This window comes from Mercenaria mercenaria, chromosome 6, assembly GCF_021730395.1.
Source record: "Mercenaria mercenaria strain notata chromosome 6, MADL_Memer_1, whole genome shotgun sequence".
NCBI lineage: Eukaryota > Metazoa > Mollusca > Bivalvia > Venerida > Veneridae > Mercenaria > Mercenaria mercenaria.
In genome coordinates, this window is record NC_069366.1 from 41685856 (window position 1) to 41757944 (window position 72089).

A 72089-nucleotide genomic window follows, 5' to 3' on the forward strand; every position below is an offset into this window, starting at 1 on the left:
AATTCGCGAAAATTTCAGTCTTAACTATACTGTATACTGATTAAGAACCCCTAAAAACAATCAGGCTACTAAATAAATAACAAGCAACTACTGCATGCATTTGCCGGACAAGCATGTAGACCATAAAAAGTCAGGGCTTGAGCATATGGCTGTAGTTAAATACATTTAGTATAAGATCTCAGGTCTCCCCCTCCCACACTCTCCCTCTGCTCGTTGCTTCGCGACTCACAAGTGCCCTTTCAACCAGTAGCACCCTGCCATTTTCAAATCCTGGCTGGAACATTGATGTGTACACTTATAAGTTGCTAGAAGATTATGCCAATGGGGATTTAGAAATATTAGGTACATCAGTTTCAGTTTCAAAACGTTTGCAGTTTTAGTTTTACTTTAATAAGTATTTTCCATTTATGGTCCATAATACTTATGATATAATATTAAATGGTAAATTCTATCTTTGCAGATTTTTCTGTTAATGGATATAAAATCTTGAAAATTTACTAACAGACTCAAACAAGCAAATTTCAATAAACCTTAGTTACAGATAGAATATATTGAATATACAAGAGCTTAGCTAATTCTTCTAATTGAAGGTTTTATTTGAAGTGGGGGTAAGAACAGGGAAAAATGTTTTTCTACCTTGTAAACTTATATTTTTGGAATAAAAAGGGTGTTATTTACATTGTTTCACTCAAATATATTGACTGAAGAGCAAAAAAAACATATAACAATACCATAATCTTAATGGACCACTAGGGGAACAATTTTTTCATAGAATTAGCAAAAAACGTGTAAAATCGAGGTCTACACGTACATTGCAAAAAATGTGATAAATTCTTTGTTTACCACTGGAATTTGTTTGGATTTGATTTTTTTTGTGTTTCTAAAAGACCCAGCTATAATCCTGTGGTATTTTCATATTGATATATTGTAATTTTGAAAATTTCATTCCTATACCTAGACACTTCCTTGTTTAAAACTTGAAAAAAGGATAATCTAAACACTACCGCCATGTGGCGTAATGGCCATTACCCCCATACCGTAAAACCGGGAACGTGCGTTTGTTGGTGGTTAATACCGGAAAACGGGATTATGTCGATATCGAGAATAAGTCATCTCAGTAAGCCGAATGAGTAAGCTACCAAATCGTTGTGCAAGTAACAAATTGGTTATTTGCGCAGGGCAATTTACCAAACAAGGACACTGAAAAGCAGAACTATATTACCACTTTCAAATCTAAAACCCCGTCTTTTGCTTCTTGGAGTAATGTAACAAACTTCGTTGTCAAAAGTCCCAAACTTTTTTCATGACGGTTCGTTGGTTGGTCTGTATCGATATTTACATGAAAACCCGACATCGTACATTAAGAAAATATCCGTTTTCTAGTACATATGAATGTTCCTTTTGAATCATGCAATCGTTGTACTCATATAATGTAATTCTTTTCCGTACTCATGAATTTAACTCTTTCGCCTCGCCGGCTAATTTCCTTAGTCGGCCATTATGACAACGGAATCATGGGAATATTGCGTCACGCGTGGTTTGCAACCGAAGTTGGCTATTATCACGGTCACATTTTTAAAGCATGCATAAATACAATTTATATTGCTAGCACAAATTACGAAGCACTGTTGATCATAACCGCGATTTTTCTTTTTTCCCGGTTTGACACATAAACACATCTATATATATTATATGAAATTGCTCCTGTACTTGCCCATATATACAGGTTATCTCTCGAATCTGGCCTAGTACCCAATGATTGGAAAAAAGCCACTGTAGCCCCCGTATATAAAAAATGTCTCAAGTCTAAACCTAGTAACTATCGCCCAATTTCCCTAACTTGCATTGCTTCTAAACTCCTTGAACACATTGTTGTTTCCAATCTTATGACCTATTTTGACAAGCATAAGCTACTTAGCCAGTTCCAGCACGGCTTTAGATCAGGTCACAGTTGTGAGACTCAGCTCATTAATTTCACTCAGGAACTTTACAATAACACTGAACAGGGTCAACAAACAGATGTTATTGTCATGGACTTCTCGAAGGCGTTTGACAAGGTTGATCACATAAGACTAATTTATAAACTACAAAGCCTTGGTGTCATCCCACAAATTACCAATTGGGTGAAATCTTTCCTGTCCAACCGATCCCAGAAAGTCGCTGTTGATGGTCATTTTTCCAGTGAACTTCCTGTACTGTCTGGAGTTCCCCAGGGGTCTGGTCTTGGACCGTGTCTCTTCCTGGTATATATCAATGACTTACCAGACTCGGTCAAATGTAACGCAAGAATGTTTGCAGATGACACCATAATATACCTTACCATCAACTCCATTTCAGATAGTGTATCTCTGCAACAAGACCTCATTAACTTAGAAACCTGGGAGAAGACATGGTCCATGGAGTTCAACCCGGACAAGTGTGAAGTCCTTAGAATCTTTAGAAAGAAAAATCCCGTGGTCTACAAACTTCACAACATAGAGTTAAAAACTTGTGAGACAGCTAAATACCTAGGCATAACCATTTCCAAAGATCTAAACTGGTCCAAACACATTGACAATATCACTTCCAAAACAACTTCCACTCTTCGCTTCATACAACGGAATGTGAAAACTGATAATAAAAGGGTCAAAATTGCTGCCTATAACACCTATGTCCGCCCTCAACTTGAGTACTGTTCAAGCGTCTAGCATCCTTGGCAAAAAAACCCTCACTAGCAAAGTCGAAAATGTCCAAAGGTCAGCTGCTAGGTACGTCATGTACGACTACAGTTACACCAGTAGTGTTACACAAATGCTGAAAACTTTAGAATGGAATACACTGCAATATAGAAGGTTACACAACTCATTAGTAATGTTTTATAAAATAAAGACCCAGACAGTTGCAGTCGACCAATCTCATCTTATTCCAACTAGAAACCTAAATTACTTAATCTGCATGTCTCACACTCAGTACTTTTCTAACTCCTACTTCCCAAGGACCATCCGTATCTGGAACTCCCTACCAACTTATGTTAAATCTAGCCCCAGTCTCAGTATCTTTAGAGAGAGGCTGGCGGTGGTCATTATGTAATTCTATTGCCTCTGCCCCATTTTAACTGTAGCATACTGTCTTTTTTAGCTTTTATTATTTTAACATTGTAACATATCATTTCTTTAACAACTGTTTCTCTGACAGCGCCGCCCAGTGATAGTCGGAAATCGACGGTTGGGTGAAAGATGTAGAAGTAGATAGTTGTCTTTTAGGTATCTGTATCTGTGGGTATACGACGCAGAACCACTTCTGGTATCAGGCGTCGGGAAAGCGACGGTAAATAAATTTACCTAATAGACATCTATAGAGATGTAGGGCCTATTTGAGGAATTGTCTCCGGGAGTGGTATTCAGTGTTTCTCAAATCTGTCATTTTAGCTCGACTATTCATAGAATAGTACTTTAATACTTAGAGCTAGTCCTACTGGACTCGCCCATACGTCGGCGTCCGCGTCCAGATTTGGTTAAGTTTTTGTAAGCTGACCAGTATACCTCAGTACTCACTAACTGGAATGGATTGAAACTTCACACACTTGTTCACTGTCATGATCTGAAATGTACAATGCAGGTCCCATAACTTTATTTTGCTTTTTTACAAAATTATGCCCCTTTTTCAACATAGAATTTTTTTGGTTTAGTTTTTGTATGTAAGCTGGTATCTCAGTACCCACTAATGGGAAAGAATTGAAACTTCACACACATGTTCACTATCATGATATGACATGCAGAGCAAAGGGTCAAGAACTCAACTTCGCATTTTACAAAATTATGCCCCTTTTTCAACTTAGGAGTTTTGGGTTGAATTCTTATATATGTAAGGTGGTAGCTCAGTACCCACTAATGGGAATGGATTGAAACTTCATACACTTGTCCACTGTCATGAGCTGATAAGCACTGTGCAGGTTCCATAACCCTATTTTGCATTTTTACTAAATTATGCCCCTTTTCGATTTTCGTATTCATTCAACTGACAAGGCTGTTCAATAGTCGAGCGTTGCTGTCCTCCGACAGCTCTTGTTTGACTAGTCTTTCAATGTTTGTACAATCCAAAATAATTCTCATTTGTTCGACTAGCTAGCATGATCCGAAGCCAACCCCAGTCAGTTGTATGCATTTTACCTCGATTTCTGAAAGAGTGGTATTTCATAATCAATTCAAGAATTTCACATTTTTGCACAAGATATATTTGTTTTTGTTGGATTTAACATCGCACCGACACAATTATAGGTCATATGGCGACTTTCCAGCTTTGATGGTGGGAGAAGACCCAAGGTGCCCATCCGTGCATTATTTCATCACGAGCGGGCACCTGGGTACGTAGAACCACCAACCTTCCGTAAGCCAGCTGGATGAAGAATTCAATGCCCCGAGTGAGGCTCGAACTCACATCGGTGAGGGGCAAGTGATTTGAAGTCAGAGACCTTAACCACTCGGCCGCTGATGCCCCAGCACAAAATGCTCCGTGTCTTCTGTTTCCTGGCTACATAGCTGACAGGTGCACTATGATCTTTTACTCATGAAACTTGGTTGTTACGGTGTCTCTGATCAAGCGCTAGGTCTGCTGTCTAATTATCTTAGTAATAGGAAGCAATGTGTAAAATTTGGTTCACATTTACCTACTTTCAAAGATAATTATAAAGGCGTTCCTCAAGCTTCTATTCTAGGTCCCGTACTTTTTAATGATTTTCATCAATGACATTTTTGATTTTGTACACAAGTGTGATTTGTATAATTATGCAGATGATAACATCCTTTCCTGCAGTGACACAAACATAGATAACATTGTTAATTCTTTGGAGTCAGATAGTCAATCTTTGATAAAATGGTTCTCAGATAACCATAGGAAAGCCAATCCAGACAAATTCCAGGCAACTCTGTGGTCAAATATACACTAAAAACTAGAAAAGATCCAGGAAAGAGCGCTACGTTTCATCTATGATGATTTAATGTTGAGCGAATAATTAGTGCATTAAACGTTGATGTGAATGCTGTGTCAGTAAGAAAGTCAGGAGACAAGAATGTGAGCGATGGTCAACCACGATCTCGGCCAAGACCTGCAATTGTTACCGTTGAAACGGTCCTACAGAAAATGCAATTGCTCAAGGTTAAACACGGTTTAAAAAACAAAGAACAATACAAACACATTTACATCGAGCCGGATAAAACTCGTCATGAACGGATAACGGAGGCCAATTACGTACAATCGTGAAGCAGTAAACAGGGCTCAAGGAGCGTGGCGGTTGCGCTATTAACAAACAATAGGTCAGGAGCCAGTCGCAGGGGATCACCACTATCTCAATAATAGTATAGCAAGCTATGAATTGAGAAATTCGGTGACTGACTGTCTTAATGTAGATATAGTGTTACTGTGTGAAATACATTAAAAAAAACGATGAAGAAATACATCAGCCTGGCTACAAATGGATAGGCCATAACAAACTTACATATTAGTATCAATCCAAATGCTGTATGAGGAAGTGGGACTGTTGGCTTCTTAATTAAATGAAGCTTACTGGAAAAATTTCAACTGGTCGATTACTGGAATAAATCATACAATGATATATTGTGGATCAACTAGTGGTCATGCGTGACAATGAATTGGGGCTTTATTTGTGCCCGTGTTAGTTTCCGCCATCTGGATCTAGCGGGGGGGGGGGGGGGGGGGGGGGGGGGGGGGGGGTAGTACACAACAGTGCTATGATAAACTCACAGCAGATATATATAATTATCAAGATGATATACCCCTCTTTGTAACTAGAGATGTAAATGGAAGAATTTGTATTGGCAGGATTTTAATGAACAAAAGACAGTATTCCTGAATAAGGGTAATTACGAATAAGTATAGAAATGATGTTTTTATTATGGAACAGACCGACAGGAAATGTGTGAAGAAGTCCAGAAAAAAACAAATCGATTTTGTCAGTTATGAGGAAGAACGATTGTTAGTATATATCAATGTGTCCACCCAGCAGTCTGCGCCTCGTTTTGGATAACAATGTGCAGATAACTCTGCATGTAACCATGGAATGGGAAAAGGATCTATTGACCATTTTTGGTCCCGGTAGAAGCACGAGTACCTTACGACGTTAAGAGAGTTCCACAAACGTTTGGGAGGCGAAGGCGATCCGATTCGAATTGGCGAATATATCACTAGTAACTGAACATTATCTCAATTATCACTTAATTCTAAACACAACTAGTCTCTCTTATCACCGAAATTTGAACATAGTCTCTATTATCATTGAAATCTGAACACAGCCTGTTCAATCAGCTCAAGCGGATAAAGTTTTGCTATAGGTCTGATAATGATGCCCTTTCTAGATTTGACTCGTGTTGCACGCACGCGTACGTTCGTCTGCTCCACATATTTCCTGTCCGTCTGTTCCATAATAAAAACATCATTTCTATACTTATTCGTAATTACCCTTATTCAGGAATACTGTCTTTTGTTCATTAAAATCCTGCCAATACAAATTTTTCCATTCACATCTCTAGTTACAAAGAGGGGTATATCATCTTGATAATTATATATATCTGCTGTGAGTTTATCATAGCACTGTTGTGTACTATTCCCCCCCCCCCCCCCCCCCCCCGCTAGATCCAGATGGCGGAAGATAACACGGGCACAAATAAAAGCCCAATTCATTGTCACGCATGACCACTAGTTGATCCACAATATATCATTGTATGATTTATCCAGTATCGACAGTTGAAATTTTTCCAGTAAGCTTCATTTAATTAAGAAGCCAACAGTCCCACTTCCTCATACAGCATTTGGATTGATACAAATATGTAAGTTTGTTATGGCCTATCCATTTGTAGCCAGGCTGATGTATTTCTTCATCGTTTTTTTAATGTATTTCACACAGTAACACTATATCTACATTAAGACAGTCAGTCACCGAATTTCTCAATTCATAGCTTGCTATACTATTATTGAGATACTGGTGATCCCCTGCGACTGGCTCCTGACCTATTGTTTGTTAATAGCGCAACCGCCACGCTCCTTGAGCCCTGTTTACTGCTTCACGATTGTACGTAATTGGCCTCCGTTATCCGTTCATGACGAGTTTTATCCGGCTCGATGTAAATGTGTTTGTATTGTTCTTTGTTTTTTAAACCGTGTTTAACCTTGAGCAATTGCATTTTCTGTAGGACCGTTTCAACGGTAACAATTGCAGGTCTTGGCCGAGATCGTGGTTGACCATCGCTCACATTCTTGTCTCCTGACTTTCTTACTGACACAGCATTCACATCAACGTTTAATGCACTAATTATTCGCTCAACATAGTTCTTCAAGTGTAGCACATTATCCCCTTCATCCTCTTCTAAAACATTCTTAAAGCACGCAGGTTATGTATATATAATATCAAATTCTGATTCTGGTTTAAATGATACCGGGCGGTCTTTCTCAAGCTTTTCATTTATAGTTTGAATTTGAGTCAAATTCTGACTCAGATTTGACACGGTCAAATTCTGAAGTCATATCAGATCTGAGCGGAGAAATTTTTCATTAAAGTATAATTTTATCCAAGTTTCAAATGCATCTAACCTGTCTGCCATAATAGTTCTTATCTCACGATTACTGGCCTCCATTTTCTGTAGAAACTTGTAAACGTCATTTATAGTTCGCTGTTCACAAGTTTCACTCGGACTTGCAGTGGACATTTTGTCCGCCATTGTTCTTTGTTGTTTATAAGGAGTACCTGGATCAAAGTCAGACAAAGTTTGCCGAGGTCTCCTCAGAGATTGTTTGATTTGATCGAACATAGATTGACCCGATCTTTAAGCGACTAACCAACACATCGTGGTGTCAGATTTTAAAAACTCAAACTTTTGCTATGTTCATCTATATGCATATTCGATATTCTTACAATGTATTTTTAATCAAATTCTGTTGAAAGTCGTTGATTTCTTAATAAATTTAAGATAAAAACATTTATCTACAATTTCTGATAAGGGTTACCCGGTTTATAAAAAAACGGAATTTCCGTCAGCAAACATCACGTGATTATCAATAGAGCGCACATGTATAGGTATCGCAGCACACTATTGTGACGTTTTGAAATCAAGGCCTTGAGACGTCTGGTGTGTGTGTTTGTTCAGGTTTAACGTCTTTTTTAACAATTTTTCATTCATATAAACGACGGCGTCTACTTGTAGCAGTGAGCACAATGCCCAACCTTATAGTGCTGCCTCACTGGAATATCACGCCGTAGACACGTGGCATGATACCCCACCCAGTCACATTATACTGACACCGGGCTGACCAGTCCTAGCACCATCCCCTTAATGCTGAGCGCCAAGCGAGGAAGCTGCTAGTATCATTGTTTACGTCTTTGGTATGACGCGGCCGGGGATCGAACACAGACCTCCCGCACTCGAAGAGGACGCTCTACCACTAGGCTACCGAGGCGGTTTTGAGACGTCTGGTGGTTGCGGGTTTTGATATATTTATTTTCTGTTGCCAATCTATAAATATACATGTATGAGAAACAAATACAAATGTGCCTCATGTATCTGACCTTGCATGTACTTATCTAAATTGCCAGCTGGAAATCAATGATGTAAGCATGGGCTGGAATACCTGTGAATGGATACAGGTTGAATAAGAACTGCTTGATCATTGATAATTCATCCGCATTGTTCATGGAACTATTTTGTGTAGCACATGAATATCTTTCGGATAAGATTTAGAATCATATAAAGATGCTATATAATTGTCAGGAAAACACTTTTAACTTTGGTAGCGGCGTAACCCACAACCAATAAAAACAAACAAATCAATAACATAAACTGAAGTCAGTACACTTAGAACGTTTACGACACAGTCAGTGATTTCTCGTTTGCCTAGAGCGGTTATGGTATTCGTATTATACTTTTTTTCGTCGTGAGTTCGATTCCTAGACCCGTTAATTTTTGTCTTTAATTGTTTTTTCACTACAATTCAATGAAGACAAAACGAGTTAGTAAATCTAGTTTTAACATGTTCACTAAAATTATATGTCACAACTGACACGTAATTATGTCTAAATACACTCCACCTTTAATATGATCTAATGCTGAAACTTTCTTGTGATATTTTTAAACCTGTACGTGTTAGTTTTATAAGTTTTATAACAGTCTTACGCTCCACTTTAATAAAAGCATTGCCCATCCATAATTTTAGGATTGATTGATTTATAGATACTACCAATTTTATACGAACAATAAATTAGAAACCAGAGAAAAATAAACTTACACAAAGTATGTAATGCAAACTGAAAAAAATGGGGTTCGAACTCCCGACGAAAAGGTATAATACAAATACCGTAACCGTTCGGCCAACATTGACTAAATCGTAAACTTAGTGTATTGACCTAATTTTATGATATTGAATTTTTTTTACTTCAAAACGCCATAATACTGTGCTCTACCTATAGGTCAGACATTGTTATTAAAAGCCGGTTTTGGATTGGTTGAAAAAAAAGTGTAGGGTAACCCGTAAAGATTCAATGAGACGCAAGCTGATTGGATAAAAATGTTATGTTTACAATCATAAAATTTCGTCAAAATTAAGCAATACAATGTTTTCTGTGAAATTTGGAATATTTTACTAGTGTCTGGTTGAATGCTTGACTTTTCAATTCTCTATTTAGAATAGTAGGTGTAAGTGGGCAGTTTGCCTCTAAATGCCATTCAAGAAAGTGGGTAGGTTTGTCTGAAGAAAAATTGTAAGAAAATGGATCGGATAAGCCTACATAAAATTGCTATTTTTATATGTCTGAAATGCTGTCTTACTGAAAGAATCACATTTTAATTGTCATTTCTCAATTTTGGGGCATGAGACAGGGTCATTTCTTATAATTGAAGTCTACAGAAAAAGTAATAGAAGTGTCTGACCTAAAGTTAGGTTTTGTGGTGTACTTTTAATAATAGAACGGTCCGTTATTTAGGTAGTGTTATTCGGTATGATAGCGGTTCTTACCTAAATAAGGCAAAGTAAGTCATACTGACATCCCTAACCGGTGGACGTGTATATAAATTGACTCACCAAACTACATGCGCACTTTTGGTTTGCTGCCCACGTGATGATAGCGTCTAAAAATACTGTCGCATCTCGTTCTATATTTATTAATGTTTACAAAATAAAGCGTTGGAACGGTTTATTAAAGTTCATAAGAAAACCGAATATATTCGAATATTCCCTTAATTCTAGAAACTATAAACTGGTCAATCATTATGTTTCTTGTAAATATATGAAACAGTGGCGGCATTTTGCCTTTCGGTGATAATTTATTTTAAAAATTACAATTCACAATGTGTGTGTTAGTCGCTTTAAAGGTGATTAGTTTCACTTCATTTTTAAGTTATATATTCCACCATTAAAGGTTTTAATCCATATTTTCAAAATTTTACCACCATTATCAGACTAATTTAACGCTATACATCCTATATTTTACTATATATTGTATATATTTAGTAACTCGTCATCCAGTATGACGTACTTCCTGTCTTCTACGCACTTGGCCCGCGTGACAGGTTATTGTGGAGTGACCCATGTCTCTGCTAAATTGCGAGGTTTAATTGTTTGTGGTTTCAACAGGCGGATTTTATTTTGCCGATTTACACTATGGAATGTGAAGGATTGAAAGGATTGCGTTCACAGTACTGGCTAATACAATGTTATTTTAATCCGTCGTATCAGTCTCATGTGGTGCATGTCAATCCGAACTCGTCAACTGATGGACTTTTGGATCATAAGAGGCTATTTACCACGTATTGAAGAAGGAGAAATAAGACAATAGCGTGCAGTCACCGTTTGGATTGAAACGATGTTTCATTTTTTCGGTCGTTTTATTCTCACGGGATGCATTGTAAATTACCCCACCCATAAGCAAATTAGGATATGGAAAATCCAGGAATGATAAAAATAGCTCGGATTGAAACCGGAAACTCATTGCAGACGATAAAAAATGAAGAAAAACAGAAAGAGAAGGAAATTTCAGCATGCAGGACTGTATTCTCCTGACAGGAATAATAGGCGATAAAAGTAAGACCCATACTAATTTAACCAACCACTAGTTGGCAAAGCATCGTTTTGCAAGTGGTACATGATTAAAAATTAATCCATTGTTAATAAAGTGAAGTGAAAGTCAAGTATTTCTTTATTGTCTGATAAGTAAAATAAAGAAAATAAGTTAACATATTAATTTCACTGACAGTAATTACATCTCATGGACAGCTTCCAGTCATTTTTGGCTCCACTATTCGGAGAATACGGGTGCTATTCTATTCGCGACTGCGTGAGCTTTCTTGGTTAAGAATTTTCGGCAACCTTTGTTTTTTCTTTGTTACTACTGCTGATATCTTACTGTAACTGCCATAAACATTGTCAGTCATACAAACAATGTGCAGGGGCTGGGCCCATTATACATAAGGTCAAGGTCACCAGGGTGTTATACTTATGTTATGTTAAAGGTTAAAGTTTTTCGGCAACATTTGTTTTTCTGTCATCTTTATTATTATTGTTTATACCTTACTGTAAGTTTACGTAAATTTGTCCAGCATACAAACAAAGTGTGCGCAGGGGCTGGGTCCATTACACCCAAGGTCAAGGTCACCAAGTTGTTACAAAAGAAATTATTTTCACGTTAAATTTTTTCGAAAGCCCCTTTTAGTAAATAGACAATTTTTGGTACTTTGAAAGACGATGATTTGAAATCAAAAAATTTTTTATAATCACCATCGCATTTTGGGGTTTTACACTCCCCACAATTTTATTGCATTTTGAAGAATTACCCCCTTTCTCAAAAAAGTTTGGTAATCTTCGCTTCTGGATAAAATTTTATATTATACAATATTTTTTTTTTTAATTGATAAGATTTAAAATTAAAAATGTTTTTTTCATCATAAAACCTTTTAAACAACAAGCATTGAACTAAAATACAATGTTTCCCAATTGACATTCTTTTCAATTTGACAGAATTTTAAAGTAATCTTCCCTGTCATACTGTAAAAATGTCAAAATCATAAGGCATGTCCTTAAAATAGAAAACGAAACTGAATAGTTTTTGCGGGGTTAAATAGATTGCAAATTACCCAGAGCACCGATAGCCAATTAGCCAGATTCGGCCAGATTTTCAGCCAGAGTAGCCAAGTTAAACCCCAAGTTGGGCCCAGAGTTCAGCCAGATGCCGAGCGGCAGAGTTCACCAAAAGGTAGCCAGAGTTACCCCAGAGTTTACCAGAGTACCAAGAAGAAAAAACTCGGGTTTACCTGGCTAGCCAGAGTACCCCAGAGTTACCCAAGAAGTCAAATGGGGTTTACTCTGGCTGGCCAGAGTCCCCAAGTTCAGCGAGTAGCCAGAATTTGTTCCCTGTCTGGGGGATGCCAATTCAGCAAGAAAAGCCAATTTTGTAGGTTTTAAAAAATGTTCGGGCATTTGGTCCCAAGTATCCGAATACCCAGTCACCTGGTTTTTATTTGCTTTTTAGTCGGCCCGGGTAGCCAAGTTTCTAGGATTAAAGAGCAGCAGAAAACCCGGGGTCACAAAATTTTTTTCCGTCTTAGCTGAATTGATTATGAAATTAAATTAATTTCTATCTAAATAGCATTTTTAAACGAATTTCAAGTTAATTTACTTTTTTTAAGGGGCTATTTAGAGTACCAAGTACTAGAACTCGGGTTAATTAAGTAGCCAAGACCAAAACCCCTTGTTACTCGGCGGGCCGATAGCCAAGTTCACCAGAGTAGCCAGATTTTCAGCCAAATTTACCATAGTAGGAAAGTTTCTGGGGTTTTTTAACAGTTCTGACTACTCTGGTCACCCCCGAGTCACCGGATTCCTTTTGCTCTTTTTACTTTGGCGGGCCCAAAAAACCCAAGTTTGTAAAATTTTAACATTTTTTTTGCAAATCGGGTCAGCCAAGTAGCCAGAGTCCCCGGCCCCATGTTCAAAAAATTTTTTTCATTTTCCCTGATTTGATTAAAAATTTTAATAATTACATCCATAAAAAAAAAACTTTGGGGGTTTTGGGCCCCCGCAGGATCCAGACCAGGCGCGCATACGTGCAGTTTTGTCAAGCTTCCATGTTTTCGCTTTTTAAGCGTATTGACTTGAGAAACTGTTACAAAAATATGGTCCGACGCACGGCGGGTCGGGATCCATTAGGTCTAAAAACCCACTATTTTGGGTTTCACATGGCCGACCATATGTCATTTCATCTAAAAAGCATGTTCAAACGAATTTTAATTAATAACTTCTTAAAGGGGCTTTTTAAGTAGCCAGATGCCGGGACTTGGAAAATTGGCTGGCCAGAGTTCAGCCGGGTTTTTAGCCGAGACCAGAGTTCAGCTGGGAAGCCATCCTGGTTACTTGGCTGGCCAAAATACCAAGTTCACCCAATAGCCAAAACCCGGTTGCCTGGCGGCCAGAGTAGCCGAGAAACCCAGAATGTCAATTTTTGGCTACTCTGGTTAGCAAACACCAAAATTTCCCAAAATGTCCATTGGTTCTAGCACCTGGGCTCCCCGAATAGCCAGAAAAAATACGAAATCCCTATTGCAAAATGACCCTTTTTTTTTTCCTAGGTTTGATTTTGAGTTTTTAAATATATCAATGATTCTAAAAGGACTTCAAAGAATTGTTTTTATTTTAACTGCAGCCCGAGAGCCAACGTTTGGGATTTTAATATGTTCTGCTATTGTCAGCCAAGTAGTCAATGACCATGTTTCATTTGGTCTGGCTACCTGGCTAGCCAGAACCCAAATTTTCGGAGGCCTTTGGTACAAGCTCCCCGCAAACAAAAATGCCAAAGAAAATACAGAAAAACCTTTTGCCAAGTACCCAATTTAATCAAACCGGGTTACTGTTGCGACCAGGACGTTGTTAATATTTTACTAGTCTGCTCTCGGCTGCCAGGAACCGGGAAAACTAAATGCGCACGGTTCGTTACCTGGGGGCCAGAAAACCCAGAAAAAATACAGACACACATTAAACTAGACCCATTTTTAAAATGTATGACCTTTTTTTAAAAATCATTTATACATATTAGGTTGCACTAACTGTTGTATATAATTATAATGAAAATAAAAAGTTAGCCGTTCGTTTTGTGTGTTGTATATGAAGGCTGAAATTCCAAAGATTAAAGGGGACGGGTCTATATATTTATGGGATATTTTGGTAGTTTGAAAGTCTTTAAAACCCCCTTGCAAAGTCTTTCAGGAAAATTTTAAAAAATTTTCTCATAAAATTGCAAGACAAGGTAAAGAATTTTTACTGTTCAAACCAATACCCCAGAGTGAAAATGATCTACATAATTTTTCAGAGCCAAAAGGGGAAAGAGCTGAAATATTGCATGTAAATTTAGAAAAATTTTATAATGGATTCTTTTCAAATTTGATTGAATCACCCCCCCCGGGGGCAATATAAGTCTTCTTGTGGATTTTTAAGTATATTTTAATCTTATACAATATAAGTTTAAAAATTTCCAAAAATCCCCAAATTTGATTTGAAAATTAAAAATTGTGAATTTTTACTATGACTGTCATATCCCACAAAGCCAGGTAAGCGATTCGGGACCACATTGTCCTGTAGTTTATACGATATCATAAACAATTTAGTGAATTCCTTTAAAAAAAACTTTGAGTGTAAAATAAAATATTTATTTAAGGGCTTCTTGTTTTGTATTTTTTTTAACTTCATTTTTTTTTCCTTGAATTTGTCCCAAAAAATTTAAACTTGAAAACAAACGAAATATAAAAAAATTTGGAGAAAAAAATTTTTTTTACGTTGACAAAACCCAAATTTCCTAAAAGCATATAAAGTTACGAAATTTTGACTTTAAACACATACCTTAAACGGCTAATAATGGTATTTCATCTAAACCCTTGGAAAAAGGTAGGTACCTGTGGCATGAAATAAAAAAAACCCCAAATGCCTTTAAAAAATTGATTTGGGGCCACCTTAGCCATCAGACAATCAAATTCCAGTTGTATTAACTCGGTACACTTGTTTATGTGTATGAAACTATCACGTTTGGGTTTAAACATTTATAGGACGCTAAAATGATAAATTTTTTTTGAAGCCCGTTGATAAAAACACTTTGATCATGAAACAAAAAAAAAAACCCTGGGGGTAAAAAAAGGGGTCTTTTCCCAACATGTTAAAGCCCTAAAACTCGGCTACTCTGGCAGAAGTCCTTTTTATGATCACTTGATACATAAACAAAAAAAAAACCAACCCGAGAGAACCCAAATATCAACAACCTCACCCCTTTTCCCCAATATAGTTCCTTTCCAAACACACTGTGGGGCTCCCCTATTACCTTAAACAAGAAACTTTTGACAATTTCCAATCGGGAAACAAACAGGTCCTCATTTTTTAAGGGTTTCTAGAAAACTTCGACAAGATTTTTAAAATCGTGAAACTTTGTTCGATAGAATCTCTCTACCCTGGTTTAAATTCCTTTTAGTAACCTTCTCAATCTGTGAAATTTAAAGGCTCACAAATTTACCATTCTTTCAGGGTTTCCCTAAGGGCATTTTGGGGTCCTGTCTCTTTCTTTATTTTATAAATGACCTTCCTGACCTGTTAAAGGCAGAATAGCTTTTTTTGCTGATGACACATCATTACCTCAAAAAGGGACTCGTTAATAGACTTTTACAAATTTCAAATGTTTTTGACAAAATTAAAATAAGGGAAGTAACGGTCTAGGAATTTTCAATCCTGAAAAATCGAAGTAATAAAAACTCAAAAAAAAAAAAAATATATATCATTTACCAATATATTTCTTTTCAAGACCTAAAAACACAGAAAACTTCATATCTTTTGTGAGTCTTAAATTTGAAAAAACTAGAAATTTTAAATCTTCAAAAACTAGTACACTCCAATTTATCAAAAATTGTACAATTTATAACAAAAATATTAAAGAAAAAGCCTAAAACAACGTTTGCCCAAAAATTTGAATACTGAACCCCAAATTTTTCATCCATTTTCAGAAAAAAAAATTAGTATAGAGATTTTTATATTTTTATTATTATTATTATTTCAATCCAAATTTGTTGGGGCCCATTTAATATAAAAATACGTTAAGGGCCTTAAAAATTAAACATGGACAATGGAATTTGGGAATCAAAAAACATGGCATTGCAAATTAAAACTGAAATGAATATTTATTAATGGTTATTTGTAAACATTAATCGGGTCATTTTTTCTTCTATGTTTAGTGTCTCCATTAAGTTTTAATATTGATGTTACCGCCTTGGGAGATAGCCAGAACATGTTAAAAAACCAATAAATCGGTTACTCTGGGTGAACCTGGTTACTAGGCACCAGAGTAAAAGACTTCTGGCTACCCGGGTGAACTCTGCCCACCTTTCCCGCCAGAGTTACCCAAATTCTGGCTTCTCTGGGTACATAAAAAGCCAAATGAAAATAGTTATTAACTTGAATTCAGTTTTTAAAAATGCTGTTTTAAAAAAAAAATAACATAGATCAAAATCGAATAGCTAAGACTGAAAAAGTTTTTTCGAACACGGGACCTATTTCCGGCTACTCTTGCTGACCAAGTGCCAGAAAATTTTAAAACCCAAAAATCGGCTACTCTGGCCACCAGATAACCAGAGCACTTAAATTTAAACCCCTTGAAAATGTTAATAACTTGAAATTCATTTTAAATATGTATTTAGTAGGAATGACAATTAAGTTTTTTAATTAAACTTAGCTAGACTGAAAAAAATTTACCCGGTTACTCTGGGTACACGGCTAGTCTGGCTGACAGAGTAGCCAAAATGTTAAAAACCCAGAAACTCTACTTCTCTGGGGAAATCTGGTACTTTGTTAGAAAACCAAGGGCCAGGCAAAAGATACCTGTGACTCGGGGGTACTTTTACTTTGGCTGAACAGAGACCCAGAAAATGTTAAAAATCAGAAACTTGCCTACCCCGGGGAATTATGGCTACTCGCCAGCCAGAAAACCAGGTTCGGGAAATGGATGAACTCTTTCTTAACTCTGGCTACTCTGGGCCCGCCCCCGAGTAATTTAAACCCGAGTTCTGGGTCTCCTGCTGAACTCTGGCACCTGGCTACCAGAGTAACCCAAATTTTGGCTACTCTGACTGAAACCCGACACTCTGGGCCCGCCAAGGGAACCGAGTTATGACTTCTTGCTGAACTCGGCTATCTGGGCCCGCCAGAGTAACCAAGTTATGACTTCTCTGGCAACCTTGGGACTTGGCCAGCCAGAGTAACCAGAGTTTGACTTCTTTTGGCTGAACTCTGTACTCTGGGCCCGCCCAAATAACCAGATTTTTTACTTCTTGCTACTCTGGCTGAACTCTGGCTACTCTGGCTGAACTCTGGCCGAAACCTGGCTGAACTGGCTACTCTGGCGCCGGCTAATTTCACGCAGGGTTATAGCGTACAACATGAAAACGGAAGCTAAAACCCAGCAATAAATGAAAAATGATATATGTTTTTGGGGACACTTCTAAGACAAAAATTGCAAGAAAGCACCATTATATGTTCTGTACACTGAAGATAAATTTCTTTTACTATGGTTGTTTTCCCTTTAAAATAATAAAATTACGACATATATTCAGAAAAATTTTAAATTTTTAGTAGAAACCAAATTTTTAAAGCAAAACCAGATGACTTTTTTTAATGCAATTTGTTGCTTTGCGAACGAACTAGTGTCGTTCGTTTTATTGCTAACAATAAAACACGTATTGGGTGTATTAAAAATCCCCGATTCACGAAAGCATGGGAACAATAAATTGATGAATTGGTATCCCCCCGAAAGGCTTTGGGGGGGAATGGCAAAAAAAATTTTGCGGAAAAAGGGGGGAAAGGATGTTCCAAAACAAAAAATTTTATTTGTTTAAAATCATTAAACAGAAATAAATGTTTTTTTTTTTTTGTTTTTGTTTTTTTTTTTTGTTTTTTTTTTTGGGGGGGGGGGGGGGGGGGGGGTGCAGCGGGGGGACCTGGTAGGGGACAAAAAATTTTACCCCTGTTGAAAATAAAATGATGGAAAATTAAAATGATGAAAAAAAATGGGGGGGGATGGGGGTGCATGATCGAGTGGTGGGCAAAATGAGAAAAATTTAGGGGGGGGACGGTACAACTTTTCATGTATAAATTTTTATGGGAAAGGTTTAAAAATAAAAAAAAAAGGGAAAAGGTTTTTTTTTTTTTATTTTTTTTTTTTTTGGGGGGGGGGGGGGGGATGGGGGGGGAGGGTTTGATCAAGGCAAGGGGGTACCAGGGGTGGGGACAAAATTACATGTTATAATAAATTTCATGGAAAAATGAAGAAGTTTAAGAAAATTTTACCCTTGGTTGGGGGACAAATCTTAATTTTTAAAGAATTTAAAAGGGGATAACTTTAAGGAAAAGACCAAATTTAAAAATAAAAGACAGGGATCATCGAAGAATGTTTGGGTTTAAATTATTTTAAGTTTCATGAAATTTACCCGTATTACAAGAAATTGGCTACAAATGGATGTTTTCTTTCAGTTCAAGTTTTTTTAAATCTACCTGAAATTTTTGAGAAATGGCTGCGGGCAGAATTTTTTTATTTTTTTATTAAAACAAGGGGAATAACTCGAAAAGAAATTTACCAATCTAAAAAAAAATTGAGGGCTCATCGCATATTTTTTCATATTTAATTTTAAGTTAAGAAACTCTACCTATGATTACTGAGAAAAGGCTGCGGACGCGCGGCCGGAAGGGTGACACGACGGACAAAGCCATTTTAATACCCCCTCCCGATTTTTCGGCGGGGGGTAAAAAAGATCGTCAAAAATTTTGGCAACAGAAAAAAACCCCCCCAAATTACTTACATTCCCAATGCGGCCCAATATGTTACAGCTTTGGATGCTTATTTAAACAGAACGTGTTTAAAATATAACGGGATATGTATTTTTTACAACCAAAAATCAGAAGGTATTGCCACTACAAACGAAGTAAGTCTTAGAAAAAGACCTGGAATGAGTTCAATACGCCTTTTTTACTGTTTAGAAAGCATTTAGAGTACCTTTAGTAATTCGAAAGTTTTTTTAAGTCTTTTGCATTCCCAAAATTACAACATCGCGTACACAAAAGCAAACTTCTCATTTCCGGAAAAGCCCTTAGTGTTTTCAAAGGGCATTGAGCAACTTTTAAAAAATGGGCTATAACTCATAACCTTTTCTTAAAAAAGAATAACCCTGAACCCCAACATTCAATTGCATAAAGGCGAAACAGAAGAAATATTGTTTTTAAAGGGTTTAAATTTTTTGAGCAGTTCTCCTAGACTTTTATTTGTATTTAACAAAAAGCCTTTTTAAAAATTCACCAAGGTGGAGTGAATTTTTTAAGGGGTTTTTTAATTTCTTTCAATCTTAAAAATGGATACGTTAGTTTCTGATGTCCCCCGGGATACAGCAATTTAAATGTCCCCCACGAGATTTACCGTTTCGTCTTAAGCCCCTTTAATGCTAATGACCCGATTTAGTTTTTTAACACCCAACCTCCTTTTGGGATAACAGTCAGAATAATTTATAATTTATATATTGATAACTTATACAAAAGCACAGTGTGATTGACCCCTTTTCATGCTACCATTGTAAGTTTTAATTTGAATTGCTAAAAAAATAGGATTTGGGGCATTTATGAACTTTTTGGGTAAATTTCAGTGAAGCTGGGTCTCAGCTCCTACATTATTTTTATTCAATATTTAAGGAAACCAACTTTTTGGGAAACAAGTACCCGTTTAAAATACTAGTACGATTTGGACCATGAGAAACAAGTTCTATAAAAGCACCAAACCCAAAATTTACGTTTTCAAGGGATAAATAGTTAATGGATGACAGAGAGATCTTCTTTAGCGATTGAAAAAAACACTCGAGGATTCAAAATAATAATTTTTCCCAGTACCTCGATAAGGAAGTTTTTGCAATTTCCCTGTCAGGGGGGATAAAAAAATTAAAAAGAAAGGTTTTAATTATAACTAAAAAGAGTTGCCCGAGTTCAAGGAGGGTTTTATTCTATAGACCAGCGATGGGGGTTTTTCCTTAACGTATTTAATGTTACAGACGATAGCAAAAATAGGCGAGACGGAAAGCGAAAGAGACCCAGTTGGTAATTACTGAGGAGTAGGCGAGTTTCCCGTTATATACGGTTCAGCTTTTGGGAAAGTACAGCCAAGGATATATAATGGTAGTTGAAGCTCATGTGATAGAAAATAGGCGCTGAGCACCAGATCAGGGCAAACAAGAGTTCCAACTTCTATTGAAGGAACAGAGGGCCCAGCCTATCGATGGACTTGTAAAATTTTTTATTTTAAAACACATTGTCTGACGGGAACTTCAACAAAAAGACCAGTCAATTATAGAGTCTCCAGTCTATAGGAGTTTGAGCTTAATATTATTAATTGAAGATTGTTAGTTTTAAACATTAAGTGATTAGCTATCTAGCTCATAATTGAAATCATTTACGAATCATTGGTACACGAATCATTTAGGCAAGGTAGCCAGAGGAAAATTTTTGTACGAGATATTTGGTCTCACCAGCTAAACGTTTTAAACGATCAAAGTTTGCGTCATTGTTCTCAGTACATCTTTTCATCAACAAGTGTACAAATAATTTCTGCTCAAGCAGATAAGCTATCGCTTACGACATTTAATACAACGTATACCATACAACTCTCTATATGAAAGAGAATCCTTTGGAGTAGTAGCAGACGATTTAGAAATGGAGTTCAGAAGATGACACAACACCTTTACTAAAACAAGGAGGCCGCGATGGTTGGTTGGTTAAGGTATCTGACTTGGAATCACTTGCCGATGTGTGTCCGAACCTTGCTTAATTGGGGTGTAGAATTCTTCATGTGAGGAAGTAATCTAACTGCCTTACGGAAGGTCGGCGGTTCTACCAAGCTGTCCGTCTATCCCTGAGGTTCTCGAGGTCTTCCTTTACCATCAAAAGCTGGAAAATTCGTCATTTGACCTAAATTTTTAAAACAAACATCAAATAATATAGGAAGAAAATATATAAACGTATCATGTTTGAAGCACGTTAGTAATCATTTCAATTAATTTTAAAAACCCCGATTAGCTATAAACTGCAAGCTAACTGTAACCTTTTCATTGAGATTATAAGGACTATATTTCAAATTTACAATTTTACAAGTTTATTTCATTTTCACCCAGGTTTTAGACCCATGTGGCATAAACAACAATATTGGCACATATATGGTGACAAATCTTCAAATAATATTATCATAATGTCCACCTAATTTCAAGTCATTAACAACAAAAGTTAAGCTTATTGTACCATGCTACTGAAATTGTACATGAATGTATAAAATAAAATATATATTATTTAAATAAATGATTGATCTTTATTTTCTATCTTTAACTGTTCATTTTCTTTTGTAATGTTATTTTTAGACGTTATAAATTTGATCCGAAAATTCGAAATAGCAAGTTCCGATCTATAGAGCTTAAAAGGAATTGTGTATAATGTACAAATCGATTGCAATTATAACAAAGTCCACACATTGTCACTTTTTGTCCGAAAGCGAAATAACAAAATGCGACCGGTGGATTTAGACATTTTATCCCTCCTAATAGTAAAGAAAAACAAAATAGTAAAGAAAAACAACAGAATAATGCTATACATAAAAATTTGGTATGCATAATATGCAGTTACTATTAGTATAACTGTATTATGTAATTAAATACATAATATAAGTTTAAATGTAAGTCTAACTATTTAGCATGTAAAAGAAGTTAAGTTTATACACGCAAAAGTATATATTACAGTTTTTTGAGAGTTTATTAATTTATTCCATAAGACTATTACATCATGTCATAACAAGCATACATACAGATATATAATTACACACACTTTGATGTGGAGAAGGTCTGACAAATAATTTTTACGACCTTTTCATTTAACATTAATGATTTAAATTATGTTACAATGTTTCTGTTAATTACATCAAACTATATATAATAAAAATAAGGCAGACACATTCTTATGAAAAGAAAAGAATGTCAGCAGAGTTAAGGAATTATACATCTTTAAATTCTGCATTTCTTGATGGAACATCTTTCATTAAACAACTTGATGTACAAAATATACCTTATATATTGATTTATCTGTAGACTTTATTTGTTGAAACAGTAAAAGCTTTTTCAATGTACTTACTTAATTTTTTTATTACACTTTGATTTTCTGTATTCATTTAATCAATGAATTTATGCATATCTGGTCGCCTGTAATGATAATTTGGTTTGCATTATTTCCTTAAATCATTCTATAGAACACATTCTAAAACAAAGTGAAACTCTTTTAACTTGTTACATACGTTACATTTTCTTTTATTTAGAGGCGTACTAACAGGTCTTGTCCATCGACCAGTTTCAATCTATGTGATGATAAACGTAAGCGTCACAAGTATAAATATATATCAAATTGTCATGTAAATTTATCTACGGCGTAAGCTGATAGAAGTGTTTGGGTTCGAAGGATTAAAAAAAAGGATTCAAGGTTGAATAGTATGTATAGGTTCCATATAATCATCGGCAGGTTGTGCACTTCCAGCTGTCGCTGTGTCAGCCATTATATGATACTCATTCGGAATCGCAGAAGGTCTAAATTCCTGGCTTGGCTCAGTAGTTTTCACAAAGCTCAACTGCTCGTAGTCTTTTTGTCTCCGAAGCAAACTCATGTAGTCATTCTGTGTATTCTAAAATGAAATAACAAGTTGCATTAAATGCAAAGAAGATCAAATATCTCTAACTAAAACTTAACAAAACAAAATATCCGCTGGAAAATATATATAAAAAAAAAGAATTCCATTATACAAAAAAAGAGAATAAACAAGAGCTGTCACTATTAGTGACAAATGCCCCCGAAGCGTGCCCAACAATGCTAAGTTGTCTGCGCAAAAAATCACACATCATTTCGTGGCCTTGAACTTGACCAGAGAGACCCAATTCATAAGCGCGACACACCATTCATATGGTTATCATCCCTGGATAAATGGCAGAGTTATGGATCAGACAAGAAACACATTTGACTTCTTAGTGTGACCTTGACCTTAGACTAGGAATCTGGGTCTTGCGCATGACATGTCATCTCAATATAGGGAACATTTATGCCAAGTAATTTTAAAATTCCTTCATCAATGGCAGAGCTATGGACCGGACAAAAACAGACCATGTTAACCTTCAACTTTTAAGTGTGACCTTGACCTTAGAGCTAGGGGCCTGGATCTTAAGCATGACAGGTCGTCTTATTACGGGGAACATTTATGCCAATTAATTTTAAAATCCTTTGATGAATGGCAGAGTTATGGACCGGACACGAAACAGACCATGTTAACCTTTGACTTCTAAGTGTGACATTGACCTTGGAGTTAGGGGTCTAGGTCTTGCACACGACAAATTGTCTCATTATGGTTAACATTTATGCGAAGTTATTTCAAAATCCCTTTATAGGTGGCAGAGTTTTGGACCGGGCACGAAACAAACGCTGTTAACCTTTGACCTCTAAGTGTGACCTTGACCTTGGAGCTAGGGGTGTGGGTCTTGCGCATGACACGTCGTCTAATTATGTTGAACATTTATACCAGGTTATTTCAAAATCCCTTTATGGATGGCAGAGTTGCAGCCCGGACAAGAATTTACACGGCCGCACACACGGACACATGGACAGTGCGATTTTAAAATGCCCACCTTCCACCTTTGGGGGACGTTAAAACAAACTAAACATCATGGTTCTCTTTGTTACTCGGTGTTGGATCTTCCACGTCATCAAACCTGACTCAAGTCGTACGTCGAGTCTGGTCTCTGTGACCTGTGGCAGGTGTTGTAACAAATGAAATGTCAAAACCAGTTTCATACGGATATTGTCGACTGGTTACCTTGATTATTATTCTTCTTGTTTGATCTGTATAACGATATGAATATACGCATAGGTTTATGTTGAATAAATAAAAAAGCGAATCAAAATTCATCACAGAAACAATTATGGCAAAACTTACTAAGTAATAGTTTATAGTATGTGTGAGAGTGTGTTACGAGGATATATCAGAGCTAGGGGTACATCGAGGGTATTTTTCTCTGCACATATCTTCGAGGCCGGTAGGCCGAGACAGATATGTGCAGAGAAAAATACCGAGATGTACCCCTAGCTCTGATATATCCTCGTAACACACGAGCATTACATATTATAACTGTTTTATCGCATAGTTTTATCATTAAAATTTATGTATTATTTTCATTTAAATTTGTTTATTATTATTTTTACTCTTGTGATTCCCTTTCTGCTCTTCGCTGACTGAAACACTAAAACTTCTGTTTTAGAAAATGTGTTCCCCAGATAAAAGTATCCAACAGATTTCTGCATTGGTTTTAAATCTTTGCATTTCATTGGCCAAACATATTGTAAAACTTGTTGTTTTGTTTGTAAAAAAAAAAATCAAAGAAAAAGAAACATTTGAGAAATCTCAGAATTTCATATATTTCATGTGAGTATTTCTGAATTTGGCGATAACTATCGAGTTTTTGAAATATTCTAGTTTATTTATTCTTTTATTTTATAAATGTAGGTGTTTGTGATAATTCTTTCTCTGTGAACTGTAAATTGGAGCTAAAATCATCTTTTCTTTGAAAGGAAAAAATTATATTCCCTCGATAAGACCTCGATAGAGAAAAAGTGTTGCGATATATATCGGAACAGTTTTACTGTGCTGATATATATCACAACAGTTTTTTTCTAATGAAACTCTATAGAGATTTCTGTGTTGATATATATCGTAACAGTTTTGTAAAATATCAGCACAGATTTTGTAGTATTAATGTGTGTTACCATGTTTAACATACTGCAAAGATCAAAGGAAAACTGCTGCACTATGCGATAACACTATGCACATAACACTTCACAAAGTCAGAAATAAAAGCAATAAATACGTTTCATTTATACTAGCTAAATAGATATTACAAGTAATATATCAGAGAAATATTTCTTAATATTTCATACGATATCATTTTTACCTAAATACATAACAATCTCATAACAATCTGCCATATGCCAGTAATTGCATTGCTTGAATGTATACAGCCCCAAAACCACTAAACCAGCAGAAAAGAGGCTTTTATATAAGTCGGCACCAACAATGGATTTGAAAAAAGTGCGTACAAAAAGTTCACAACTTAAAAATTACAAAACAATTAATAAAAAGGCATGAAATTACAAAGTTCGAAAATATTTATAGCTCAGTAAAGTGAAGAAATGCATTATACACTTCTAGATAAAAACAAGGGAAGTAATTGAAATGTTGTTATCCGTTGATGGTACGTATCGTGCAATAGCATTCAGAGACAAGTAAAAAATCTCGAATAACTTTATAAGTACAGTATGTTTTGATGGTTATACTTAAAATGTCAAAATAATAAAGTTGGTATGAAATAAAATCGTAAAAAGAACCTCTGGAAGCAGCAAAGAATGCAATCGAGAAGAACAATAGTAGACGATATCTTTGGGCGGGAGTCTATTTTTAGATGATGAATATTCATTTAGTTAATCTCGATTCTACAATATGACATGTAAGATTTATGAGTTAGATAGTTTAAACTAAATTATTGTTTTTTGTAGGTCTGTTTATTACGTAGTTGTATTTCAATAAACATTGACTTAAAGGCCATTACTAAAACCCGAACGAGTATTATATGAAAACCAGAGTTTGTAGCTGAGACTTCCTATTTACTGAAAATATGGCCCACTGCATCGGTTCTGACCAAATAGTCATGAATATGTTCAAGAATAACTAACAAGTAAACAAAAAATGTTGCCTATGTCAAACCGAAAGTATGCTTTCCGACTGCTTACGAACCCGTCGAGCATCTTCGGACTTTTTCGGAAGAATCCTCCGAAACGAGGCTATAATTTATAAATAGATGCAAAATATATCAATATGCCCAAACGATAACGTGATTTTTTACAAACTTAGCACATGGAATTCAACAATTTTGTAACTCACAAAACTTCATGAAAATCATTCTTGTAATACAGGTAATATACAGCTATACTACAAGTTTTCATAAGGACAATTCAGCCCTTCCCGAATAAAAGTGTTTTTACAACTTCGTCTGTAAACTTTTTCAGTTAATCTCTTTTCAGTATAATTTTAAGAATATAAATGAGTAACTGTCTTACACTGCAGAAACAAAGTATGATTGAAATTTACCTAAATACACTTATTTATGTACACATGGCTACATTAATTTAATAAGATTTTAGACATTAAACACATTGTCTTGGCCTAATATATGTCACTGTCAATTTTAAATTTAAATTTTGTACATCTCATATTTTTCGTGCAAGTCGTGCATAATTACCATCATGGAAATACAGTTATTTTGTTGCGCGTCTTAAATGGATATTCGTTTGAAACAATTTTAAAATCACGTGATCCCGAAGAATTTCGACCGATTACGGAAAAGCGATAAACACGAAAGTAGGACAAAATTACCCCCCATGTCAGTCTAAGAAAATACAGAAACAATCATTTGTTTCTCTGTACATGTGTTGATTTCAAGGGAATATTGCACGGCTATCGTAATGTTTAGTACTATATTTCAAAATGTGTAGTCTTTTTTTAAGATTTATGTCTATTCATTTGTCTTTATTTTGCACCTTTAAATATGCGTAAAAACAGATTGGCAAAGAGGCTATTTGTAATGAATATGCATGAGTACAAAATGGCGGGGCCTACTGGAATTCGGATGCCTTTGATGATACCCTTGTATTCATTACCTACTCAGTCAAGTGTGACATGTTCACCATAAGTGTTCCTTCTCATGAGGATTATAATCTATACCGTTTTCATCATCATTTTCTGCTTGTTCTTTTCCATCATCATCAAAATAACAAAAATGATAATTTACTTTATTTTATTATTATTATTATTATACCAGATTTATATAGCGCCCTTTTCATGATCAATTTCACGTTCAAAGACGCTTTACATAGTTCAAATGCAGCCACACAGGGCGCATAATTCATCCTCTACTAGCACAGACACAGAGCGATCTGACCAGAGGGACAGAGTGAGATAAAGCCCCCAGAATTCAGATACAGGCTTGTCCGGCTAACTTAGCCTAGCTCGTTGCGAATAGACAGCCTGGTTCTTTAATATCAGTTAAGTTGGTCTGCAGTTCGCAGTTCGCAGTTCGCGTTTCGAATTGCGAACTGCAAACTGGTCTGCAGTTCGCAGTTCACAGTTCGCGATTCGAATTGCGAACTGCAAACAGGTCTGCAGTTCGCGATTCGAATTGCAAACTGTAAACTGGTCTGCACTTTACGATTCAAATGTCAACGTGCAGTCTGATCTACACTGTCCTGCGAATTGCAGACAAGAATGCATTTCACGGTTGGTCTGCAGTTCGCGTTTCGAATTGCGAACTGCAAACTGGTCTGCAGTTCGCGATTCGTGTTGCGAACTGCAAACTAGTCTGCAGTTTACGATTCAAATTTCAACGTGCAGTCTGATCAACACTGTCCTGCACATTGCAGACAAGAATGCATTTCACAGTTGGTCTGCAGTTCGCGTTTCGAACTGCGAACTGCAAACTGGTCTGCAGTTCGCGATTCGTGTTGCGAACTGCAAACTAATCTGCAATTTACGATTCAAATTTCAAAGTGCAGTCTGATCAGCACTGTCCACCGCATTGTGGACCAGAATGCATTTAATAATTAGTCTGCAGTTCTCATTTCGCGTTTCCAACTGCGAACTGGTCCGCGGTTCGCGTTCCAAATTGCAAACTGCAATCTTGTCTGCTGATTACAATAAAAATTTCAAAGTGCAGTCAGATCAGCACTTTCTTGCGCATTGCAGACAAGAATGCATTTCACAGTTGGTCTATAGTTTGCAGTTTGTTGTTTCCAATTGTGAACTGAAAACTGGTCTGTAGTCCGCAGTTCGCGTTTCGAATTGCGACCTGCAAACTGGTCTGCAGTTCGCAGTTCGCGATTTTGAATTGCGAACTGCAAACTGGTCTGCAGTTCGCGATTCGAATTGCGAACTGCAAACTGGTCTGCAGTTCGGGATTCGTATTTCGAACTGTAAACTGGGCCCACAATTTACGATTCAAATTTCAAAGTGCAGTCTGATCAGCACTGTCCAGCGCATTGCGGACAAGAATGCTTTTCATAATTAGTCTGTAGTTCGCATTTTCGCGTTTCCAACTGCGAACTGCAAACTTGGTCCACAGTTCGCGTTTCAAATTGCAAACTGCAATCTAGTCTGCTGATTACAATAAAAATTTCAAAGTGCAGTCTGATCAGCACTTTCTTGCGCATTGCAGACAAGAATGCATTTCACAGTTGGTCTATAGTTCGCCGTTTGTGTTTCCAATTAAGAACTGCAAACTGGTCTGCATTTCGCAGTTCGCGTTTTGAATTGCGAACTGCAAACTGGTCTGCAGTTCGCAATTCGCAGTTCGCGATTCGAATTGCGAACTGCAAACTGGTCTGCAGTTCGCGATTCGAATTCGAACTGCAAACTGGTCTGCAGTTCGGGATTCGTATTGCAAACTGTAAACTGGGTTTACAATTTAGGATTCAAATTTCAAAGTGCAGTCTGATCAGCACTGTCCAGCGCATTGCGGACAAGAATGCTTTTCATAATTAGTCTGCAGTTCGCATTTCGCGTTTCAAACTGCGATCTTCAAACTGGTCCGCAGTTCGCGTTCCAAATTGCAAACTGCAATCTTGTCTGCTGATTACAATAAAAATTTCAAAGTGCAGTCTGATCAGCACTTTCTTGCGCATTTCACAGTTGGTCTATAGTTCGCAGTTTGTGTTTCGAATTGCCAACTGCAAACTGGTCTGCAGTTCGCAGTTTGCGTTTCGAATTGCGAACTGCAAACTGGTCTGCAGTTCGCGATTCGAATTGCGAACTGCAAACTGGTCTGCAGTTCGCGATTCGAATTGCGAACTGCAAACTAGTCTGCAGTTCGCAGTTTCGCGTTTCGAATTGCGAACTGCAAACTGGTGTGCAGTTCGCGATTCGAATTCGAACTGAAACTGGTTTGCAGTTCAAGATTTAAAATGAAAGTGAATTCGAAGATTACTCTTGTATTTTAAAGTAATAGGTCAGTGTTTGCTAAATATAAAATTTTGAGCCGTGCCATGAATAAATCAACATAGTGGTTTGCGACCAGCATTGATCCAGACCACTTGCGCATCCGCGCAATCAGGTCAGGATCCATGCTGTTCGCTAATGGTTCTCTAATTGCAGTAGGCTTTAAAAGCGAACAGCATGGATCCTGACCAGACTGCGCGGATGCGCAGGCTGGTCTGGATCCATGCTGGTCGCACACCCACTATGTTGGTTTTCTCATGGCACGGCTCATTAATGTTAATGGTCTGCACTTCCTCCCTCTTCATTAGAACTGCAAAGTGCCGGCAAGTCTGCGGCTCCTAGTTTTCGATTCAAACTACGAACTGCAAACTGATCTGCAGTTCTCAGTTCGCAGTTCGCAATTCGTAGTTCATAATTCGAATTGCGAACTGCAAACTGGTCTGCAGTTCTCAGTTCGCAGTTCGCAATTCGTAGTTCATAATTCGAATTGCGAACTGCAAACTGGTCTGCAGTTCGCAGTTCACGATTCGAATTGCGAACTGCAAACTGGTCTGCAGTTCAATATTTTAAAATGAAAGTATATTGGAACATTACTCTTAGGCCTAGAATTTCGTACTTAGTAATTTTTTGCTTAAAAGAGGTTATGGTCCCTCAGCTGCAGTCACTTTATCCGAATCGAAATTGTAAACTGTAAGCTGGTCTGACTAAGCGACCTGTAACCGGTTCTTCTCCTAAAAGAAGGCTTCTAAAGTGTCATTGCTATGCACAAGGTATATCAAAGCAAACCAGTCTGTCTTTCCACAAAGAGTCTGTATCTAAATAACACGATTTCTCTCTATCTGCTCTGAGGGATCTCGCTCTTCATCTGGTGAGATCGTTCGGTGTCAGATTACTTTCGCGACCAGAGTGGCTGCGTTTTTGCTATGTAAAACGCCTTTAAACGGGCTTATCATGAGAAGGACTATATAAAAACATGGTATAATAATAATAATTTCAAATTACCCAATCAGAGTCATATACATTATATGTTTTGTCCTTTCGGAATAGGGTAGGTAAATTGGTAAAAAAAATGTTCGTGGTATATTCGAAATCAGTCCATAATAAATGGTACCTAATTTACCCATTTTATTTGGGCACATTCGTGTAGAACGAGTTGCTTTAATAAATCACACTTTTGCACTACTGGAATACATTCTACATGGAATGAGACAGTTTACATTTTCATAGACCTCACATGGCAAGTTTTGCAGATCGAAACTGGAAAGAAATGTTTATTGTGGGGGACTAGAGCAAATATGCGCTATTTAAGGGTAGCAGACCACAACTGGCAGGCATTTTTAATAGGAATATCCAACCCCCATTTTCTTGTTATTATCATTTGTAACAGAGCTTTTCTGAAAAGTAGTTGTAGGAAAAATTGATGTTCTCTAAAGTACGTAAAGACGGCCTGAAGTTAGCGGGTTTTAATACAATACAAAAAAGGAATTAATCACTGGACTTTAAACATTCTCTGTCATAATGTATATGCGGTTTACAATTAAAATTGTGAATAATGCATTGAACTTTGATTAGCGATCATTTGAAACTGGTAAAAAATGACATTAAAACAAATAAAGGAGACAACTAAATTAATTGACATTTATTGTTTAATGTCCATATATTTTTTAAGAAAATTGCGAGACATATATTCAATCACTTTAGCCCCATTGGGTCATTTAAACCCTTTGATTGGTTACATTTTGCACAGACAAACAACACAACTCTCTTCTTTACGCCCATTTAAGGTATGTTGACCAATCATGCAGGTCTTAGTGCCGAGTGCATAATTGCGACTGCACAAAAATGTCGTCGTTCCAATTAGTTATGGGCAATTTAATTCAAATTACTTATCAATGGCACAAATAGATAAAATCTCTAAAGTATTAGACACCTGCACATATCAAAGCCCCACTTACATTAAACCAAACAAGATTTATAAAGTAATGTTTTCAAGCCAAATTCAAAGCCCAGCTCTAGTACTGACCGTTTGCAGATTTCTTATGTCATATTTCATTATAATACCAAGACAATAAAACGGGTCTGTCGATGAGCCATTCCAGTGCTACCTTTGGACATATCCGAAGGCGGCGGCAAGAATGGTGTTAAATGTTGGTATTTTTATTAGCAGATGTATGTAATACGCTGGTTTTGCCAGGGACGAGATTATACGGACTTTCTTCTTTATAAAGACACTATCTATGAATATTTTGTACAATAAGTCCAGTATATTTCGCTTTAAACACTGTCAAAATACGACTGCGTACTTTGCTTGTGAGTGGACTACTTTCGTTAATATTCGTTACTATTTATCAAATTGTTCCTGTTTCAGAAAGTTAGAAATAGGTAAAGTTCATGGCAAAATTAGCCCGTCTCAGGTGCAGTTCATCGCAAAATTAGTCTCTCTCTGTGACTGGACAATCAATACAGGCTTCGACGCAGATTATGTCAAGCTTGCATTGACCTGTAGGTTACAATCTGAATATTTTATATGTCAGAAATATTCCAAAGTCAGGTGAGCTATAGTCAGACGTGAGATGAGCATTTTTGAGTGGGCTGACAGTGACTTGAACATTCCGGGTAGTTACTTCAATATCCGGACAAATTCCGTCAAATGAAACAGTTCTTTGATTAATCTTACAATTAATCTTTCGTTGATTTTATTTACAAAGGGCAATATAATTTTTGTTTAAAATTGAAATGATATACACACATGTACTGTAATAGAAATCACACAATGTAAAGCTGAATTATTTTACAGAACAACGCACTACTGCAAAAGCTGCAAAAGTTTTTTTATTTTATTTTTTATATGTCAGTTCATGTGTTTTATGACCTTTTAATAAGTCCTAAATACAATAGAAATGTATTTGAGTTAAAAACATTCCATAAGAAAAAATGTTATAACATCATGACAGTAAACGAGTTGGGCTTTAAGCCATTCAAGAGTACATTAGGCCATACTTGGCTGTAGACGATCCTTATAATGGGTGTAAATGTCTTTACATTGAAACATGTCACAATATACATCAACTGATAAAATAAAGATAAAATAATACAAAGTTTTCATAAAAAAAAAAAAAAAAATCACGCGCTCTGTAAAGAAATACAAACTACAATATTAAAGATATTTCAAAATATTCCTTGCCACACCGACTGGTGAATTAATTGAAGTAATCATAAGAATTCTAAATGATTTTAATTCAGTTTTCTATGAATTTTACTGTATTGCTCGTAAGAGTACATTAACTACTCTGAGCGTAGAAGGAATTTGGGAGTAAAAGGTACTAAGAGAACACCAGTGAATTTCTTTCTCTCATTCTAGCTCTCCTTTATACTCATAAAACAAACCAAGAAGATTGGTCATACAGGACGGATTACACCAAACCGGAAGTGACTACTCAGTGTTACATGTGAAGTAGTCCAAAATGTAGTTCCATGCTATGGATGAAGTCTGGTATAATGAGTGACATGAGGAGGTGACAGTTAAATTTTACGCTTATGTTTATTGCTTATTGTATTGAGAATAGATCTAGACCATTTTCATTGTAAATTTCCTGGAATAAGTTTTATTCTTTGCGAAAAATGTCTACCTACGCGGAATTGCTAAACGGCTGTTTTCATGGGGCATTTTTAGAGGGTGATGTTTCTCAGAAACAGATTATTTTTTTTTATATACAACATAAAACATGTCAATATTTTTCTATTTTTGATAAGAAGACATGTTATACTAAATGACCATATATGGTTTTCATATCATTGAAATGCTCTAAAGTGCTGAAAATGAGGTCTGAATGTGTTGTTATGAATATGAAATAAATAAGGAATTGAATTGGTAGAATGTAACCTACATGATAAGAATTCACAAAGACTGTACGGGCAAGGATGAAGTGCCTCGGACATCTCCGTTAATATTCGTAATAACACGTTCATTGCCGAGGATATCCAATTCAATTAAACAGCAGACGATACCGCCAGGGAAAAGTTTTAGTTTCCCCGCGGCGCACGTCACTATTAAGTTTAAAGAACATGAAATGTTACATCCCGTGACAAACTGCTATAACTTCTACATGTTTTCATTGTTTATATTTAAGCTTTTCTATAATCGTCACCGGTAATTGATATGGGGGGCTCCTCCATAAAAATGTTACTAAAATTCATTGGAAAAAATCCTGCAAGATAAAGAAGCTCCATTTCAAGATTTTTCATTTCTTCTTTACTTTTCCAGTTTGCAGATCGCATTTGAAAACGTGAACTGAGAACTGCAAACTGCAGACCAACTGTGAAATGCATTCTTGTCTACATTTTGCTGGACAGTGCTGATCAGACTGCACTTTGAAATTTGAATCGTAAACTGCAGCACAGTGTACAGTTTCTCAATACGAAATTCGAAACTGCGAACTGAGAACTGCAGACCAGTTTGCAGTTCGTAGTTCGAATCGAAAACTAGGAGCCGCAGACTTGGCGCGCGGCACTTTGCAGTTCTACTGAAGAGGGAGGAAGTGCAGACCATTAACATTAATGAGCCGTGCCATGAGAAAATCAACATAGTGGCTTTGCGACCAGCATGGATCCAGACCAGCTTGCGCATCCCGCGCAGTCTGGTCAGGATCCATGCTGTTCACTTTTAAAGCCTACTGCAATTAGAGAAACCATTAGCGAACAGCATGAATCCTGACCAGACTGAGCGGATGCGCAAGCTGGTCTGGATCCATGCTGGTCGCAAACCCACTATGTTGATTTTCTCATGGCACGGCTCAAAATTTATATTTAGCAAATACTGACCTATTACTTAAAAGTATAAGAGTAACGTTCAAATATATTTTTATTTTGAATCTTGAACCGCAGACCAGTTTGCAGTTCGCAATTCGAATCACGAACTGCGAACTGCGAACTGCAGACCATTTGCAGTTCGCAATTCGAAACGCGAACTGCAGACCAGTTTGCAGTTCGCAATTTTGAAATACAAACTGAGAACTATAGACCAACTGTGAAATGCATTCTTGTCTGCAATGCGCAAGAAAGTGCTGATCAGACTGCACTTTGAAATTTTTATTGTAATCAGCAGACAAGATTGCAGCTTGCAATTTGGAACGCGAACTGCGGACCAGTTTGCAGTTCGCAATTCGAAACGCGAAATGCGAACTGCAGACTAATTATGAAAAGCATTCTTGTCCGCAATGCGCTGGACAGTGCTGATCAGACTGCACTTTGAAATTTGAATCGTAAATTGTAGCCCAGTTTACAGTTTGCAATACGAATCCCGAACTGCAGACCAGTTTGGAGTTCGAATTCGAATCGCGAACTGCAGACCAGTTTGCAGTTCGCAATTCGAATCGCGAACTGCGAACTGCAGACCAGTTTGCAGTTCGCAATTGGAAACAACCTGCGAACTTTAGACCAACTGTGAAATGCATTCTTGTCTGCAATGCGCAAGAAAGTGCTGATCAGACTGCACTTTGAAATTTTTATTGTAATCAGCAGACAAGATTGCAGCTTGCAATTCGGAACGCGAACTGCGGACCAGTTTGCAGTTCGCAATTCGAAACGCGAACTGCGAACTGCAGACCAGTTTGCAGTTCGCAATTGGAAACACAACCTGCGAACTATAGACCAACTGTGAAATGCATTCTTGTCTGCAATGCGCAAGAAAGTGCTGATCAGACTGCACTTTGAAATTTTTATTGTAATCAGCAGACAAGATTGCAGCTTGCAATTCGGAACGCGAACTGCGGACCAGTTTGCAGTTCGCAGTTGGAAACGCGAAATGCAAACTGCAGACTAATTATGAAATGCATTCTTGTCCGCAATGCGCTGGACAGTGCTGATCAGACTGCACTTTGAAATTTGAATTGTAAACTGCAGCCCAGTTTACAGTTCGCAAAATGAATCTCAAACTGCAGTCCAGTTTGCAGTTCGAATTCGAATCGCGAATTGCAGACCAGTTTGCAGTTCGCAATTCGAAACACGAACTGCAGACCAACTGTGAAATGCATTCTTGTCTGCAATGCGCAGGACAGTGTTGATCAGACTGCACGTTGACATTTGAATCGTAAAGCGCAGATCAGTTTTTCAGTTGCCAATTCGAATCGCGAACTGCAGACCAGTTTGCAGTTCGAATTTGAATCGCGAACTGCAGACCAGTTTGCAGTTCGCAATTTTGAAACGCGAACTGCAGACCAACTGTGAAATGCATTCTTGTCTGCAATGCGCAGGACAGTGTTGATCAGACTGCACGTTGACATTTGAATCGTAAAGCGCAGACCAGTTTACAGTTTGCAATTCGAATCGCGAACTGCAGACCATTGCAGTTCGCAATTCGAAACGCGAACTGCTAACTTCAGACCAAATGTGAAATGCATTCTTGTCTACAATTTGCCGGGCAGTGCTGATCAGACTGCACACTTTGAAATTTGAATCGTAAACCGCAGACTAGTTTGCAGTTCGCAACACGAATCGCAAACTGCAGACCAGTTTGCAGTTCGCAGTTCGAAACGAGAACTGCAGACCAACTGTGAAATGCATTCTTGTCTGCAATGTGCAGGACATTTTTGATCAGACTGCACGTTGACATTTGAATCGTAAAGTGCAGACCAGTTTATAGTTCGCAATTCGAATCGCGAACTGCAGACCAGTTTGCAGTTCGCAATTCGAATCGCGAACTGCGAACTGCGAACTGCAGACCAGTTTGCAGTTCGCAATTCGAAACGCGAACTGCGAACTGCAGACCAACTTAACTAAAATGGTTCTTTAACGTCCCAGTGTATAGCACTGATACACGCAAGGATTGCCTGGGTTCCTGACCAGTATACCTCTAGTTAGGTGGGAAACACTGAAAAGCGTTTCTGAAAATTCCCGAGTAGCTGCCGGGAATCGAACCCCCGACCTCAGGATTGGAAAGCCAGTGTGCAAACCACTGAGCTATCCGTCCATTGTATATGAAAAAGCAGTCAATAGAACTGTTATTTCTCGTCCACATTTCATATAAATCTTGTCTTTTTATTCGAGTCGTACACATTTACGGCCAGTTTTTCAACTCTAGCACTAAGAAAGGCTCAAACCAGTATTAGTTCAGCCATCGCTCAACCTTGTTTTCTAACGGATTTTTACTAATACTCGGCGGGTATTTTTGCGATGCATTAGCTAAGCCTTGGTCACACACTATGAAGATGTAGATACAGTCATCGGACCGTTTCGCTGTACGTTTTCATAGATAAAACGTGTTACTTTGGTGATTTACTACTTCTCAAAGAAAAAACAAAGACACATTAAAACACAAAAGCACTAGCGCCTGTCTAATGAACGAAAAAAATTTGCTGGGAAAAAAGGTGAATTTATTTCAAGGTAAGACTACAAGCATTCCTATGTTTGCTCATTGTCTTATTGTTTTCATTATTCCTAAATGTTCCACCTTTCATGTACAAAACACGTGTAATATGCACTTGTAATTAGGAATGCATTTGTAAATTTAATTCAATAGTATAGGTACTCGAATTACACTTGCAAATGCATGAATTTCAAACTCCACACGTCATTGAAAGGAGACGTATATATACAGACGTGCGTATCCATGAACTTTTATATATATGTTCACCTACATATTTGTGCGTTACATGTATTTTTAATTAATTACATGCACTTATATATTTATGCTTGCACGTATATTTTGAAACGTGTACAAACGTAGCGAATTTAGTAAAGTTAAAATGGAAGAGCTGAATGTGTTACATTTTTAGCTCGACTTTTCGCCATCGCCGTTGGTTTAAGTTTTTCTTCTACATAAAGTAAAACATATATAATACTAGCTTCACTGAGAAAAAATCTGTCCAAAAGTCCAAATCATCGTACATAACGGAAGGGTTTTCTCAGTCCCGTATCATTCCCTCCCTCCTCAACATTTCTGCTTTAACTTCATACTGGAAATTTAATTCCATGTCTAAATATTCCGCCTGCATCTTTTCTTAAACCACCTATGCTCCAGGTTTAAAATAACAATAGAAAGATAAGCCATTGCTGACACCGCTCAAAGTAGAAAAATCCAACTGAAGGTTTAACTTTTGTCGAGCCCCGTTATTCACGTGCTGACTAAATCGTTGTAAATATACCCGACACGGCTTAAGTCAGAGCTTAAGTCATTACTTAATAGTTGAAAAACTGGCCATTAGAAATCTATTTGAATTTGATATTGATTATAACATCGTTATGTTATAACTATAATTTCATTGATGTCATTTTCTCTGAATGTGTTAACAGTAAAATTTTAATTGATACTGCATAACTCTAAAGGTAATAATGCAGTAATTCGGTCAAAAATGTGCTTCCGTGGTGTAGTCGAAAGAAGTCCCTAATAAATCGGGGGTCAACTGGGCATTATTTCACTCGTGGAATGAATTTTACATAAAACGGGACACTTTTCATGCTAATATTCGCATGTGTTCGAGTTGTTTACTTGAAAACGAAAGTAGGGTGTTTATTCTGCGGACCGCTTTCTGAAATGCGGCAATATGAGGGTACCTGACTTCAGTTGACTTGCATTTCACTGCATACTATTCAACACCCCAATTTTCTTTTCGTTTTCTTGAAGCAAATGTATGGATATCTTGTGGAAAATAGGTCTACGGCAGAGTGAAAATCTAGAAACGGTAACAAAATTGTTCTGAAGTAGCTGAATTTTATATGAAATAAAGAACAATTTCTTTTATTGGTATATAGCCTATAAAAAACCCCAGTCACACATACGGCGCGGATAGCTACGTCTAGTCACTGATAGAAACGTAGTAATCCGTATCGATCCGTACCTGAGCCGTACCTCAAAGTAGTAATCCGTATCAATCCGTACCAACACTTGGTCAAAACGTATTTATGACTTATCACAAACTTGCGAGTTCTCCAACTTTTGAACATGCATAAAAGTTCGAGCGACCCATAGCCATTTAAGCGTGACTTTAGTCCAACTTGGTTGAAACTTATTCATCTGTAGTTAAACGTACTAAAACGTAGATATCCGTACTGAAATGTACCTTGCCGCAACTGAACGTATTTATCCGAGACTGTCCGTACTTAAGCGTAGTTCAACGTAGTTCACCGCAGGGGCATAATTCTGTCAAAATTCAAATAAGAGTTATGGGAATTGTGTATCCTGGTGTAGACTTCGAGTTTCAAGTCGAAAGCTTTAATAGTAACAGAGATATTTGACTTCATCAAAAATTTTAACAAAAATTTCTAAGTTAAAAAGGGGCATAATTCTGTCAAATTTCAAACAGAGTTATGGGGATTGATTCTCCTGATGTAGACTTTGATACTAAATAACTATTTCAAGTTCCAAGTCAATAGCTTTGATAGTAACAGAGATATTTGACTTTATCAAAAACTTTAACCAAAAATTCTTAGTTAAAAAGGGGCATAATTCTGTCAAAATTCAAATCAGAGTTATGGGGATTGTTTCTCCTAGTGTAGACTTTGATAGTAAATAACCATTTTAAGTTTCAAGCCAATAACTTTGATAGTAATAGAGATATTTGACTTTATAAAAAAAATTTAACCAACGGCGACGCCGACGCCGACACCGGGGCGAGTGCAATAGCTCTACTTTTTCTTCGAAAAGTCGAGCTAAAAACTGTTGAAAAACGGCTTTAAACCCACAACAAACAATATCCATGGGGAGAGTCCCTGACCACCTAAATGAGGGGAGTATAGCCACCAGTAAAACACCAGAGGCCACCATGTCATACCTGTAATTAAAAAAAGATCCAGGGACCCCCTGACCCCCTAACATGGGCAAAGGCATCCCTCCAATACCTACCCGCCCTCAGCGCTTGTTATGCGCCTCGGTTCTAGACAGGTGCCCCCCACCCAGTCAAACATTTCTGGATCCATGCCTGACAAGTATGTAAAATTGGTTGAGCCTCTAAGCGCCGACCGGCAACTAAAACCAGTTCAATTGCACAATGACATAGTCTATATAATTAAGTCAGTATTTCGACAGATATGTTTATAAACATACATAATTTGCTATAAAACGACCTCCAGATAGAGTCGCTATTCATAACACTGGGAACCCCCAGGAAAAACCTAGCGCCCTCTGTCTTAAAAACCTGCTCCAATCCGACTTTTTAACCTTAAATTGTCACTGAAAAAGCATGAAAATCCTGACTATGAACAGAGATGCCGGTCAAAATAGGGTCTATTTTATATAGAATTCTATATAAAATGCCTGTGGTTTTGCGTGCTAAAGTGTGGCGCGTGGCCGTTAACTGTTACCTATTGTAATAATGGGTTGCATACACACAAAAGAATTTGAATAGCCGCGGAGCAGGGCTTTAAAAGGGAACCGGTATTTCTGGTTCCTTCTGTGTTATAATTTCTATGTAGCTGGATACCAATATTATTGGCACCCTTCTAAATTCTATTTTCCAAGTTGTAACTTCTAAATGCTTACGAGACAAGTTTCCTATTATAACTTCTAAATGATGTTACATATGTTTGAAATAGATTATACAAACGAAAAATTACGGAAGCCTATTGGGGCCGTTTTGACTTAGAACTTAGACTTTTTCATTTAGTTTTTAAAAATTAGAATTTAGATTTTAAAACTTAGTCTTAGCTTGAACTTGGGTTTAATCCCCTACACCGGGAAAACGCCAATTTATCCGAAAGCGGATAAAATGGGGGGAGACAATTTTAGTTTTTCCCATGAATACGAATTTGTTGAGATAAAGTTGTTTTTTGAAAAAGATCGAAAATTTTGAATTTAATCAATTTAAAAAAAACCGTTTTTGGGTGTGGGTTCTTTGAGGGTGTCCCTTTGGGAAGGAAGACTGTTTCCTTAAATTTTTACAAACCAATGATTTTAGGACCTTCAATTAATACCGGGGCTTTCTCTTGTGCTCCTATTGTTCTAAACTATTTTGGGAAAAGGAAAAAGGTAACTCACATTGTAAAAAAACCGTTTGTTTTGATATCTACAATCAATTTTTAACCATAAAACGTACGAAAAATTGGTTGGCCCATACATAAACGTATTGTTGTTTGGGCCCACAAAATAAAAAGGTTAAAGGCACATAGGTCCAAAAAAAAAAGCCGTTCCTGCTTTGGTAATGACCCTAGTATTTTTAAAGACAAAGTCCAGTGACCTTGGAAAATTTTCCTCTAAAGCACATCCTGGGGTTGGGTTCTGACCCCTCTGGGTTTTTTCTGAAATCTCTTTTTCATTGCTATGACATACATGTACAAAGAAACATGTTTCTTTGCTTGTAGGAGACGAAAAAAACCAGAAATTACGCAAACAATCGCAAACGAAGGTTAAAAAGTACAAGTTGCACATGGCTGTGTAAACTACCAAAAGGGAAGTTTCGAAAGTTACATCTAGATATACGGGGGCCTCGAAAATTTTTGAAATGAGAAGGCGTTTACGTTTTTTGAAACAATTTTCGAAATGGCAAAAAATGTTTTTTTCCTCAGGGCAAAAGCTGTTTCGGTTGTTGTCAAGGATGGGTGCTTGTTTGGGTACTTAAAGGGGTGACGGAGGGAAAAACATTTCATAACTTTGATTGAAAAGTGGATTCCCCATGAACACTTGAGATCAAATGGAGTTTTTTTCTCATTTTTTATGTTCACCTTAAAAACAAGGTTTTTTTTGGAAATAATTGCGCCACCGTAAAACAGGGGGCCTCGAAGATAAACAGGAGAAAAGCACAATAACAAGGTATTGAAACAGACTAAAATTAAAAGGATGGAGCTAGGAAATAAAAGTGCAGATAAAAATCCTTTTTAAATTTTTAAAAGAAGTCAATTTTACTTTAAGGAAATGAGACCGGGGGAAATACAATCAATAAAGTACACAAAGAAAACATCTTGTATGACAGCCCCATATCATTTTTTGTGCTTTTCCGTAAAAGGATGTTATGAAACGCTTAAAGGGAATACACCCTTTCGAAGAAACAACCCCCTTCCTGGATGGATTTGGATGGCAAATATGCAGTTGGGGGAAAAAGATACAAAATGCACTAGCAACAAACCCGGGTGATAACACACAAAATGCAAAAACCAAAGTTAATGAAGTAGTCATTTTTAACCCCCAAGATATACAGGCTTTGAAGCAGCTTGAGGTAAAGATCCCGGGTACTTTTTTTGGGGGTTTTTCCTGGTGTGGTACAAGGAACCCCCAAAAAAACATGATTTATTGGTACAGAGATGGACGGGTTAAAAATTTGGGACGAGATTTGCATCTAGTTGCCCAAGCACAGTAACATTATTGCCCAGACCGGGGCGATAGTGTCTGTCCCAGACACGCAATATCAATCTGCCACGATACAGACATAAATATGCCGTATGCCCCAGACACGGGACAAAAAGTAGCTTCCCCTTTAAAGAATATACCATTGCCCTGACACAGCATACCAGTATCCCCGCACCAATAGTAGTCTGCCCAAAACATACATACACCATCCGCCCCAGAGACAACTATAACAGTAGCAAAGACCAGACTTTAAGTAGTCGTCCCGGACCGACAAAAACCGTATGCCCCACACAGACAGTGTAGTCTCCCCCCGACACAGACATAACCAGTCTGTCCAAACAGACTATACATATTCCCCGCCAAGACAGGTAGTAGATGTTCAAGCCCAAGACATTACCAGTCTGCCCCGAGACAGATATATCCATATCCCCAAAGACACAAAATTTATACCATCTGCTCCAGCACAGGTAAATAGTATCTGTTTCCAGACACAGACTATACCAGCTCCCCAAAGAAAAGACAATAGTAGTCCGCTACAGACACAGACATACCCAGTCTCCCTCAGATACAGACATATACCATCGCCCCAGACACAAACAAAACCCAGTATCCATAAAAAAAGACAGTAGTATCCCCCCCAGAACAACAAAACCCATCTCCCCAACCCCGACATGTACATCTCCCCCAGACACAGCAGTACTAGTATGCAAAAGACTCAGAAGATAGTAGTCTGCCACAAAACAAAAATACATGTATCCCAAAATCATCAGATACCTTTTATCCCCAGCCCAAGACAGTCACTAAGGAGGGAAGACCTTATGCTGATGAGATTAAATTTGCACATTGTTTTTGCAGTATTTGTTTTGGGAAAAAGATTGGGAGGGATCATTAGGGGGGAAAAGGGGCAAGGGGGGGGGCACTGTATCGCTACAAAAAATTGCAAGTTAAAAGAATGAGGCTTGTAAAACTTTGCGTGAAATTGCGCCATACAAATAAGACACCCAACTTTTGCGCTCAAAAGGGTCTTGCAGTGGCCAAAGCCCATCGTACTGAAAGCAGAAATTTTAAAGGGAATTTTGAGAGAATTTATGGGAAGCAAAAAATATAATGGGCAAAAATATTTAAATTCATTGAAAATTGCGCAACTGGGGAAACCCGGCATAACCAGAAACTGCTAAAATTCATTTGAATAAGCCAAAAAAATTTTTTTTCGGGGAATGTGTGTTTTAAATGTGCATATAGCCTTTCAAATTAAATACTTTAAACAATACCTGACAACACTAAAAAACAAACGAACTTCACCCCGGAAACCCGCCCCAATACCTAAAAAAATTTTTAAACCCCCACTCACCGCTTTGAAACGTACTGATTTTTGGAGTTTTGTCATCATCATACTGAGGTATTTTCAGAAAGCAAGTAGGCCTCAAAGGGGGAATTTTCTCTGAAAAAAACACTAAACAAGGGAAAAAAGAAGGGAAAACATACAGTCTCAAAAAATTGGGAAGATCAGCTTTTCCAGGAGTGGTAAACGGGTCAGTCGGGGACGAATTAAAAAAGAAGAGGGGCAGGCAGCTATTAAATTTTTTTGCAGAGTTTAAAATCTAGATATTCTCTTTTGTAAGGCCACATGAGCTTCGCCATTTTATTTTTAAAAATATGTCCATATTTGTTTAAAATTGTGTGGATTTTAGCCCCCGACCCAAAAAGCTCAAGGTGAGTTTTTGTGACCACACCATGACTTCGTCCATCAAAATCTTTCTTTTTCCCAAAACAACGGGGCAAATTTACTCAAATTTTACAGGAATGACCCTTGGGCCCCCCCTTAAAAAATTCCCCAAAGATGAAATCCATGCGAACTGTGATTGCCAGGGCGACTGAAAAAAAAATCTCTTCTGGGGAAACTGTCATTTTGTTTTGAAAAACATTTTGTAGGAAGACTTTGGTGACCTACAAAAATTGCCAACCGTTCATTTCGATGAAAACATGCCGCTGGGGGTGAACAAGTTTCCTTATAGTCTCTTTAGTAAACTTCAAAATTTTTCTTCTCAATCATTGGTAGTTTTTCCCAAATTTGGGATTTCAAAATTTTTTGGGGCAGAATGTTTAGCTTTTGAAGTCAGGTCAAGTTGAAATATGGGTCATCTGGACAAAAAACAAGGCAGCGGTGAAAAAAAAAAAATCCCTTGTGATGCTATAAGCGAATTTTACCTAGATCTTCTTCTGAAATTAAATCAAAATGTTTGCTCAATGAAATCTTGTAAAGTTTGAATACGAGTCAGCACTGGTCAAAAAGTAGGTACCTGGTAAAACCAAAGAAAATCTTGTGTATCAATAGGGATTGCTTTTATACAATTTGTGAAATTTTGAGAAGTTTGTCTTGAAAAAATCTAGGCAAGATCGATTAAAGTCCAATAATCACCCTTTCAATTAAAAAAAAAAACATTTTGTATGGAATTAGTCCTCCCCCAGGTTTTTCTTACACAATTCCCTCCAGTCACATTTAGCAAATTTTTCCGGTTTCTCAAGTGAGGGGCCCTAGGACCATTCGTGCTTTGTCTTAATTTTTGTGAAATTTTTGACAATTTCCTTGTTTTTTTAAACATTGAAGCATTTTTTTTCTTACTTTTTAAAGTCTTTTTGAATTTTATAAGTTTTTTGGGTTTTTTAATTAGCTCTTTCAGCTACATTAAACATTTCTTCTTTTTGTCAAAAATTTTTAGCAGTCACTTTTCTCAATGTAAAAGGTTTTTTAGTTGTTGTTTAAGCTCACCCGAGCCATTTTTTTTTTTTAGTTTTAAATGGGGTTTTTTTTGGAAAGAAAAGAAACTCATACGTGTGTACCTTTCACAGTCTTTTGAATAGTTCTAATTTTGTCTCGTAAAAAATTGTCAAAAATAGTTCCCCCTTATTTCTGATAATTTTATTTTTGCTTTAAAATTTGTTTAGAAAGTTTCGATTTCTGTGTTTAAAAAATTAAAAGTTGTTATTGTATATTTTGATTCCCTTTGTTGTAAATCTCCACTGTAGGTTTTGTTACTGAAACTGGGTTTAACGATGACGGTCAGTTTTTTTAAGAAAAACAAATGATGAAAAAGTTTTTTCCCCTTCCACTGCAAAATCTCACCAACATAAACAACAACAACAACAATAAAAGGGGTGTTACTCCAAGAAAGGAAATATTACTTTTTAGCCGATTTCTTATTTTGAAACGTCAGTCTAAAATTTTTCATACGGCATTATCTTCACTTAAACTTGAAAGACACAGCAACTGAAAATTTTTTTTTAAAAAACGAACCCAAAACTACATGTATCACGTAGTAATAAAATTTAAAAACTGTTTGCCCCAATTTGAAATTTTGGACATCTTTAATGGAAAAAAAGGCAGATGTTAGACCAACAAAAATCATTTGTTCAAAAGTTACATGCGCTTGCACAATTGATTATCTAGCAAATTATTTAACTCAAGAGGGGAAAGTAGCTTGGGGCTTTGCCCTTTTTACCTGAAGAAAATTTTCCAAAATTTTCCCCAGGTAATTTTTGTGACAATTTTCAATGTTGTCCATTTCGTCTATGGGTTTTAAACATATTTGTGAACAATTTCAAGGGCTTCTTCCGCATTTATAGTTACAGAGCAGTTTGAGTAGTTAACACAAAATTTTAAAAATAAAAATCTTGAAATTTTCATATATTTTAGGGGATTATTTTTTTTGATTTTAAGAAACGGTATTATTAGTGAAAGAGAGGGGGAACGTAAGAATGATAAATTTTTGTGTTACAAATTGTACACCCTTTATAAAATTTCCAATCAAAAATAATTTTTCAAAGTTGTAACTTCAAGTTCCAAGTTGTTTTTTAACTTTAAGTTCAAATTTGTAAGTTCCAAGTGAAAGTTCTAATTGTAAGTTCTAAGATTTAAGTTTTAATAGTTTCTCAAAATTTTGGGGGAAGGTTATCTTGGATTTTGGCAATCGGCCTGTCATATCAATACCCTTTCCTAAACTACATACAATGACTTTTATACATAAAAATATTTCTGGGTTTTTCAAAGTGCAGTAAAAATCGTCAGGGCCCGGGAACACTTGCAAAGATCTCTGATTATGAACAGGACAAACAAAAAGTTTTTTCCCCCCCGTAAAAGTTGAAAGTGATTGAAAGGGTCCCCATCTGCGCCGAAACGCTTTGTCCGAGCATAACCCAAAAGTCCGACGGTTTTTCTTTAAACTTTATCCTAAAGAGTACATTGGGGGAAGTGCGTGGAAAGAACAAAATCAACTTTTTTGTTTTTCTAAATACCCCATTTTGCCGGAGCTTATCAAATACGGGGGGTAATAAAATTCATACACGAAGAGTAATTGGGGGGAAGTAAATTTTTTGCCAAAACAATAACGCCACATTATCGATTTTAAAATTATCCCTTTTTTATTTTAAATTTTAACATTTTGTCCGGATATAACCCCAAAAGTACTAAAGGGATTTTTTAAAATTTCATACCTGGTTTTTGGGAGAAAATTCATCCTTAAATTCACGTTTCCCGACAGGGATTGACCCTGTCTAATATGGGTCTTTTTTTAATACTGATCTTAAAACAATTTATCATTATTAAAATATGTAATACCTATGCAAAAAATTTATTTAATGTCAGGAAAAAAATACATGTACATAATTTTTTAGGTTTCAGACAAATTTATCGAGGGTAAATAATATGAAAAAAAGAACCAAATGTACGCCCGATGCGAAAATTATAAGACATAAGAAAATAAGTTTAAAGTTTATTTGTTTCCTGTTTTAAGATGCGCCCGATTACACCTTAACGTAACGCTTAAAAATTTAAAAGTTTCAGAATAATTTATTTTAGTCGAGACACATTTGTAAAAACCTAAAAAGGTCCACAAAATATGCTTGCCCCCAGTTTAACTAACAATAAAAAAAATCCGCTGGGCTTATTTTACCCTCCATCTATGTATCACATATCATATAAATACAAATGTCATTAATGTTTGGAATATTTATTATCAAGTGTAGTGCTTGTGTTACAAAGCTGAACTTTTTCTGCACCAGGGTTTACTGATCGAGAACAAAAGCTGAAACAGTTCTTTTTTTTTCGTCTGAATATAGCTGCTTTTGTTTCCCAAAAACTCCAGTCTGTCTCGATATCTTCCTTGTCAACGTTATACCAAAGCCATGTCCCCCATAATTTCAGGGACAAAAATCAATACATCGGGATTCCACAGGGTTTTAAAAAATCTTTTTACCGAATTTTTAGGGAATTCCAGGTGAGTATATGATACGTTTGGATTTTAAACCGAAGTTTTTTTTCAAAAATTATGTGGACCCTGTTTTTTTTATCGAAAAAATTTTCACCCCATGCCCTTAAAATCGAAATCCCCTGTGAACACCTGCCGCAAATTCCCAACCAAAAACTTTTCGCTGGGTTTGATACATTTTTCCCATCATGAAGCTTTTCAAAACCAAAACACTGTCTGTACCTTTGTATCTGAAAAAAAAAATCTTGCAGCAATGCCAATTTTGCATTTTTTAGTTCCCGTCCCCCACGAAGTAGCCTTGGGACAAAACTATTTTTCCTTTTTGTTTTTAAAAATATGAAGCTTTAAATGGTGAAATTTTTTATGCATCGGGGAACCCAAGTAAACACAACTTTGTTATATAGACAACACCCCCCCAAAAAAATTTGGGGAGTAAACTTTAAGGGTTTTTCTGAAAAAAAAAAAAAAAACAAAAACAAATGACATTTTGTAATACTTAAAAATAAAAAAAATAATTTTTTTTAAATAGAAAAAAAAAAAACCAAAAAAACCTAAAGATTTTTGTAATTGTGTTTACTACTACTGCAACACACTTTTATGAAAGAAAAATTTAAGAAACACGCCTGAAAAAGGCCGAAGGGCCCCAAAAAGCACTAGGTCCGGGAAACTTTAAAAAATTTTTCCCCAAAAGGATTACTCTTTTTATATCCCTGTATTGAAAACAATACAGTAAGTTCTTGAGATAAACATCCCCGTTTTATATTGATTTAAATTCCCCTTTTTTTCAAACACGATAAATATACCCACAGTATGGATGCCCTGGAGGGACAATTGTTCCGTACTTCCCCCTTCTGACTTCTAACTTTTCACTTTCACTTCCAACTTTTTGATTCCACTCCCCACTTCAATTTCCCCACTTTTGGACTTCTAAATTCCGCATTTTGACTTCCAACTTCCTGCTTTCGATTCTATTTTAATATCAATTCTTACCTTTTACTTCTTACTTCCTTCTTCTAACTTCGCACTTTTGACTTCTAACTTCCAGTTAAAAAAGGGGGCTTTGGGCTTTTTTTGGGAAGACAACCCCGGGTTAGCCCTTTAACTTATAGGGTTTCACATATTTTTAAATTTATACTATCCCTTTTAATGACTGAAAACTTTTGAAAACGGTCGTTAAACTAAAGAAAAATGAATTTGAATATTACTGTTTTTTCCTTCCAGCCTTACTGTTTTTCCTGTGAATTTTGGGTTTTTTTATCTCTAACTCTAAGCTTAAGTTTTAAGGGGCAAGGGTTTTAAATTCAAGTCAAAAAACTTTTAAATTCTAATTTTTTCATCCAAGTTTTAACTCAAAACGGCCCATTAGGGTTTCCCTACAAAATACATTCGCATGAAAAGAAATGCGAAAATAACTATGAAATACTTTTTGAATTTTTTTATGAAAATTTTCATTTTAAAGATTAAAATTTGGACCTACGGCGTAAAAAATTAAAACTTCAGCATTAACAATTTAAACATAACAAAATGGAAATCCTTTTGATGCAGGAATTTTTTGATAAAATGTTATGTTTTAAATTTTTTTTTTTTTTTCCCCCCTACAAAAAAAAAAAAAAAATGGGACAAGAAATTAAAAAAAACTGGATAAAGAATTTAGTTCATTAAATTCCATTGTATATGAAAGGGGCAAGAAAAGTTTATTTGCTTGAAAAGGACTTTTCCTTTAAAAAATGCCATTCCAAAAAACACGGGATAAAAAATGGTTTCGTATATAACACTAAAAAATATTAGTGCAAAATTCAATTTAGCCCTGGAAAGTTAGAAGTTTCATCTAGGTGCAGGGGATTTGCTTATTAAATTTTTAAAAAATGTGTTTTATCTGGGGGTAAAACCCCCCAAAAAAAAACGCTCTGCCTTCATTCAAAAGTAGCTGAATGAATTTTTAATTATTTTTTCAACCCCGCTCGCAAGCATGAGGTACAAGTTATAGTACGATGCCAAAATTTTAGAGCAATTTTTTTTTTTTTTTTTTTGGGATTAAACCAATAAGGTAAAAAGTGTGAATTTTTAATTTCAATGATTTTTACAGTATTATTTGCCTTATCAGTTTCAAACTTTAAAAAAGAACGTTTTCTTTTTTAAAATAAAATAAGATTTAAAAAATTTTTTTTTTGACAAAAAAGGAAATTGTAGATGTTTAGCGGCTGTAATGCTCGAATTATTAGTAACGTTTGGGCCCTTTTTCTTCCAGACTATGTTCGGATGTTCAAGACTATGTTCTGATGATTATCTTGTATCAAAATAAAAAAATAATATTTCTTAATAGTAAGTTTTCGCATGTGTTACTTTTCTTACGTTACGATAATTTTAGATTCCGTACGTTACGTTCCAAAATGTCTCTGAGTTTTCCAGACATGTTCTAAGTTTATGAATATTTGCTTATGTTACAGACACTTTGTTTTCCAACTTATGTCGATGTTCCAGACTATGTTTTGATTTTAAATTGTAACAAATAAAATAAATTTTTTTTAATAGTAAGATTTTACAGTGTTTACATTGCCTTACGTTACAGGCTAATTTGATTTCCGTACGAATTTTGATGTTCCAACTATTTCTCGGTTTTCCCCGTCTATGTTCTGAGTTTTCCAGACATGTTTTGAAGTCATGAATTTTGCTTCTGTTACAGACTACTTGTTGTCCAGCTTATGTTCTGATGTCCATTCCATCTTTTTTCTGATGTTAAGAATTTTGTTCTGATATTCCAGGCTTTTTTCTGTTTCATTAGGTTTGATGTTTAAGACTATGTTCTGACGTTTTTAAAACTTAAATATAAAATTTTAAATTCCTGTTTTAATTTATTAGTTTTCTTACAGGTTTTTTAAAAATTTTCTGAATTCGAATATTTGCTTATGTTAAAAACTACTTGTTTTTTAGCTTATGTTTTGATTTCCAGACTTAGTTCTGTGTTTTCCCGACTATGTTTGATTTCCAGACTTCGTTCTGATGCCCCGTGCCCCCGGCCCCCGTCTATGGGTTCTGCAGGGGTCAAAATCACTCTGGCCAATGCCTTCACCGCAAAAAAGGGCCCTTTTTCCCTAACCCCCAACAATCTGTCAAAACCACAACCTCCCCAACACCAAAACAAAACCATAACGTAGCATAATTTGGGGAAAACCCCGACTTCCCTACAAGTAAAAATTCGTCAAGATATTAAGGGGGAAAAGGGGGCCCCGATATTATACAAGGTTTTCCCCGAGGTTTTCATCTTTGGTTTCAAGGTCCTCTCGCCCTTCTTCATTCTCAAACCTCTTTTTTGTTTGAATAAGGATATTGTCAAACAAACACTACAAAAAAGAGTTTGCGCTAATCGCATAAAAAGGCCCTTTACAGACTGAATTTTCTAACCTTCAGTCAGTCCCCTTGGTTAGTTCCAAAAAAAATGCCGCTGAATTTTTGCTTGATTTATCTTTAAGTCATCCCAAAAAGGGGACTCCATTTTTGCCACATAGAATCAAACTTGGCAACTGTCAGATATCTTTCCCTTTGACAACGCATCACAGCGCTTACAACTTGGCCCCGGTAGCTATTTCAAAAACCGTAAAAAGGGTGCCTTTTTAGGGTTACCTCCCAAAACATCCCCGTGATCATGACCTGTTAGGCTCACATTCCAAGGACAATACTAATCTGATACAGTCTTCTTATGGGTCCTCCTCCAGTCCATTTTAAGGCTTTAACACCTACATTGGGTTGTTTCGTAAGTGGTATGGTCACCACCGGGATTTTCACATAACATTCAAAGAGCTTTTCCCCCCAAAAGGTTTTGCCTAGAAATTGGGGGCCCATTTTGAGTACCAAATGCATTTCCAATTTTTCATCGTTTTCCTACAACAAAACAGTCCTGCAAAGAAATCGTTAAATATGAAATTAGTACGGGGCTTTGCTAGCATCATGCAAAAACGTTTCAAATGTCACTTTTTATATGATAACTTCTGGCCCCAAGCGGCCTTGCAGAAATATGTAAAACAATCTCAACCGGAAGGGCCTTTTTTCCGAAAATTTGCTGCGGGCCCTCAGTTACTTTTTCTTTTTCGCGCATTCTAAAACTAGTGTAAAGACTGCCGCTTGAACCCCCCTAAGTATACAACACACTCATTTCCCTATGGGAAGGGCAACTTTGGGCCCCTGGTGCATTCCAAATACAAAATTAAAGGTTGCCGTGGCTACGGGTTTCACAAATAAATTTTCCAAATCTCACAAGCGATCCTGTAAATAGCCTAAGAAGTGTGTTTTGGGTCAATCGCTTTACGGGAAACCAGCGCCTTTTCCCGGGGTATTTCAAGGGTTTCCACTTTAAAATTTTTTTTTTTTTTTGGGTTTTTTTTGACTGTTGAGGTACAAGGGGGTACATATTTTAATGGCGTTGGGGGGGGTGCATGGCTGTAAAAGTGGGGAATTTAAACCGGGTAGACTTAGACAAATAAAAATGTCGAATGAACGCTGTTATGTCCGCGGGGGTTCTTGAATTTTCATTGCTCGCTACGAAGCAAGGGGCCCCCCGGGGGTTTTCATTGTGACTGACTGAGGGGAGCAAGTTTAAAGTTTTTGTTTAGTTTTTGTTGTTGTTTATAATTGCCGACTGAGAGGGGGGCGCTAGAATATTTCAAATATAATTTTAAGCAGCAGTTTTGATTTAAATTTGTGTCTTTTTTATCGACTCCGAGGCGGCGAACTATATGCTTTTATTATTTTTCGACGGCTCAACGTATGAGACATAAGTTGGTTCAATTATAACAAGACGTCAGTAGCTACGGTTTTTTCTTTTAATATGAAATGGTTTTTGTTAACCTTTTCTTTTCCAGTGTCTTTTATTTTAACAAAGGGGTTCTACCTTTTTGTTTAATGAACTTTTTGCCTTTTTTTTGAAAAAATTTTTTTTTTTTTTGGACAAAAACCCCATCAATTATAATGTTTTATATTGTTCTGAACATTTTTATAATTTTTTCAGGGATGAAATGTTGTCTGAGGGGGCAAGCATTTGCAATTCCCTTTATAATTTTTTACATTTTTTTCCACCTACCTATTTTTTTGGGAAATTTTAAAAATACACCACGTTGTTCCTTGCTCTGGGGGGCATCCGGAACCAGTTTCTGTCCTTGTGGGGGTTTTCTTCCCCAGAAAGGAAAATATTATATTTTTTGGGTATGTCGAAAATAATATCCCCTTTTTTTCAGCCCACACTTATTCATCTTATATTTTCCCTACATAACCCTCGGGGACAGTGCTTCGTTGGAAAAATGCAAAAAATTTATTTTTTTAGGTAGAAAAAATTATTTTTTCAGTTTACTTTGGGGGAATGGGCCCATTCTGAATTTTTAAATTATTACTACGGAAAAACCCAACAGGTTTCCTTTTTTCCGGATACCTTTTTAACAACCCCAAAACGGCATCGCCTTTTCGAAAAAACCCCAGAGTAAAAACAGTTTCTTTCTTCTAAGTTTTTTTTTTGGGCTAATTTCGGTTTTTACTTACCACCACCTCTTTTTTTCCCCCTCCTCTTTCATGTAAAATTTTTCAAATCTAAAAGGGTTCTTTTATGTAAAAATCTATTTTTTTTGATTTTTAAGGCGGTTTTATCCCCCCTGAATTGAAAATTTTTTTGTTATTTTTGGGGGGTATTTTTCGCCCTTATTGAAAATATATATTTGTAAGGGTATTTTTCGGCAAAATAAATTTCCCCTTGGGGGTATTTTTTCCCCAATACTGAAAAATATTTTTGAAAGGGATTTTCCAAAAAAAAATTTGCCCTTTTTCAGTAAACATTTGGTCCCCTTTTAAATTTTTTCCCATACATACCCCCCGGGGGTCATGCACGTTGTGAAAAATCACATAAGATCTTACAGTGGGCAATTTAACGATATTATTATATGTTAAAATTTATGTACCTTCGCCATATTTTGAATTTTAAACCCTCTGAAGCTTTTTATGAAATTAAGAAAAGTTTTACGAAAATCAAAATATTTGAAAAATTTTCCGTATTATATTTTATTGTATAAAAAAAGTTTTTAAAACACAAAAGGAAACATTCAAATTTTGGGGTATGCATACTTTCCCACAACAAACGCTTCCGGGGGAATTTTTGGGGAAAATTTTTTTTTGGGGGGAAAATGCCCCCATTTTAAAAAAAGTTTATTTTTTTGGGTTTTGGGGGGGGGGGGGTTGTTTTTTTTTTTTGGGGTTTTGTTTTTTTTGGGATAATTTTAAAATAATTAAATTTTTATAAAAATTTAATGTGAAGAAAATTTTGTTTTAATTATTTATAATTTGGGTTTTTTAAAGGTAAAAAATTTTGGTTTTGTTTGTAGGATTTTTAAAAAATTTGTTTTGATAGGAATTTAAATAATAATATTAATAGCTAAAAAAAAAATGGTTTAGATTTTAAAAAAGAAATTAAAATCCGTGTTCAAATTTGATTTTTTCTCCCCTTTTCCCCATGGGGTTTGGATTATTAAAAGGGGAAAAACGTAACAGTCGCGGCGATCATAGTTTAATAGGCGAATCTATAATTACGCAACACCATAGTCCCGATTCGCATTTTTAAAATATCCTTTTTTTGTGCGGGGTGTTTTTCTAAAAATTATTTCAAAAAATAAGGCTGAAAGAAAATTTTCGCAGTCAAAAAAATTTTTTAAAGAATATGTTATTTAAAAAAATTTAAACAAATTTAAAAGATAATAATAAAAAAAAAAAAAAAAAAAGCAGTGTTTTATTTAAAAAGGGAATAATAAAAAAAAACAACTTTTTCGTCAGTTTGAATTTAGACTTTTTTGGGTTGGGGGGAGGGGGGGGGGGGGGGGGGGGGGTTTAAATTTTGACTTTTGAATTTTGAAATTATTTCTAACCCAAAAATCTCAGAAATTTTTTTTTTCCCTTTTTTTCGAATTCGAAAAAATCAACTATGAACAGTTACTCGTTCTTTTACACCTTTTAAGAAATTTTAAAGCTAAAGGGCATTTTTGACTGGTGGGACCGTCCTTTTTCTGATTGTTTATTATGTATAATTATATTTTTTGATCTCAAAAACAGCGTAAAATCGTAATCAAAATTCTTTCCCAAAGTTCTAAAAATGAATTAATTTTCAAATAGTTAAAAATTTAATCCAATTTGCAGGGTCATTCCATTTGGGGGCTCTTTGCGAAATATGCTTTATCGGCGATTTTTTGCGTCGGCAGGCGATTCTTTGCTATAAACAGGTTGACAGTTAAAAAATCAGTAAACCACAAATTTAAATTTAAGCTAATGTTTTTAGTAGTCATTAGCCTAGAGCCTCTTTGCAATGCAAGATCCCGCCGTGCATCAAAAAAAAAAAAAAAAAAAAAAAAAAAAAGAAAGAAAGAAAGAGAGAGACCCCGGTCACGACAAAAACCGAAAGTAAGGGGTTTTGAAAAAATCCATTTACTTTCGCCTTTTTCTTTATATTTGGAAGAAATTTAAAATGAAAAAATAGTGCGCTTGATATTTTTTCAAAGCAAAAACGGGTTTAAAAACTGTGAAAAAGGGGCAGTGTTCCAATCATACCCCATCAACAAATTTTTTTTGAGTTGCGAGCAAAATCGCTATAATTAAAAAAGTTAACACTATAAATATAGAAAAACAATTTATTTCCCGGGTCATTATTTTGACCTACCTTTTCAGGGTGGCAGCCGATTTTTCGCCTCCATACCAAAGGGGACTGTTTAAGCAAAAAAATAGCCCGGGCCGACGCAAAAAAACCCCGATATAGCGATTTCGCAAAGAGGCCGATATGGATTACTGTGAAAAAAAGAGCACCTAAAACATGTCACTAGGGGGTTTGAATCCAGAGTGTTTCAAAAATGGGATCGAAAACTGCCAGCATAATTTTTAATTGGAACCACCAACCACCGCATATCAAGGATATTTTTTTTTTTTTTTTTCCTGAAATCCGACCCCCAATAGGGCCAATAAAAGCCTTTTTCGGAAAAGTACACATTACCAAACTGCAAAGCCCGTTCTTTAGTCTAAAAGACAAACATTACGATTGACGGTTTTTCATAATTATAATGTTCGGGAAATCCCTTAAAAAAGGGCCAAAAAACTTCATTCCCCGATTTGTTTAAAAAAAAACGCCATTTAAACCCACAACTGGTATTTTTCTGCAGGAAAATTACGTTTAACGTAAAAAAGGGGCTAAATACTGTTATAATTTTCGTGTCTATACGTATTTCATCACTTTTCAAAGAGTAAATTTTTTTCTTGGGGGGTATCCACCACTCCGCAAGTAAATTGCCCCAGGGGGCCCCCTTATATTTGGGCCTCATTTTCGTGGGAACATCCCGAAAAATAATTTTTTATCATTTTAATGTTTTCTTTTTTCTGGGGCAAATGGTTCCCATGGGGAAAATTAAGCAGAACCCCAGAAACTTAATTTTTCTTTTTTCCACCGGGTTTGTACCCAATTTACTCGAACCAATGTATACGCCAATTCGTAGGGTTTATTGAAGACGATCCGGTTTTCACGTGTTTAAGTATTTCTTATCTATATTATAGTTGAAAACAGGGTACATTAAATAACCCAAAGTTGAAAAAACAAAGTTTTTGATCAACAAACATAACAAACAAAAGAAAATAAATCATCATATATCAGTATTTTTTAAGAAAATTACTGAATTTTTGCATAGTTGGAATGGAAAAAAGGTAATCTATAAAAAATTTGTTAAGGGGTTTGTTGTTAATAAAACCTCCTTATTAAAAGTTTTTTTTTTTGTAACAAAAAATCTTTTTATTTAAATATTGTTCAATTAAAACATACCAGATTTTTTTTAAATTTAGTTCAAGGGAAAACCTGTTCTTTTTTTTTAAAAATTTAAATTTAAATATTTTGACTTTCTTCCAAACTTTCATAAAGGTTTCAAATTTTTCCTTTTCTGTAACTTCAAAACACATAGCCAGGGCATAGGCAAGCGAAATTGAAGAAAAAGAAATACATTGTAACTTTATCTTTTTTATTTATCAAACCTGGCAATGAAAGGTTTTTGTTTGTCGATGAACAGCTGCTATAGAACAAGACTAGATTTTTTATCTTTACCTTTTGAACAAAATATAGAAGTGTATTGAACACAAAGTTAATAAATTTTATTGTTGTGCACTCTTTAAGTTGTGACCACTCCATTTCTTGCCACACACAAGTGCATTACATAATGCCTGCATGTACTTCCCTGACATGAAAGGGTTACATCAAGTCTTGAAACTGCAAAGCATTGCCCCCATCAGTCCTCTCAGTACTTTGATTGTTTAGGGTGACGTGATATATGTAAACAGGTGTCGTAACCAGGATCATGAGATTCACTGGAAATTAGTATGCATCAGTTTAATATAGCTTCGTCTGAGGAAACGTATTTGGACAGTTGATATGAAAATTTTGGCTTTCTTGACCTTGACTTTGAAGGCAAGAGTACACATTGCTTGTTCTGATACAATTCTTCCCACGATGAAATAAAATCACTTTGTAGCAACGAAAAGATGATCCAGACATCAAAGAAAGTTTATTATAAAGCAGACCCTTCTGACTCCTCGTTACATTTGCAGACTGTACTAAACCTACTCCAATGTTGTGAATATTAGATTAAAACTAGAGCTATTCAGGGAACGGATTCATACCGCAAAGGATATTTTGAAATAGCGTTTGCCTAATAAAAATGACTGCTTCAGACGGAATACATTAGATTTGAGCCATGGTTATTGATAGTAGTAAAGTAATTGTTTGTTCTGAGCCAATCTAACCTCATTTGACCTTTTGACCCTTGGTCAGGACTGGTCAATGCCGGACAATTTAAAATCCACAGGTTTTAAACCCAGTAAAACCTCTGATTTAACTAAAGATGATTTAAAATGAAGAAAACATATGTCATTATTTAAAATAGTTTCCACTTAAAAACTTTTAAATAACTTTAAACACTACACACCGAGAGCAAAATGTAAAAATAAGTTTGGCCTAATATAACATACAGGAAGTAAAATATAATGTGGTTGAATTTAGACCAATTTATTTTCTGTTTAAATTACTCTTTTACTTCCTTGTTTTGTAATCCTTCTACATAGATAAAACACTGTTAAAGACATTAGAAATGACACAAAATGTACACAATACCAATAAATACATTAATAAATTATCCATGAAACAAGAAAATTTCAAACTAAAAATAACACAGACCGGGAAACCAAATGCTAAATATAACAAATATAACAAGTCAGTTATTTATAAATCTATCCCCCTTTTTATAAGTTGAAATTAAAAAAAAAACAAGTAATATCTCCTTGATAATTGAAATTCATACAAATTATTTTAATTATATTGGAAGAATAAAATTACTTCAGGAGTTGTTATTATTTAAAAAACAAAAAGTAATTGAATAAATTATAACACATGAAAATAAAATTATGATAATTTCAAAACCATAACACTATTATAATAAAGAATATACACTATATAAAACCGGTTTTCAACTTTATATCATTGAGTCGTGTTGTGTTACGCTTAGTTCCGGAAGTCGATCTGACGCTTCCTTGTCTGTTTAAAGGTAGCTTGCAGTATGGTTTGTGTACTGGGTCGCCTTGTCTGTTAACGGTTACAGCCTGCTGTTATGACATTGACTGGTTGTGCACATAAAGAATTCTTCCGTCAATGTTGTAATAGCACTGAATTGCCTTACTTCGTTCTTGTCTCTAGTTTCGAAGGCAACGAACAATGGGGTTGAAGGTGATTCTGGCTGCAAAACCGGGCAGGTTTGATGATTTAGGAAAAACCAGCTGTATGGTGAGCCTACAGATGAGGTCTCTTAGGAAAGACTAATGGTTCACCCCGGCGTCGGGTGTGCACGTAATAAATTCTACCTGGCGTCGGGGTTAAAATAAATGTACAGAACACGGCTTTTGCATTTTTTAACAACTATTAAACAAGTATTACAAGATTTAAGTACAAACAACTGAAATCACTCAACCGTTTGAGTATGCTATAGGTATACACATGATTGAATACCATAATACTTTTATGTTATGAAAATCACTCAATCGTTTGAGTATGCCATAGGCATATGCATGATTGAACATACGCTTTCATTTATATTATTAAATATTCCCATTATATTAATTATTCCAGTTAAATAAAAACACAGTAATTAATTAAAGTTTTAATTAAAGTTTTTAACTCAAAAGTCTGTTTCTATCATAAGATATAGGTTCATCCGACATGTAGAATCTGATGTAACTATCCGTCAAAAGCGTAAATGTTACTTCTGTAGATGTTGAATCGTCATAAGGATGAATGTCAAACATTGTCCCTTGTGTTAAATAAATCTTAATTTTTTTCTTATAAATAGATACTAACAGATCAGTGTCAAAGTCCTCAGCTGCTATATTTACATTATCAAATATACTAAGAAATGGATCATCATTATCATTCCACCACCTAAATATAAAATGTGATATTGGGCTTTTAATCGGTTTATCCGGTTCACCTATGGGCTTGGCCCCCGTTAATAAAATCATAATATCTATTATATAAATTCCGGTTTTTTCGACTATAAACACACCCCTCAAAAGCACATCTGGTACAGCTATTTTATATTGTTGGTTTATGTGTATAAAATCTTTAAAATCTACGGTAATTCCAGATCTTAATTGAAGTGCATTCAAATAGCTCAGACCGGCCATATCTTCATATGTTGAATATATCCAGATACCCTGACGGTTAAAATACTTTTTCATTTTTATGTATTCATAAAAATTGTATCCAAACATTGGATTTGTTTCATAAAAACTGTTATATTCAAAAAGAAACACTTCATGTTTTACTTTTTCTATTTCTTTTTCCAATTCTTCCTTTATTTTTTTTATCTTTCTTTTTAAGTTGAAGAATTATTTCAGCTAAATCATCAAGTCGTTTTGTTGTAGCAACTTCAGAAGCAGATAAATTGTCAACAACGCCTTTTGTTCTAGCTAATTGTGTTTCTTGTTTTAGAAAAGCATTTTTTACTTTTGTAATTTCTTGGGTATTAGTAGAAATTACTTGGGTATTAGCAGTGATTGATTCTCCTTGTTTAGCTGATATTTCAACTACAGAGTCCAGATCATTTATTATTTTTTTAATTTTATCATTAAATTTATCTTTAAATTCATTAATATCTTTTTGTAATAAACCTGGAAGTTTACTTAAGTCTGCGTACTTTAAATTGTGACGTGTGTCAACAGTACTAATCAAGTTCTGAAGTTGTTTCTTAAAATTTTCTAGCTGATCATTAATTGTGTTAATTGTTTTAGCATTAGCAGTGATTGATTCTCCTTGTTTAACTGATTTTTCAACTGCAAAGTCCAGTTCATTTTTATGTTTTTCAACTTTAGCATTAAATTCATTAATATCATCTTGTAATGTTCTTGTATTATTACTTAAGTCTGCATACTTTAAATTATGACGGTTGTCAACAGTACTAATCCAAACTCGAATTTGTTTTTTAAAGTCATCTATTTTAGAATTGAGCTCTTTTTTAAGGTTATCTAATGCTGTGTCATGATCATCACCTCTTTGTGAAGCTGCCTTTTCCAGTTCAGATTTATATTCTGCAAGTTTATTTGAAATTAATTCTAATAAATCTTTATGCTTATTTTCAGTTTCAGTATTTAGTTTATTTATTTCTGTTTTGATTTCTAACTGATACATATTTTGTAACTTTTTCTCAGCTACAATAATCTTGTCTTTTAGTTCTTCATGTTTAATCATACTATCTTTTAATTCTTGAATTTGAGTGAATAAAATGTTTAGATTAACTCGAAATACTTCTTTTATGTTTTCGTCTGTCAAATCAGATTTCTCTTCAAGTTCTTTAATAGAATCAACCATAGCTATCATTTCTTCTTCAATTTTACCTTGTAATTGAACTATTAATAATGAATTCTTTTAAAATCTTTTGTTAATTCTTCAATATTCTTTACTTCTTCTTCTAATGTCTGTTTTATAGATTTGAATGTCTTCAAGATTATAGTTATCTATTACACTTTGAACTTTTTTAAAACATAAACGTCTTGAAACTGCATACGTTTGAGTTTCTGGATCTCCTAGGTTGATTATTGTCTTTACCTCCCATATACTAATGCTACTGTTCATTGTGTTATCAAGTTCCTTATTTTTGTGAAGATACGATTCCGTTTCCTTTTTAAGTTTTTTGAATTGTTTTTTTAGTAGCATAATCACTTAAATCATATCAAATTTAACTTTACTTATACTGCCAGGTTCACTTATTTGTTCTATATTATTAAAACTCCCATTATATAATTATTATATATTACCAGTAAAGTTTTTTCTAAAAAACTTCCTTGGTTTGTCAATATATAAGAAATCATATTTTTGATTTGTTGCATTAGCAAAAGATTTAGGGTTAATATTTTGTTCATTACAAATCATATCATTTTCTCGTTTACCTGGACTTTCAAATAAAATATAAGTGAACAGTTAATTCAGATATCTTTTTGGTGTTTTAATAGTAAGACTGACTTAAATAAATAACACAACATTTTTTGTGACGTCCTTGAATAAAGTATTTTGTTATTCATTTTGAACCTTTTTATCTTCACATACAAAATCATCAAATATTACTACTTTTTGTTTTTCTGATTCAAGGCTATCGCATGGTTCAATTTGGTTGGGATCAGCTGAATATTCAAGTATTTCATTTGGATTTATTTTATTTTTTTCTGCAATTCCATTTAAGATTTGAATTAAATCTTGATATTTAGATTGTTCTAGGTTTTTAGCATATAAGTATAATTTATCATAATATATAAGAGGTTTTCGAAGTATATGCATTAATGTATTTGTTTTTCCAGATCCAGAAGATCCACATATTAACATTCTAAAATATGAATCTGGCATAAAGGGATATTGCTTAAATTCCATTTATATATAATAATACATTATCTTACATTATATTACATTATTTTACGTTATTATATAAATGCAATCAAAACTTAATGAAATAAGAATAAGAAAAAAATTAGTCGGGCAAAAGATGAGAGCTCTTAGAGAAGAAATAATGAGAGAAAAAATTAAAAAAGCTACAAATCGGGATATGTATACTGAAATTTATAAGCCAATTACTGAAGGAATAGAAAGTCAAAAGAACAATTATCAAGTCAGTTAAAAGCATTACCTGGAATTAAAGAACAACTGGCATTAATTCCAGAACAGTTTGCTGATAAGATACAAGAAGCAGAAAATCTAAAAGGGTTGGAAGAGCTATTCCAAGAACCAATACGATTATTACCGCCGAAAGATCATATGGGTTTGGATGATGAAGATGATGAGTTTGAAGACACTAGAGAATTTCCTGAAGAATCAGAAGAATTAGAAGAAGAATTGGGAGCAAGACCAAAAGAATTTACAGTTAATTTTAATAAAGATATCGATTTAGATCTTTTAGATGAAAAACAATATTATACACCGCAAGAAGTGTTTGATTTTTTCACAGCAAATCTAAAGATCCAGATGAAAAATGACTAGAGAAGAAGTAGAAAAATATCATAGAAAAGGCATCAAAGGATATAAAAAATTTGGGTAATGAATCTGGTGCAATAACTAGAAAGAAAAACAAAACAAATTTCGATCTGAAGCAAAAGGAAGCAATTATAGCTAAGTCGGAAAATTATAAAAAATATAGAGACGTAATCATTGATATTTTAAAACAAGGAAAAAAGTATATGGGAAAAGGAATAAGATATCATAACCCATATAAAGTTTCACAAAATGGACAATATGGTAATTTAATTATTAACTTAAATAAACTTTATGGTCACAACAAATTAATTGCTAAGGATCAAGAACTGGAAAAGAAGTAATTAATACTGAAGTAGATAATGATTTGATTGATTTGATTAATAAAAGATATAACAATAATAAAAAACATTCAATTCATTCAAGAAAAATATTCAAAGAATTAACAGAAAAGTCAGGATTACCTATCAATAAAAGATCTATGAAATTTAAAAAAGTAATTAGAGGACAAGGTTATGACGTTTGTCCATGTAATCCAGAAGAATTTGTTAATGAGTTGGAGTTAATTTGTGGTTCGATTGATGCTGGAAATAATAATGAAGAACTAAAAAATGAAGGTATTAGAATAATTGATGAACTATTAAAAATGAATTCACTCTTACCAGAACAACATGAAATGTTATATAAAAAGTATTTTTCTTGAATATATAAATGGAACAAAAAATAGTATTAAGTTCTGAAACAGTTAAAGATAATAAAAATACTCCGAGTGATTTTACAATCAGATTTAGTCGTTCTTTAATTTTAGATAAAAATAAAACTTATGCTGTTGGTTTGGATAGTATTAACACTATGACCTATTCTTGGCATAATATTAGTGATGAATATGATAATAAAAGAATTCGTTATAATAATGGTAAGGATTGGAAAGATATCATATTTACAAATGGTTCTTACAGTTACACAGATATTAATAATTATATTAGGGAAACATTAATAAGTAATGGTGATTATGAATTTGATAAATCAGACATGGCACCAATAAGTTTGGAATTTGATTTAAGTAGTTTTAAGATTTTGATTTCAATTAAAGATAATTTTATGTTGGATTTGGGAATGTCAAATTTTCATACATTGCTTGGATTTCAGAAAAAAAATTAAACAATACTGAATGGGGAACTACAACACCAAATATAACTAACTCTGTGGATACAATTTACATTCATTGTGATCATTATTGATAATTCACTTGTTGATGGTAATTTCAGTGATATATTTATGCTTTAAGTACTGCAGATTTAACAAGAGCTTATCCATTTACAAAAGAACCACAAAGAGTTGGATATTCTGAAATTAATAAATATATTATAAATTCAATTAGAATATATATTACAGATGTATTTGGTAGAATAATTAATTTTAATGAGGTTGAAACAAGTTTTACACTAATATTAAAAGAAATATGAAATTATAAATTTTAGTTTTATATAATGTACAAGAAAGTTTATGACAAAAATAAAGGAATATTTATTTATGTTGATGCTCAGACTGGAGCTTCAGCTCCCTATGAGCTTTACGCTCAGACCGAAGAAGAAATTATATACGGAACAGGTATCTTTGACACTTTAACGAAATTGTTTTCAAGCGGAGTTGCATCTTCAATTAGCACAGCTGGAAAAAAAGCTCTGGAAACAGCAGGAAAAGCTGTGGCTGAAAGCCCCAGGAGACTGTTGTCTTCTGCGTTAGAAAGTGGAACAAAAAAGGTTGGAACAGAAGTTGGAAATTTAGCTGTAAATAAAAGTGTTGAAAAATTTAAAAAGAAACCTGCTCCGGCAGTTGGTAATTTAATTGCTAAGGAATTACAAGAAAAGAGTAACAGTAAAAATAATAAAAATAATAATGATAAAGAGGAGGATATTCATATGAGAATAAATAGAATATTGTCAGGATCTGGGACACGTAAACGTATTAACAGATTAATTTATAAAAACTAAAGTTTTAACTTTAATAAAAACTAAAGTTTTAACTTTAATAAAAAATAAAAATAATATATAATATATACATGTTTAGAACAAAACAATAATTGTGAAAGATATGAATTAACTCCTATTCAATTAGATACAGCCTTAATATCTGTCTTGGGAAATAATGTTAAGCAACAAAAACGGATATCATTTTACAATTAATGATAGAAGCTCATATTTTGATTGGTTTAATGCTTATTTTGAAGTAAGTTTTAAAGTAAATAAACTTGCTAATGGTAATAATTATGATGATAATCAAATTGCCCTAATTAATAATGCTGCTTCATTAATTGATCAGTTAGTTGTTAAACAAAATGGAAAAATTGTATATGATTGTAATAATTTATATAAGGTAGTAAATGTAAAAAGTTTGGTTGAATTGTCTGAGGATTATGCAAAATCAACTGGAACAAATGAGTTTATTTATTTAGATACTACTGCTACTGCTGAGAGCAGGAATGATCAAGCTGGATATAATAGTGGTTTTGCTTCTAGGAAGTTATCAATCCAGGGTGGTAAGGAGGTAAATGCTAAAATTCCATTAAATAATTATCATTTTTCAGGGTTTAGAAACTAATATTATACCTCCAAGTCAAATTCAAATAACACTACAGCTGACAGATGATGATGAATTAATTTTTAGAGCTAAGCTGCTGATGCTGGTAGAGTAATTGTAACAAAATTAATTCTATGGGTTCCACGTTTAATTTTCAATGAATTGGACTTAATATAATTTCTGAAAGATTTACAAAGCAAGATGGTCATACCTACGGGAAATGGTGACGCAATCAAGTGACACACAACACACTAAATATAACCTTTAGAATAACAGCTGGTGTAACAAACCACAACATGTATTTGTTTATTTACAACGACCTGATAAAAGTAATTCACAAGAACACAATCCACATTTATTAGATACATTAAAATTAATAAAGATAATGAAAATTGCACTTTGAGCTCTTGTCGTCTTGAAGTTGGTAATGGTGTTTTTATCCAGAAACAGAATACACAGTATATCAAGAATATATGATTGTAATTAATTATTATTATAAACAAAATAATAAGACTACTGGAAGTCTTTTAAATAGATCAAACTTTTATAGTTTATTTGGATTTGTTCATTTAACTTGGAATATAAAGGAAGTAATAACAGAAGATCCTAAGCATATTACATTAACAGCTAAATTAATATTCCACCAGCAGCTAATATTCGTGTTTACGCAATTGTATTATATGAGGAAACAGTTGAAATAAATACTATTGGAAATGAACTTGTTATTGTTTAAATAAAATAAATATAAATTATATATAATGAGTATTAAAAACACTGGGGTTGTAAACAACCACACATCAAATTATATTGAATATAAAGTTAACCTAACAGATGGACAAAAGAAAAATTTAGCACAAGCTTATAATAATAAAATTCCATATACTTTTAGATTAAAACATGAACAATTACATGGAAACTTCCCTTTACTATTAACAAAAACACAAATTAATCAAATTAAAAAAGCTGTTGCAAATAAGAAGGGATAGAAATTAAAATTTCAAAAAAACAAATGTCCAGTCAAGGTCAAAATGGTGGATTTTTAGGAGCTTTGGCTGGTTTGTTAGGGAAAACAATTCTTCCAATGGCAGCAAAGATAGCTCCAAAAATATTAGCCCCTCTAGGCATTGGAGCCCTTTCTGGACTGGCCAGTACTGGTGTTAGTAAAATACTTGGAAATGGTATGATCGGACCCAATGGGTCCTCTCTTCTCCCAGGGGGAAGAATTTCAGTAGCTAATGATAAGAGAAATATGATATCACCATATCTTACACCTAATCAAAGAAAGCAACTAGTAGGATCTGGAGTGATTAAATTAACACAAAAACAAAAACAAAATGGCGGCTTTTTAGGTATGTTGGCTGCTAGTCTAGGGATACCTTTGATTACATCTTTGTTAAGTGGTAAGGGAGGACCACAGTCCACGTGGGTTGCAAGCAACCGACATGGTCAGGGTGGAATTATAAATTCCCCAGGAACCAAAGGTTTTGGTCTACAGATTGATTCTCAGAAAAGACCTTACAGACGAATTCCTATAGTAAAAAAAAATAAAATTTATAAACAAACCAATTTCTAACTTTGAAATTGAACAATGGGTAAAACAATTAAAAATTAAAAACTTTAGGGGTGTATTTAGTAGAAATAATTTACTAAAATTAAAAGTAAAGGACGAGTGTGGAATAATCAATTTAGATGACTCTGCTGGACCTGGAACACATTGGGTTTGTTACTTAAATAATATGTACTTCGATAAAACCAGAGGTTTTCTGAGAAATGCTTTGTATTTCGATCCATTTGGACTTCCTCCGCCGAAAGAAGTAATTAAGTATATACCAAATGTAAAATACAACAATGTTCAATATCAAGACAAAACAAGTATGCTTTGCGGATATTATTGTTTATTTTTCATTAAAATGTTACAAGATAAAATACCGTTGTATGATTTATTGTATAAAATACTAAAAATTAATAATGTAAAACAAAATGAACAAACTATTATAAACTATTTTAACCAATAAGGACATGTAAATTTTTCTTCCGGGTTTTAATTAAAACTTATTAAAACTGTGTTTTTATTTAACTGGAATAATTAATATAATGGGAATATTTAATAATATAAATGAAAAAGTAAATAAAATAGAAAGATGGACGTCAGTCCTTGAGAGCTGAAAGCTCACACAATTAATAAGAAAACCTCCATTGTTTTTAACATGTTATACCCAAGATACCGATAGTGGATTATTTCAATGGAAAACTGTAAATGCTAGTCCTGGTTTAGTTCAAAATGGTAATAATGTAAGAATTAATTTTAATTGCATCTTAATTATTCTTGTTGATGCAATTAAATTAGATAAAGGAGAAGCTAAATTACAACTAAAAAATAAAGAAAATGTAATTCTTCAAAGTTACAATGTAAAAAATAACAGAAAAAATGAATCTATTTCTATTAATTATGCTAATAAATTTAAAATAAATGATGTTATTTATATTAATCTTTAAACGTTAAAAATATTCAGTTAACAATTTATGGTTCTATAATTTAAGAGTTAATTTAAGAATAAGCTAATGTATCAATACCATTATCAAGAATATATCTTTTATCGCATAACATGATAAAGATGTTTTATTTATAACATAACTGGAAAGATTGTGTTTATCAGAGCGAATAACTTTAAAGGTGTTGATTACTTTGGGTTGAATTGAACAAAGTATCTTTGTAATTTTTTATGAACTATTGTTTTCTTAACAACAAGTTTTTTTAATTCCTTTACATTTTTTAATATTAACTTCGTTTTCTAATAAATATGAATACATTTTACTTCTTAATCCGACAAATTCAACAATGGGAATGCCGGCAGCTTCATCTTTAAATTTTCCAATTACTTTTTTATTATTGTCGAAATAAAATTTTGAATTACTATCGTAATCACTATTATCAAATAAATCTTTGTCCTTATAAAAATCCTCATATGCATCTTTGGTTTTTATTTCATAACATAATGAATCAGTGTCAGTGAATAGTAATTTACAATTACCCTCGTACTTTTCCTTAATGTAATTATAATGAAAATCATACATTAAATATTTTGATAAATCTAGAATGCACATTCCAACATAACAAGGTCTGTTTAATAACAAACTTTCTTTTATTCTATGAATACCAAACAAATTCTTGTTAAACATCGTTGAACTAACAAATGAAGGTTTGGCTATATATTTTAATAAAAGGTTTTCATCATGAGTTAATTTAATATTAATCCTCTTGCGTAAATTCTCCATCGTCTTACCGAATACAGAATTGTTCATTAACTTAAAAAAGTCTTTTTCAAATGAATTTTTTGCTTTAGATCTTTTTTGAGTATTAAAATCAATATACTTTTTTAACCAAGGACTTTCGTCAAAAGTTAATATTTTGTGTATTTTTGTTACTTTTAACCCTAATTGTGTATATAGTTCAAGATTTTTATAATGAACTACATAATTTTGTTTTTTCATTAAAGTTGGAACTAATTTTTTTACATTACTTTTTCCTATTTCAAATTTTGTTTTAATATTTTTACTATAATTGGAAAGCCATTCGTCTGGTATTTTAATTTTTTCAGGAGCTAAAGGATAATCGTTGTGGGTTTTATGTAATTCTTTTGGATATTCAAGATCACATTCAACTATAAAGTTACTTTTACCTTTTGCAATTAATTTCTTGAATTGTTTTTCGGATATAAATTTAAAGTTTCCAGAGGGCAAAGGTTGACACATGGCCCAACCGTAAAGGTTATTGGCATCGAGGTACATAATGTATTTGCTGTCAAGTTTAGGATCATAATCTTTCATATATTTATTGTTTGCTTTACTGTATCTGTTTGAAATATAACTTATTCCTCCTCTCAGTCCCTTTTCAATAAAAAGATACATATCAATATCAGTTATTAAATCTAACTTAATTCCAGTCATTTTTAACATTGCATCCCAAGCTAACCCAGGACTACTAAAATAATGACAAGGATCTAATTTGTAGTACTCTAAACATAGTTTTCTAAAATTTTCGAATACATCAGCTAAAAGTAATACGTCAGTTTTTAAATATAGATCATGATATTCTCCCATTGTTTTAATTTAAATTTATTCCAAACGTTTTTAGCATGTTCGTATTCGTTGTCAGATATGTGTGTTTCATTTAAAATTGAATAAAAATCTTCTTTAGGAGGTAATTTTGTTTCTTTGAATTTTTTAAATGAATCCATGTAATCATATGGATAAACACCTTTTGTTTTTAATAATTCTATATTTTTATCAAATTCAGTTGAAGTGTATTCAAATTCTGGAATATTTTTTACTAAGTTATCCAATGATTGAGACATAAACTGGAATGAATCAATAAAGACCAAGTCGGAAATCATAAATGCCATATATCTTTCCATATTGTTAGGAATAACATTAATCTCTTTTTTAAATTTTCCTATTTGTTGCATAATAAAATGACCGTCATAACCTCTTAAATTATGAAAAATAACAGTAATTTTGTGTGTTAGTCTAAAATTAATATTACATTCTGAGTGAGCACTTCCTCTGAATTTTCCTGTTATATGACAATGATCCCGGACCTTTGGTCCGTTTGGAAAACTTTGTTTTTCATCACGTACTGGCACTTCACCTTCTATATATTCTTTTTCACAGATATGACAAAACTTTTGTTTTTTAAATTCACTTTCATCTTTTTTTAGACATTCTCAAATCTTGTTAAAATGTTCTTTAAATATTTCTTTACAATATTCCTCTTCCTCAGCATTTTTTTCAATAAATTTATAAACTGCGTTAGGACCTCATAAATCGGGTTGGTTTAGTATAACTGTTATCATAACAACAAACAACTTATAGCCGTAACCACAATCTATATGATTTTGATATGGTTCAGTAAATGAAGATTCAGTTGATGGTAAAGCAGTTAAAACTTTTTTAGTTATTGATTCAAAATCAGCATAAATTACAAAAGGTACTGCTAAACCTTTATGATAATTTTTAAATTGTACTTTACTTCCCTCTTTTGGCATTTTTATACCTTGAGTACCATTAATAGTTAAACAGTTTGGAATATGTTCATTTAATATTCTTTCTTGAGTAAAATGTTGTAAGCAACTTTTACAAAAATGTTTCTTGTTTGTATTTTTTGTTTTGTTATTCATTAATCTATTAAAGTCTTTTATCCAAACATAATGTTGGACTACAGTGGTTTTAACCCTCTTACAGTCATCATCAGTTATTTTATCATTAGTAATTAGCAACATGTCACAGTGTTCTTCGTATTGATATTTTGATATGTACAATGGATAAATTCCCGTAGGTTCTTCATAACCAAATATATAAAATGATATTTCATTTAAAACTTCAATTTTAGGTATTTGATTTAATGTAACAGGAAACTTTATTCCTTTAAATTAAGATCGTTTATATGTTTTTTATAATTGAAACTCTTCAGAATGTTTTGTTACAGGAAATTTATAAGCTAAATGACACCATCTAAAACATTCATTATCATCGTTCTTTATATTTATTAATCCTTTCATTGAATTTTGTAATGGTTTGGTAATTCTAAATAACTTGAAGCAGCCAATGGACTATACTTATATCTATTTATATAATGAGCATCACTGACTCTATTCTCCAGCCACTTCCTTCTGAAATCCAATTACCAATTGTATTTATTATTTCATCAAAAGCTTGATGTAAAGTTTTTTTTTATTTCATTTATGTTAATAATTTCTAAAGCCTTTGATTGAAAATAAGCTGATTTATATATTGTATCAGTTTTATCCATTTTTGCAAAAGTTAATTTTAAAACAACGTTTATTTTTATACCTTTTGAAGTTTTAAGTTCAGATTTAAGTATTTCATAAGAGTCGTTTATAGTTAAATATAATTGATTCTTTGGATCTTGTCTATATGTAATTTTAATTTCAAATTTCTTATAATATTGTTTTGTAGATCTCTCGATTTCCATCTATATATTATATTTAGAAAATAAAATTCGTTAAGCAAAAAAGGATTAAAAAATAATTAAAAAATTAATAAAATAAATAAAGTTTTAAATTATCCTTAAGAAGAATTAAAATATTTAAACTTATATCTTTTTCCATTAGTTTTTGATATTCCACATTTTACTCGGTTTTCTCCTTTGCAGCACATTGTTATTAACCCAGAATTAATACCAAGGTCTTTAGACGCTGCATAATTGCTTTTATATGTTTTTTCTTCATTAGTATCACAGTCGGTTACAATAACTTTTTTAGGATTGTTTCGAATATTATTTGGTCTGGGACAATCACATAATCTTCAGCATTTTCTTCTTCAGTTAATAGACAACCACAGTTCCATTCAAATAAATTATTTTTTAAAAGATAAGGATCTATAACATTTTGTAATTTATCAATGACATGATTTTTATATTCATCGCTAACTATTTGATTAAGTTTTGGATTTAATAACATTTCTTCTTTTAAGAACTTTTTTATATGAATTTTTGTCTGGATTCATTATTTCTCCTAAAGTGCTAGATAATTTTTGGCATAATCATTCTATCTACCTTTCTATTAACCATCTATATATAATATACTTATAGAAAAAAATCTTTAAAAACGCACCTAATGAAATTATATTGATTTGAGAAATTTGTTAAATTATCTATATCTTTGAATAAGATTTTAAAGTCATTTTTTCTAAATTGTTATCAACTGTTAAAATTTTAATACCTTCTTGAAACATTCTGTTTAACCATTCTTCGTGTAATTTGTGTAGTTTTTTCTAAATAGTCTAAACCAACTTTGTTTTCTTCCGTTCTGTTTCTTTTTTGGAGTCTTTTAAAACATATATCTGAGTCGGTTTTAACATAAACAAATCCATCAATAGGGTTTTTTCCGTATGATTTTATAATATGATCAATTAAGAAAAGATTGTATACTGCCCACTCGGGGTCATTTATAACACTGTTGTCGTGATGTTGTTTTGTAAAAACGTTACTGTTAGTTAAATAACAACGTTCAAGAATAGAAACACCATCAAACTGTTTAGCAGAAGATAACATTTTTATATGACTGTTTAAAGGTGTTAGCTGAAAAGGAAATAAATATTTGGAAGGTTCTTGAGCAGCAAGTTTAAAAAGGTTATATGAATTATAATCAGAGTCCATAACATTTTGCCATTCGTGAATTGGTTCTGGAATTATATTAAAATTAGGATTATATCTTTAATAATATCTAAAAACGTACTTTTCCTGATGCAATATACCTTCAACTGATATAATTTTTCTCATTTATATAAAATACTTATAGAAAAAATCTTTAATAATTTTTAATAATCTTTAATAATCTTTAATACAACTCTTCTTCTTTTTTGCTTTTATATCCGTTAAGTTTAAATTCCTTCATATGCATTTCAAGAGGTGTTGAATAATTTTTTTCTTTCTGCATTTCTAATAGTATTGTAAAAATATCCTCGAAAAAACGAACAAAAAGGTCTTAGAGTTTGCATAGATCCGAAGGCCTTGAATGAGTGCATCCAGAGACCGTACTATCCTATGCACACGATCGTTGACGTCACTGCAAAACTAGCAGGCTCGAAATATTTTAGCGTTTTGGATGAAACGTCGTTGCGTCTCACCGCATTTGCGACACCCTTCGGCCGATACCGTTATCTAAGACTTCCCATAGGTCTAAAGTCGTCTCAAGATATCTATAAACAGAAAATGGACGAAACTCTGGAGCCGCTCGAAGGCGTGACCTGTATAGTCGCCGACTTGATCATATTTGGCAAGTCACAGTCCGAGCACGATGAAAACCTCAGAAGCGTGCTAACGCGAGCGCGAGAAAAAGGACTCAAATCTAACCCCGACAAGGCAGTCATCTGTCAAAAGCAGGTTAATTATTTCGGGCACGTGATCACGGATCAAAGCCTGTCTGTAGACAAGGACAAAGTGTCTGATATCGTAAACATGAACACGCCCACAAACAGACAAGAACTAGAATCTTTGCTTGGCGCCCTTACTTATCTCTCTAAATTCGCGCCAAACCTCTCGGAACTTACAAGAAGTCCTAAGTGCGCTTCTAAAAAGGACGCGGAGTTCATTTGAAACCCAGAACATGACGCGGCATTCGTAAAGGTCAAAGAGGTCATCACACAGGCACCAGTCTTTAAATGCTTTGACCCAGCAAAGCTGGTTACGCTGCAAGTTGATGCTTCATCAAAGGGCATCGGCATGGTGTGTCTACAGGATAACAACCA